The sequence below is a fragment of the Adiantum capillus-veneris genome, chromosome 28 (assembly GCF_014529385.1).
Source record: "Adiantum capillus-veneris isolate H3 chromosome 28, ASM1452938v2, whole genome shotgun sequence".
In the NCBI taxonomy this organism is placed as follows: Eukaryota; Viridiplantae; Streptophyta; class Polypodiopsida; order Polypodiales; family Pteridaceae; genus Adiantum; species Adiantum capillus-veneris.
This window is the reverse complement of record NC_140958.1, coordinates 115,587,473-115,659,561: the sequence shown is the minus strand read 5'-3', so window position 1 is coordinate 115,659,561 and position 72,089 is coordinate 115,587,473. Positions and strand designations below refer to the sequence as shown.

The 72,089-nt window shown below is 42.7% G+C and overlaps 1 protein-coding gene and 1 pseudogene across 1 annotated transcript; one reads left to right on the top strand and one right to left on the bottom strand.

Moving 5' to 3' along the window:
- The first annotated feature begins 25,188 nt into the window (after positions 1-25,188).
- Positions 25,189-26,495, top strand: LOC147421144 (uncharacterized; annotated as a pseudogene).
- Positions 26,496-55,175: 28,680 nt separating this feature from the next.
- On the bottom strand, positions 55,176-56,189 carry LOC147421143 (uncharacterized). Its single transcript, XM_086504612.1, has one exon. It carries the CDS (start codon positions 56,187-56,189, stop codon positions 55,176-55,178), a length of 1,014 nt encoding a protein of 337 aa, XP_086360738.1.
- Positions 56,190-72,089: the final 15,900 nt, after the last annotated feature.

Genomic DNA, 72,089 nt, shown 5'->3' with positions numbered 1-72,089 from the left:
AAATCATTTAGGAGAAATAGATATTAGCTATTATGACACTCTCTCTCACACACAGATCCTGACTTGTTGATTCAGTGAGCGGCGATGGAGCTGAAGTTCAATGAGGGTTACGTGTTCTGCGATGAGGAGTAGTGTTTTGCTTTACCATATCTGCATCCTTGCGGCCCTTGTTGCATCTCAAGACAAAGGCTAGTGTGTGCTTTTTGGACTCTGCGTGACCTTGGCTAGGCTGCAGCAGCATTCCCATTGGCAGTTTGGCCAACGACTCCCTTGTTCAGCGAGAGTCGCCAGCTCCACCCTCTCCGCGGACAGACCTTGATCGCAATTATTTTCACGATTGATCTCATAGTTGTCGTCCACTTCTACGAAAGGAAAAATGATTAGGGTAGAGGGGACAACTTAGAGATGCTCAAATTGTATGCACCAATTTACGGAAATTCAAATCTTTCTAATTCGATCTCCCATGATATTTCATGATTTTGAATCAAAATGATGTCAAAAGATAGCTGATGCACAATTGTGAGTGATTATATTGACCAATCCAAAGAATTACAAGGTCTTGTCATGCTCATGTTGAGCCATGACATCATCAAGGGATCAAAATTACATCGGCTATCAGGGTAGCCACTCCTACCAACCCGCCCCCTTATCCTTGATACACAAGGTCCATTATCATGTTATTTTGATATCTTTTAATTACCGATGGCCAAGATTTTCCCCGTCCTAGGCATGCCATCTGCTGACAACAAGGCACAATTAGTCCTAGACCAATCCCCCGAGTGTTTCTTGCGCCCGAGCATCCATATTAGCACTTTGCTTTCTTGTATAATTTCTGCGAAGCTTGCCACCTCAAAACCTCTTCAAAACACACAACGGTTCCTTGTCTGCCATACATTATGTAAGAAGAAGTACCTGATGATTTGAGTGTTGATGAGGAGGACAGGACTATCTGAATTCTTCCCTCCGAGGAATTGATCAGTCTTGAAAAAACCAATTCTCCATGTCCTTTGGGACCACTTGAATATTTTCCCTATGAGGCCTTTGATAGTTGGGCAATCCATGAAGAGGTGGGCCAGATCTTCACTAGCCAACCTGCACCCCAAGCATCGATTTGACCCAATCCCTCTCTCCTGAATCTTCACCCCCGTCAGTAGAGCACCCCAAATTATCTTCCATAAAAATACCTTCATGTGTTGCGGAACCTTTGGCTTCCTGATGTTCTCCATTACTTGCTCACACCTTTCCTCCGCCCATTGTTTTTTCCATACCTTGTTAAGGGGCCTAGACCAATTCTTCTTATGCATCATTGTATGATAAATGTCTTTAGGATGGGTTTTCCAAAAGAGACTGCTTCCAAGCCATTTCCAGGCATTCCAGTCAAACTTTGAATCATAGATTGTCATCACTACATTCTCAAGCTCTTTCATCACTTTGTGGACAAGCAAGACCTCCAAGCTATTAAGTTGGTACTGGGTAACCAGAAGGTCAATGGTTTTCCAACTCTTGTTGTCACTGTCCCAGAAGTGCCCAAGTCGATTCAGACCTTTATTATTCATCTCCCTGGCTGTCTCTATCCAATAGGGAATTTGTGGCGGATCTACAACATTAGAAAGCCAGGGGGACCAATGCAAAATGGAGTTTTTGAAGTATCTGGTTTCTTCTCCCCACTTTAAGACTCCTACTGCTCTATTGGATTTTCTTACCGATTCTCTTGAGCTGCCCCCCAGTCTTAAGGTAGACCACATCGGGGCTAACAGTTTGTCATGAATCTCCACCCCTGTCCACAATCCACCTTTCAAGCCAAGTTTAGCTGCTTCTATCATATCTTTGATCATGACAGCCCAAACTTGATCCTGTTTAGCCAAGGAAACAACAAATTTGGCGCAACAAGCTTCTGCATGGGCCACAGGGTTGAGAATTCCAAGGCCTCCTTGATTCACTGGTTGAGCAACTGATTCCCAACGGTCCCATTGCCATGGCTGGAGGATTTCGTGTTGTTTTTCCATAAAAACCTTTTTACTGGTTTTAAGAACTCTTTCGAGTGACACTTAGCCATCTTGAGAAGCGGGCTAGTGAAGGCAATATAAGGAATCATAAAGGCCTTTATCACTTTTATCCGACTTGGGAATGGGAGAAGAGCATACTCCCACCTACTCATTTTTGTTTTGATTTTTTCAAGCACCCACTCAAATCTTTGCTTATGAGTTACGTCCACCCCCAAGGGGGCTCCCAGATGTCTAAAGATATTCCCTTTTGTGACCATCTCCCTCGACCAGTCACAAGGGTCAAATGAGTCATTTTTTGATAGGGAGATTATGTAATGGAATTAGCCTATTCAACTTGAGAATAGCGGAAATTAATGAGAATACTTTCAAGAAATAACTTTGTGAGCATAGCGGGTAGACATAATTGAAGATAGCAACATAATCATAGCAATTAGTTAACTTGGCATGAACAATACTTTTGCAAGAGAGAGAATTTAGAGAACATGACAACAATTGAGGACCGGATTTATGTGGAGCCGGTCCCCCCTCCAATAGGCATTTGTATTATGATTTCTCCCATAAAGAGAGACTTGTTACAATACAGTCTTTGTGTTCCTTGTGACCTAGGTGATGCCATGAAGATGGAAGGCTTCATGCACCACAAACATAACATAAACTTGAAGAAAGCTTTAACTATCCCAAGCCTCAGTCCCAAGACCTCAAACACCTTCGAAGGTGGAGAGAGCTAGCAGGGAAGGAGGGTAGGGAAGAGGAAGAAGAAACATTTCATAGGAGAAAGAACTAGTTCCTCACTTATCATACTCTTGTTACTAGCATACATAATACCATAGTAATGAAGAAGAAGGAGATGACAAGCTCAAGCATTGAAGCATGGCTCTTGGTTGGATTTGCACTCCATAGCCAAGAGTGTTGGTGTAGGCTCTCAACCTCTACTTGCTTGGAGAGGGAGCTCTTGCACTTTGCATAGCACACAATGAGAGTGATTGTGAGTGTGTGTGGGTGAGTATACCCCTCAAGCAAGCCCCTAGCTAGCTTGGGTCGACCCCCCCTTGTAGCTCATGCTTGAAGCTCATGCTTGAAGCTCATTGGACCCTCCCAGGCCTAGCCAACCATGAGCAGGAGGCATTACAAGCAGTAGGGGTAGCCTTGAGACAAGTGTCCCCCTTTCCTTTTTGAGAGAGAGGGCTAGATAAATGCTAAAACAATTAGATAATTCATGTAATTTATCATTGGACCCCTTTGAAGCTTAGCCAATAGGCTTCAAGCAACAAATGAAGGTAACATGGGTAGGGGCCTGACATGTGTCCTTGCTGCCTCTTCAAGTTGGGGCTTCCCTTGTGTGTGTGAGTGGGTGTTCTCTCTCTAGCCCGTAGGAAAAGGGCTCGCCCCCCCTCTTGTAGGAATGCTTTTGACTTTAGGTGATCAAGCACCTTACTCACCAAGCATGACAAAGCACTTGAACTAGGGGGTGTTCCCACAAGCATCTCAGGCAAGCTTCTCAAGGCACCTCAAGTACCTTAATCATGCAGCAAGTCAAGCACCTCCAGCATGGAACCAGTCAAGCACCTCAAGCATCTTAATCAAGCACCTCAAGCATGACAAACACCTCAAGCACGACAAGCACCTCAAGCAGGACAAGCACCTCGAGGTTGGGCCGGGTTCCCACCTCAAGCTCAGCCCTAGCTTACCTAAGGTCAAAGGACTTTTACACACATTTATTGGAGGTCTTCAATGAAGCTAACCATAAGGTCTTATGCTCCATTGGTTAGCCTTGCTCTTTGATAGACCATCTCCCTTTTGGGCCCCTTTACCATTGGCCCCGTGTTGAGATAGATCTATAAGCTCATATCTATATCTTAACACTTGCTCCCGTTTATTCTCCCACATTAAGTGATCAATTTAATATGAGAAAATCATTTGGGTTGGTTAGATATTAGATTTTATGACATTATCCTTGCATTAGGGAGAGAACGGGGTCTAGGAGGGCGTCTTTATTTGGCAGTTTAAGGGAGGTCAAATCTCTAGTATTAAGAAAGCAATCAAAGAACAACATTTGAATTTAAACAGGCAAAACAACTAGTTTATTTGAATTCAAATTTCCCCCCCAAAATGAAATTTACATTCTAGCGAGTAAAACCATTTCATGTAGCATATTTACGAATAGAGCTAGATGTGAAGATTACAGATCTATGACCTCCGATTGACTCGGTGATCATATGTAAGAGTTATGGAAGGCCGAAAATCATAAATTTGTCCACCCCCTTTTTTGTGTGGGAAAAGTGTATCTTGTGACCACTCTTACACCTCTCTCACACACCCACCATTCTTGCACACATGGCATGCATCTATTTGTCAAAATGTTAATCACCTTCATAATCTCATGGAAAATAAAGAGGCCCTTCTAGACCCCATCCTCTTCCTAATGACTTCTCTATATTACTCTAGGACCTCGAAGCTACTAAAAATATTTGTACAATCTCCAGAGCTTTCCTGATGACCTGGGGGCACGCCTTCAAGAAGAGGAGAGAATAGGCTGCAAAAAGTTTTGCTAGGAGTTGGATATTTCCTGGTAGATCCAGGCCTTGCAACTCCCCTCATTCCGCACTAGCTTCAAGAATCATGATTAAAGGATGTGATCCTATGGCAAAAAGCAGGAGGGCCAGAGAGCATCCCTGCTTAATAGACCTTTTGACATGAAAAGAGGCCACAATTCTATTATTGAATAGGAGCTCTGACTGGCTTCCAGCCCCCAATACACATACCAGACAACATATGCGAGGCCCAAAGCCCAGATCTTCCATGATGGATTCTATATATGTCCATGTTATTCTGTCATAAGACTTATCTAGGTTCAACTGCAACAGAATGCACTCTTGCTTTGTGACTGTTGCGTATTCAATGCCCACCATTGTTGCCAAGATGTTATTGTAAATGGACCTTGCTTTAATGAGCCCATGTTGATGGGGAGAGATGATCTTGGTTAGTAAGGGGAAAAATCTGAGGGCTACTGCTTTAGCAATAATTTTGTAGGCCACCAACATCATCGTTATAGGGTGCCAATGTTTCAGTTGAGAACAACAGATCTGTTTTGGGATGGGTTTGATAAGACCTCTCTTTACACTTATCTCCAACGACCCTTTGACAATGGCTTTATTGGCCAACCTTGTGATTGGGATCTTGAGATCGTCCCAAAATTCTCTATAGAATTCCACCGTCATTCCATCTCAACCAAGGGACTTTTCCTTACCAAGGGCTTACAATGCTAATAAACATTCATCTTCGGAAAATTCCCTTTCCAATCTATTAGCATTTGAGTTCTGCTTGACACTCTGAAGTAGGGTCCCTCTGGCTTCTTCCACTTCATGGGGCTGGATCTTTGGCCGTCCAATGATTTGACTAAGATAGCTCAACATCAGATCAGCCATCTCATCCTGGTTATAAACTATTGTCCCTTTCTCATCATAGAGCGAGAGGACGTGGCCCTGGCTCTTCTTGATTTTTAAAGCCCTAAAAACTTGAGCTTGATTAGAGGCTTCAGGTTAAAGGAAATTCTCCCTGGAGAAAACCCTTGCCTTTTTGATATCTTCTAACTGCTCATTAGCAAGGTTAGATTTGGCTTTGAGCCATCATTTGTGCTCATCCTCAGTAGCAAGCCCATTGGCTTTTTTTGGAGGTAAGCAATTGTACCTTCGTGCTGTAAGATGAAGAAGGTGTACCTCCCTACCTTTCTTGATTCGAGGGACCGAGGTTTTGATTGCTTTCTGGATGCTCCAAGCAAAGAGGTCCCACGCATTGTGTTTGTTGAGGTCGACATCTTTTTGAGCTTACCCAATGCTTTCTTGGTTAGATTCCTGAAAAGAGGGTCATTGAATAAGTGTGCCCCTATTACCAGTAGTTTTTTCCCACCTCTCGGGGTCTGCTCCTCCCCTGTATTCTTCTTAAAATGTATGTGCAGAGGTATGTGATCCAAAAGGCATTTTGTTGGGACTACCTTCATCTCCATCAACGAAGGTGTCCAATCAACTTGGTGTGAACAATAGCATTTGTCCAGCTTGGAGGCAGTGCGGGCATACTGGAGGCTTGTGTAGGTGAAACCAGGCGTGTTGTTCCATGGTCCAACTTCCCATTAGTCGATCATCGCCCACTTTTCGCACAAACTTTTCCATTTAGACCTTTCCGAGCCAGCCAGCATACTGGAGGATCATGTTCTATCCCTGCTCTTTTCTACCATATTGAAGGCACCAACCAACAACCACTCACCTTCAATAGGAGCATCTCTAAGATACATCCATAGTTTAGCTCTATCTTTTGCATTGCAAGGGCCGTACACTTTCACAATGGTGAAGGGATGCCCTTCCCATCTGATTCTAATCCCCAAGAGTCTGTCAGACGGGTAGTTTAAAACCAACTTCGGCTCCAATTCTCTGTCTGCAATGCTAAGGACGCCACTGAAACCATTACTTCCTTCTCCATAGAATACTAGTTTCTTTTCTAGCACCTGCTTTCTCTTGCTATGGGCATCTAAGTGGTGTTCCTGGATGGCCCAACAGTTGATTGCCTTATGCTTTTTTATTTCCTCCCAGAATAGGGTACACTTCTTACGGGTTTTCAACCCCTTTATGTTCCAAGATTTGATAGTGAGAGACTCCATCATTAATGAGGGGTTCATTGGGGTAGAGGAACGAATTCTTCAGCATCCGAATCATTCCCCTCCCCCCTCTCCTTGGTCTCAGGAGAATCGAGGGGTTCCAAGTCAGGGGATTTCTTTTCTTGCAATGGTGCAAATGGATTGTGCAGTGAGACAGTGAACCCCCCTCCTTTCAAAGGGGTGGAGGATGGATAAGATCCTTTCACCTCAAGTGTTCTCACGACTTGAAGCACTTTGTAGTCTCTTGCCACAACTGCCTTCACCCTTTTGGCTCTTTTCAAACCAGGGACTTAAACAACCTTCATCGTTGTCACTGTCATAAATTTCAAGGTAGCAACAGGAGTAATGATCATATTATTATTGCATGCACCTTCGGAAATTCGTTGTATGGGAATCAATTCCTCCACAATCTTTTTGTGCATTTTTAAATCCATCATACCTTCTTTATCCTTCCCTACATTTTGCCCCTTCGTTACTGCCTCCTTGCTTCTCTAGCCCTTCCATCGGGGTTTCCATTTCACTGGGGGCCTGTGTTGCAATACCATTAGTCTTCAAGGGACAATCCTTGGCGAAGTGTCCAAAGTTGTTGCATTCAAAACATGCTCCAAAGTATGTTCCAAAGTTGAGCGAATTAGTAACAAGCCCAACTCCGACATTGATTACCATGCTCTTAGGTGGTATTTTAGACACATCCCAGCCTACACAAACCCTATTTGAGGTTCTGTCAAACCCTCTCTTGCTAGGTATAAATAAGGGAGTGCCAAGTCGACTAGCAAGCATCCTGAGACTTTTCCACAGCCAGCTAGGCAGTCCCACAAACTCAACCCAGACCGGATGAAACCCTTGTAGAGATACAACTGAGATAAACACTGGCTCCCAAGGCACCACACAAACCGTAGTCCTATTAAATACTAGGGGCCCTTTGTCAAGGATCTTTTCCACATCGGAGGCCTCTTTGAATCTCACTGAACAAAATCCTTTAGCTAGGTAAAAAGTACTTTCAAATGCTCCTCCATGACCAAGAATTTGAGGGCCATATTGAAGCCATTGAATCATCTCAATTCTGTTCGGGATTCTTCCACTGAACCCAAATACAAGCATTAGCTTAGCTTGCCTGGCTAACTGTTTTTTGATAAGTGCTGGTGGAATCGCTACAGTAATAGCCTTGGCAACCTCCACCTACTGTGGCAAAGACTTTTTTAAAGCAAAAAAGGCTCGATCTGCCAACCCGTCTTCAACCAGCCCACTGTAATCTGTTTGAGAGCAAGTTCTTTTGTTGTTGTTGGGGCCGGATGCAATCTTTTTGTTGACTTCCTTGAGCTCTTGCTGAAGTCTAGCTCTTGTATTCTGCAGTTTTTTTATATCTCCTTCACTCGACAACCCTTCTGATGAACCTTTTCCACAATCCTTAGAGTTAGGCCCCTTGAGTATGCTAGCAAAGAGATGCCTGGCCTGCGAGTTGCAGATGCACTTGACGCCTTATTTATACTCATACAGATGGGACCCTGAAGAACCCCGTCTTTGAGGGTTTTTACCTTGAATTTGAACCCTTGAGCTAAGCCCATTTTCTCTCTTGTTTCCTCAGAGGGAACTTTTTCAATCGAGACAGTTTTGTCGTCTTTCATGGTTGAAGCCTTTGGTGAATTGGGGCTCGACATTTTCGCATCATACAACGGTCTCAAGACCGAGCCGTCATCTTCATCCATCGGCACGTCTAATTTCATTTCCGGTATTTTACCCGCCACTAACATCTGTGAAAATTCGACAATATCTTCGCTTACGATCAGAGCGTCGGGTTCCATTACCAAGTGACGCAGACTTACAATACTTGATTAACCTCAAGACCTTAAGGGCAAAAAAGCTTTAAAGAGATAATAATTATTCGCTTAGACAATAATATTCGCTTTCTTGAAAATAACTCGAGGATACTAGAAGCAAAACAATAATCATAGGCATGCGCTGATGATAATAATCGCAATTTTAAACAACGATAATAATCGCAAGCTGCCAATAGCTAGAAAGGTCGAGGCAAGACAATAATCGCGAAAATATCCGAAGCAAGAGAGAGTTGCAACCACTGCCAGGGCACTCGAGGAGAGTAAGATCTAGACGCTGCTAAGGTAGCGTAGGTAAGCAGAAGCACAGAAGAACCTCCACTCGCCCACGCACTTGCTCCTACCCACAACAACATCTCAACCCAAACCGTCACGCAGAGTTCCCTCGCCCTAACATGATTAACCTGCTACTATCCTAAGCGCTGCAGGATGCAAAGCGGAAGCTTTGCATCCTGGGCGGGGCTATTAAGAGCTCGCTGCCATGAAAATATGTATCTTGACCACCTTATGTGAAACTCTTTATGTATAAAATTTCTCCCTCATCAAACATTCAAATACAGTGTCTTAGTTTCGGCCCGTACTTTTTACTGGCTCCATTGCCCTATAGCTTTTACTCTCACAATAGCCCACCTCCCTTTACACGGATCTCATCATTTTTGTTGGCATTTGCATCCCCTTTTAAGCTTCTGGCTGAACCTCCACCCCCTCCCTTTTTTCCTTGTAGATAATAATCACTATTTTCTACAACGACCAATATGGCTGCTCATCTCCGACGGCCTCTCTCTCTCTCTCTCTCTCTCTCTCTCCCCCTTTATCGTGCGCACCGGAAACCTCCCTCCCTCTCTCCCTCTCTCTTTGTGTGTGTGTGTGTGTGTCTCGCACGGTCGTCGAAGCTACCATGGACGACGTGCTCACTAGTAATCTCTCCCTAAAGCCAGTTAATCTCTTAAGCATTGAGAGAGACATATGATTTTTTAGTTATAGAAAGAGAGGGGTATGTAGCTCTTGTCGACATATGTGAGATGTCTTCCAAGTGTCATGCAATTGCCATCATCGGTCAATGTCCTTCTCGTTGCACCCGTGTCATAACCCCAAAAATCGACAATCCCGCTTCACTGATGTGCGACATTATGAAGAATATAGAGTATCCATCTCGTTGCCAAAGACGTGCATGGTGAGAATAGTCGGAACACTCGTTTGCAGTGCCCTCGCTTCACCCCTAAGCCTCTCGCCATGTCCAGTGGTGCCCCGGCTCTCCTGTAGTTACGTTTCTAGCTGGCAGTCGGGTGAAGGCATGGTGGAGGTCGGGTGGGGGTCACCTTGACTTGAGGGGATGTTGGACCTCGATTTGCAGGGATGCTAGGTCTCAGCTTTTGGTAGGCTAGTATTATGTGTGCTGCAAATGGCTGCCACTCTTGTAATTTGTCCGCATTTTCTATATGTTATGTTGTATTCACACACACACACACACACACAGAGAGAGAGAGAGAGAGAGAGAGAGAGAGAGAGAGACACGCTTGAGTGAGTTTTGTCAATTTGTCATAAGAAAGTTCTCAAATAAAGCCTTTACTCTTAGTTGTTTCCCAAGCACCCTCAAAATCCAAGTACCTAGCATTGTTTTTGTGAGGGTTTCAACAATTCATGTTAGAATTGTATTATGCAGTCAAAAGAGCTAGTGAGTACTTCACCTCCCTGGGTTCAAGTGTGGCCAAGCGACTTTGTGCGCTCATAAGGACATGATTTGTCACCTCGCATCGAATGAGTGCGATTTGCCAAAAAAAGGAATTGTATTATGCAACATAGTCATTCTCATGTACTAAGCATAGACCACCATGAAATGCAAAAAAGCCTTGAGAAAATGGTTCAAATAACGGTAAAGCTGGGATGTTTCTGCCCTCATAAATGAAACTTGGGAAGAGAAAAGTGAGCAGCAAGTGTGTTGGTTCGAAAAATTTGCAAGAATAGACAACATTTTACAATGTTGAAAGCAAACAGTGTTCAAAGCAAACATTAGAATACATATTTTCTAGATTGAAAAAGAACCTAGCATGTCCCCATAATCTTTTTTTCGTTTGTTTTAAAGGGTATCTCGGGTGATGCCTTTGGGGATTGAACAAGTGAAAAGTTAAATGAAATGCAAAAAGAAAGGGAAAGGGGGACAAGGCGCGTTAGACAATGATCTCACCTTTCGCTACTAAAATACCCTCTAATTTGTGAAAATTCCTAAAATACCCTTAAAATTTCCGCTTTTGAATGCTTAATTATCTCGCAAATTGACGAAGCCTGCATAACCAACTCAAGTTCCAAGTTTAGCATCTTGTATTTGATAGACAATCAGTCTTCTTATGAAAAGTTACTGATTACTAGTGCAACCGGCGGCTCCGCCACCTCTCTCTCTCTCTCTCTCTCTCTCTCTCTCTCTCTCTCTCTCTCTCTCTCTCTCTCTGAGTCATTGTGTTCCCGGATTGCAGGCGACACCCACCAGATGCAGGAGAGGTTGACGTGTGGCAAGAGGGGGGGGAATTCGCTCCCCCTTTATGTATTAGTATAGATTCTATCTTTGGAGAAATTTAATCTTAAAATGAGGGGTGTGTTCTGGGAATTTTGGAAAAGTTGAAGGGCATTTTTGGAATTTATGACAAAAATGTCAGGGATAATTTGGCAGAGCTGCCGCGTGGAGGGAGAGAGATTTGTCGGTGGAAGCGTGAAGCTCGATGTGATTTGTTTGCAGGCCGCACAATGCAACATATTAGAGGTAGGCATCGCAAGACGAAAAAGGCCTCCGGATGAGCTCGTGCAACATTGTATGGTGCTGTAGACCAGGGATTACGCTCGCGCAGGGGAGACAATGCCTCTCTTCGGCATTGTCTCCAGATGAGGTCGTCCATGGTGTGCAAACCTGGTTGGTGCTGTAGACCAAAGCTGAACGTCACTCAGGGGACATGGCAAGTCAGGGAGGATGGTGCGGTGCGCGGTTGTCTACAAGACTGTGCAGACCAATTTTGCTTCTGAGTGTCGCACTTTCCCTTTCTAGCATGTAGGAGGTCGAAGGTGCATGTAAAAGAGAGAGAGGGTTGCCTGAGGCAGAGCTGCCAAGAGTGGCGAGGAGACGGAGGGGGGGAACTTGGAAGGGCAAGTGAGCATGGCCAAAAGAGGGTGCAGGATCCAAGACACGCGGGAACTAGGCCAGAGCAAGAGTACTTAGTTTCACAAAACTTTGATAACGAATCTGCTTGTCTAATTAATTAATGTATGTACAATTGATTGACCCAGTTGCAACTCCCTCAAATCGTTTGTTTTATAGGGAATCTAGCATGATCCTCAAAGCTTTCTTTGAGTTGAAGGGTTTTGATTATGAGGAGATTGATATTTTTTAAGGGCAATGCATCGTGCAGGCGACAGATGGATCAGAGACAGGAGCACACATTAAATAATGAAAAGGAGACTTTTCATTTGTTGAACGAGGTGATAATCACTTATTGTAGAGAGAGGCCTGTAAAGGCTATGATGGAAATTCGATCATGAATATACGAAGGAAGCGACATATCAACGAGCCTTATCCTCATGGCCTTGTCTTGAATATACGAAGGAAACGACATATCAGTGAGCCTTATCCTCGTTTGCAGCATGCCCCTTAAGAAGGCGATTGAGCATTGCTACAGTTGAAACGCTGCGGATTTACATCCGAGTCGGCAATGTTCCCACACACACAGCAGAGGTTGCTACCAGAGGTAGTGTCAGATGTGAATCTCATCACAAGGCTTCTGCGTTATTGTTTCTGTGAGAGAGGGAATTGTGTCTAATAGGAGTGATCAGATGGGAAGAATCAGGCTCTAAGGTAGTGCATGACGCAGAGAGAGAGAGAGAGAGAGAGAGAGAGAGCCCAGCCAGTAGTCTGGTGGCCGATGAATGCGGGGTTAAAAAAGGACAAGGAACGGAGATTTTACAAGTCGCGATTCATGCCATTGAAGCGATTTGCAAACCTACTACAAACATTGGGTCGCTCCCACCTCCTGCCTCGCAGTCCTTCTTCATGCGCACAAGCGCGTAGCACCGCAGGAGTAGAGCCCACTGGTTCTTGCGATGGATCCATCCACCGGACGAGCTGAGAAGCGCCTCTGATCGACTGATTTGATAGAAAATGATACTTAATACTTAATAAGCAAGCAATGTATTGTATGTTGGTCATTCACTGGATGGATCCATCCACTGGACGAGCTGAGAAGCGCCTCTGATCGACTGATCTGATAGCAAATGATACTTAATACTTAATAAGCAAGGAATGTATTGTATGTTGGTCATTCACTGGATGGATCCATCCACTGGACGAGCTGAGAAGTGCCTCTGATCCACTGATCTGATAGAAAATGATACTTAATCAGGAAGCAATGGACTGTACGTTGGTCAATCCAATCACATCCTGCTCGGTCACACAGTGATCTTTTTCTACATAGCCTCTCTACCTATCACCTTGAATAATATAATCCTTTCTAGTGAGGCTGAAGCCAGTACACCGCGTGCTCTTATGCAGGAAAAAAGGACTCGAAAATCAAGCTCCACATAAGACACTTAGGGTCCACCGCCCCTAAAAAGTATTTTCCTCATTTTTTTAATCAACTTAATGTGCTTATTGAACCCCACATGCATATATGAAAGCAATGCACATGAAAGCGGGAGATCCACACCAAAGCTGCAAATAAAATCTTTGAAAGTGTACCATGAGGTGTGTTATCTAGAGCATCATCGAGTTTGATAACTAGAAGCCGTTGGAGGCAAGTCAAGTGAAGCCATGTGATTCGTAGGCCATTTGTCAGAATGTAATTGCTATGTAGAGATTAAGCAAATATGTCCCCATAAATCTTTTTTTCGTTTGTTTTAAAGGGTATCTCGCGTGATGCCTTTGGGGATTGAACAAGTGCAAAGTTTAGAGAAATGCAAAAAGAAAAGGAAAGGGGGACAAGGCGTGTTAGACAATGGTCTCACCTTTCCCTACTAAAATACCCCTCATTCCTAAAATACCTTTCAAATTTCAGCTTTTGAGTGCTTAATTACCTCGCAAAATTGACAAAGCCTACATAACCAACTCAAGTTCCAAGTTTAGCATCTTGTATTTGATAGACAATCAGTCTTCTTATGAAAAGTTACTGATTCTTCCAAGTTTAGCATCTTGTATAACAAAAATTTAGATTTGGTATTGTTTGTCTGCTTTGTCTTTGGAGAAATTTAATCTCAAAATGAGGGGTGTGTTCTTGGTATTTTGGAAAATTTGAAGGGCATTTTGGGAATTTATGACAAAAATATTAGGGATAATTTGGCAGAGCTATCGCGTGGAGGGAGAGAGATTTGTCGATGGAAGCGTGAAGCTCGATGTGATTTGTTTGCAGGCCGCACAGTGGAACATATTAGAGGTAGGCATCGCAAGATGAGAAAGGCCTCCCGATGAGCTTGTGCGACATTGTATGGTGCTGCAGACCAAGGATTAAGCTCGCGCAAGGGAGACAATGCCTCTCTTGGGCATTGTCTCTAGACGAGGTCGTGCATGGTGTGCAGACCTGGTTGGTGCGGTAGACCAGAGCTGAACGTCACTCAGGGGACATGGCAAATCAGGGAGGATAGTGCGGTGCATGGTTGTCTACAGGCCTGCGCATACCAATTTTTCTCGTGAGTGTCTCACTTCCCCTTTCTAGCCTGCAGGTTGTCGAAGGTTCATGTAAAAGAGAGAGAGGATCGCCTGAGGCAGAGCCGCCAAGAGTGGCGAGGAGACGAAGGGGAGGAACTTGGAAGGGCAAGTGAGCATGGACAAAAGAGGGTGCAGGATCCGAGGTGTCTGGGGCACAGGAGGGAGCCAGGACACGCGGGAACTAGGCTAGAGCAATAGTACTTAGTTTTCACAAAATCCTGAGAAGAATCTGCTTGTCTAATTAATTAATGTGTGTACAATTGACCCAGATTGAAAAAGAACCTATTTTCTTGAATGAAGGACACATGAGGCAAATCCGTTTATTTTTTGAACTTCTATATTGGCTAGTTTACAGTGTGTTTTGTATGAGGTTGTATCTGTGGCAGTCTGTCGTGGAAGGTGTAGTATTTATGGTTTGGTTCATGTCGGTGATTGATTGAGGCCTTGGCTTGAGGCCGAGAAGGGCTGATACTTGTAATATTTTTGGCCTGCCCCAAAGGGTAAAGGCCTTAGTGATGCCTTCCCTTTTTGCTAATGAAAACAAGTGATAAAATCACGAGGCCTGCCCTTGAGAGCAGGAGTGGAACGTGAACAAGTACAATCATATTACAACTCAAGTTCATGAAAAAGTACATCCTAGATATGGGCAATGCACAAAGTCGATATGACTATCTATTCTAGTGCAAGTGACTGGTAACTACATGAAGATTGGCTATGGACTTTGCAACATAGTGTCTAGGATGCAACCTTCTTGTGATTTACATGCTTTACATATCTTGCAACAATCATAGAAGAGTCATGAATTTCTTCCTTTTGCAACTTTAGGAGGATTCATAATCTCTTGAAGGAACTGTCCCACCATGAAATTTAATGCAAGTATGGACAAGTTGATGAAGGTAAGTTTTCTGCCCTTCTCTACACCATAGCCAAGGAAGGAGAACTTTAATACTTGCACTACAAGACGTGCTTAATAGTAGAGACGCTCGTAGTGAAACGCTCAAAAATGAAAAAGCACGGCGTCGCTATATGTGTCGCTATGTTACTTGTAACATAGCGACGCATATAGCGACGCCGCCAGGGCTAAAAGAATTAACTGAGAGCGTCAAGGTAAGCAAGGTAACGCTCTCCCCCTCTCTCTCTCCCTCTCTCTTTCTTCTCCACACACACACACACACACACACACACACACACACACACACGAGGAGAGGAAGGAGAGCCAGGTATGCTCCTTCCCTCTCCTCACTCTCATGTTCCCTTCCCCTCTTTCTCTCTCCCTCTCTCTCACACACATACACACACACACACGCACACACACACACGAGGAGAGGAAGGAGAGCCAGGTATGCTCCTTCCCTCTCCTCACTCTCATGGTCCGTTCCCCTCTTTGTCTCTCCCTCTCTCTCTCTCTCTCTCTCTCTCTCTCTCTCTCTCTCACACACACACACACACACATTGTGTTTTTTAGAGAGAGAGAGAGAGAGAGAGAGAGAGAGAGAGAGATAGAATGAGAGAGAGAGAGAGAGAGCACAAGCATAAACAAAAAACAGACACACACATGCATAAACAAAGAAAGCACACACACATTGAGAGAGGAAAAGAGAGAGAGAGCATGCATAAACCAAAAACGCACACACACACATAATCAAATAATGCACACACACCCGAGAAGAAGAGAGTTTAATTTAACGTCGTAGGAAACTAATTAAAGAGACCTAAAAATCTAGCCGACGAGGAGTTGAACTCAAGACTTGTTATTCAAGAGGAAAATGGCATAACCAATCTACCACACTTGGGTGATAGAAAGGTTATACCATTTTTCTCTTCTTATTGGCACACACACACCCACACACACACACACACACACACACACACAAGAAGAAGAGAGTTTTAAGATCGTAGGAAACTATCCCAAAAGACGTTAAAGATTAAGTTAGATGTAGACTTACGTTAAATTAGATTTTGGTTTATTTAAGTTAAACTAAATTAGATTTAGGTTTATTTTAGTTAGATTTACGTTTGATTAGATTTAGGTTTATTTACGTTAGATTTAGATTTACGTTATATTAGATTAGATTTAGGTTTATTTATGTTATATTAGATTATATTTAGGTTATTTACCTGTTATTGAAGAGGGAAAATGGCATAACCAATCTACCACACTTGGGTGATAGAAAGGTTATACCATTTTTCTCTTTTTATTGGCACACACACACACCCACACACACACACAAGAAGAAGAGAGTTTTAACGTCGTAGAAAACTATCCCAAAAGACGTTAAAGATTAGGTTAGATGTAGACTTACGTTAAATTAGATTCAGGTTTATTTAAGTTAAATTAGATTAGATTTAGGTTTATTTTTAGTTAAATTTACGTTTGATTAGATTTAGATTTATTTACGTTAGATTTAGATTTACGTTATATTAAATTAGATTTAGGTTACTTACCTGTTATTCAAGAGGGAATTGGCATAACCAATCTACCACACTTGGGTGATAGAAAGGTTATACCATTTTCTTCTTTTTATCGTTTAAGATAAGGTTAGAAGAAATGGCGAGAAAAATTTTCTACGCTCACAGCCTCGACAGTCCATGCGGACCAGCAATTCCACCTGCATGTCGGACTACTGCTACCATACAATAAGCCGTCATGTTCAGCTAATGGAAGAGCAAATTGAGCCTACACCGAAATTAGTGATGCAAGATGACGATTCCAAGGGTCACACACACACACACACACACACACACACACACACACACACACACACATCCCGTCAAATCTAGATTAAGAATTAAGTGCCTTGAGAAGACATCAGCTACATTGCAAGAAGGGCGTACCTGCATGCTACAAACAAAGATCTACTGTGAAAAGATGTTAAGATGCTGTGAAATGCTGCAGCTAGAGAAGAGGCAAAGGGGTTTTGTCCACTACATGCAGTATCATGTAGACGTGGGTGTGTAGATTTCTTGTACCCACAAATATAGGCATTGACCAATAAAGACAAGATTATAACCTGGTGGTTCTGATCTCCGTGCACCTCTAGACCGAGGTGTGCGGGGATTGGACATGACTAGAGAATGTGAGGTAGTTTACAGTGTAAACAAAGAGAGAGAGAGAGAGATAAAAGACGAAGAATTCCAATAGAAGATTAAATTTTTTGTCCAGGTTATAAAATTTTTACCCTCATTATGAGTAGTGACGAGAATGTGGGGCCGTCCAACCGAAATACCTATCTCTCAAACGAGGATCTTATGTCCTTGTAACCATTGCAAGCATGCTGTGCGACAGACAAGACGCGTTTCTTTGTAGCACGTTCGCGAATTTGGCGAGTTCGATCCATCTATTATAGATCGAGTTGTTGCCAATTATAACTCGTCGGACTCTGACGCTGGCCAACAGGCAACAATCTTGCTAGTGGTTGATGGCTTCTTCACGATCCAATTGCAGCCTCTCTAGATCCATGATCCTTTGATGTACTTTCTCCTTTTGAGAGCCTACCTGGCTACCCAATATTGAAAGACTTGTTAACTTCACTTCAATGGGCAAAAGCGCCTCCTTTCCATAAACCAAATGAAAGGGTGTGTACCCTAATGTGGTTTTGAAGGAGGTTCTATAGGCCCATAGAGCTCCATTCAGGTGTTTGTCCCAATCTTGGCGCCTAGCATGTACCTGTTTGGTGAGAATTTTGCAAATGATTCCATTTACCTTTTCCACCAAACCATTGCACTGAGGGTAGTAAGGAGTAGAGTGTTGATGCTGAATATTTAGCTTCTTCATGAGTTCTCCTACCAAGTCTGCTCTAAACCCTGGTCCTCTATCAGATAGTATTTCAAGAGGGGTGCCAAACCGACAACAGATGTGGTCAAAGATGAACTGACTCACATCCTTAGCAGTAATTCTATTGGTCGGCATAGCCTCAGCCCATCTAGTCATGTAGTCTACTCCCATGATGATGTACTCTTTACCTGACTGAGTGCGTGGTAGAGGCCCTATGGCATCAATTCCCCACTTCTCAAAGGGCCTATATACCTTTATTGGGTTCTGAGGTTCAGCTATGAGCCGTTGTGGTCCTGCTTTCTGACATTCATCACATGTTTGACACCAGTATTTGACATCACGATGAAGACTTGGCCAAGTAAACCCAGCTTGTAGAACCTTTCTACTAGTGGCGTCGTGTGCAAAGTGTCCTCCGCACATATCATCGTGACAAGCTTTTAAAATCTCTTCAATTTCACTCTTCAAAGGCACTCTCCTAAGCACACCATCCTTACCAAGACAATACAAGTCATCATTTACTATGCGATACCTGGTAGCCTTCCTAGCTAACCATCGCCTTTCCCCTGCATTCAAGTGTTTAGGAGCCTCTCCTTGCTCCAGAATGTGCATAATATCTTCCAAGTCCTCCTTGCCTTGCTGAAGTGGAAGTTTGATGGCCACTGCTCCCACTATTGACTCATTTAACTTTGATGATGCTAGGTGGCCTGCATCCTTGTTCTGGTCTCTTGGCACATGATGTACTTGTGCCTCCCTAAATCTCCTCATAAGAGCTTTTGCTTTTCTCATTTTAGTAGAGAGACGGGCATTTTTGCAAGCCCATGTACCTTGCATTTGCCTTACCAAAAGCATGGAGTCACCAAAAGCGTTTAATCTCTTAATTGAATTATCGAGGCACCAACAAAGGCCATGAATTAGAGCATGATATTCTGCTTCATTGTTGGAGTGGACATCTTCTAGAGTGATCCCTTCACCATGGATCCTCTCTCCCAATGGAGATAAGACCACGATGCCTGCAGCTGCCTTATCCTTGGTTCTCTTGTATGCTCCATCAAAGTAGAGGCTATAAGCATTGACCAAAGCCTCTAGAGCTGGAGGTGGTGGAAGTTCCTTTCTCTTCAAATGGAAAACTTTTTCATAGCACTTGTTTGTTAAAATGTCGGCTAAGCATGCTCGAGTTGTTCTTTCAACCTGTATTGTATAATCAAACTCTTGAAGTCGCACCACCCACTTTGCTATTTTGTCAGAGATTTCCATATGTTGTAGTGCATAGGGAAACATATCCTCCACAGTGATAATTACAAACCTCTTCGGTAGCAAGTATGGCCGAAATTTGGTTACCGCAAACATGAGAGCTAACACTAACTGTTCCATCAGGGTGTAGGCCTTCTCTGTGTTTTCCATGAGGCGGCTAGCAAAATACACAGGCCTCATAAAGGATGTTTTTGGATCTTTTTGTAGGAGGGCAGCACCAATGGCCTCTTCTCCCACACTAGGGTTTACAAAGAATGTTTCTTTCCAAAAAGGTTGGAGGATTACAGGGAGTGACCCTAACATTTTTTTAATCTCTCTAAAATGCCCATCACTTTCTTCACTCCAAACAAGCGTCTCTTGACAAGTCACCTGTTGTAGAGGAAATATCACTTGGGAGAGTAAGTGTATGAATCTACTCAAATATCTTAGTTTTTGCAAGAAAGAGATTAATTGTTTGATGGAAGTTGGGGAAGGTAGATTTAGCAATGTTTCTATGTTTTCAGGATCTACCTCGATTCCATCAATGGACACTACATGCCCTAATAGTGTAACCTTGCTTTCCCCAATGTGACATTTGTCCTTGTTCAGTTGTCCACCTAGCTTAGCTAAACGAGTAAATCCTTCATTAATCTTGCCGAGATGCATACTTTTGGAGCTGTAAATACAAAAGTCATCTATGAAAACCCTTATGGACTTACCAAAGTAAGGTTGGAAGACCATGTTCATGAATCGTTGAAAGGTGGCTGGAGCGTTGGTGAGACCAAAAGGCATGACTCGAAATGCAAAACATCCCCATGGTGTGATGAAAGTAGTCTTTTTCTGGTCCTCCTCTGCAATGCGTATTTGAAAGTAGCCAGAGTAGCCATCACACACTGTGTATCTCTCATGGCCTGCTACTTCATTTAGAATCTCATCTTGAAATGGGAGAGGGAAGTGGCCCCTCTTTGTTGCAGCATTTAGTGGCTTGTAATCCACGCACACTCGCCATTTACCATTCTTCTTTGGCCTCACCACTACTGGGGAGACCCATTCTGAATCTTCTACTGGGTATATGAATCCTGCTTCTAAGAGTCTCTTCACCTCAGACAATAGTGCATTTTGTTGCACAACTCCTAATCTTCTTAGTTTTTGTACTACTGGCTTGCTCCCTTCTTTTAGATGGATATGATGCTTCACTGCAGTGACACCTGTAATGTGAGTGTAATCAGAAATAAACAATGATGCATGCTTCTTGAGAACATTTACATAACCCTCCTTTTATTCTTCCTTTATATCCTTGGATAACATCTCCTCTAGGCTGGCATCCCACACATTCTCCATTTGGATCCTTGGGTTGTCTTCTGATGAGGTAGTTTCCTTTATGGTGACACCCATGACTTCGAGAGTGCTATCACTCTCTTCACTTGAACTCTCTTCCTCGTCCATGGATGAGGAGCATCCACTTGAGCTCCACTCATCAGCTGACGTCTCTAGTTCAAGGTTCTCTTGTCGCCCATTCTTTAGGTTATAAACCACCTTCCGACTATGGCCACCCATGCGAGGCCTCAACTCCAAGTCTCATGTTTCCCAATCTTGCCTAGCTCCTATACCCATGAGCCAAGGTCGTCCTAAAATAAGGGGGTATCCTTCTCCCTTTACTGGCATCACATAAGCATCAACCTCTGTAGTGATTCCAAAAACAGAAACTCTCAAAGCTTTCACTACACCCACACAAGTCACAGAGACATTATTGGCCATTTTTGCCCTAAAGTTTGATGATTCCATTACCTCTAAACCCAATTGATGCATTAGCTTTTCTGTCATGACACAAACCTCTGCTCCACTGTCAATGTAAGTTTTTGGAATCCGTTGTCCCTTGATTTGAGCCTCCACCAAAGGCACTATATCCTTGAGACCATATGCTTTGATTACACCTACTAGCTTACTTCGCTTTTCCCTCGTGCTCACCATTTTTGACCATTGTCGTCGAAGCTTTGGGGAGATATGAAGTAGTTGTGGCCAAGTAATCTTTGGTCCTTGAGAACTCACATCAGCTGTCAAGTCATAAGGTTGTGTCTGAGATCCCATAGGGAAATCAGAGATGTCAATTTGAGACCTAGTACGGGTCTTTCTCTTCTTGGCTTCATCTTTAGTTGCCCGAGATGTACTTGCTTCATTGCTTGCATCCTTGCTTGTTTCTTTACCTACTTCATCTTGGACACGCACACGTTTGATAGGCATTGTAGCCACTTCATCTATCTTCATCTTCCCTTTAGCTATTTCTTCCTGGTTGCTTCTACCCTTGAGGACCTCCTCCATCCTTATGATGCTCACATTTGGTTGAGTAGCAGGGGCTTGAGCTTGAGCACGAGGTGGCTGCAAAATTTGAGGTTGCGGTTGCTCTTGTGCTTGAGCTCTAGCACGGGGAGGACTTACTTGTTGTCGAGGACCTCTGACGGGGTAGTCATATCTTCTGGGATGAGGGCAATTATACATGCCGTGGCCATTTTCCCCACAATTGTAACACAACATTTCCCTTGCTTGACGTCGCATTGGTGGCCGATTCCCACCATTTCCCTCAATAGGCCTTCTTGCACCCTGCACAAGATTTACTCTCAACCCCTCTAGCTGGTTTGTGAGATTGTTTATTTGTTGGAGCATATCTTCTTTCTTGTTGACCTCTATTGAGGTCTGGTGCATTAGGCACATTTGGAGGTATGTGAGAAGCTTCCATAGTTGTGATATTGCCTCCCAAAGCTAGCTGGCCAGCTTGGGCTTGATAGAGAATCTTTCTATTCTTTTCCCTAGCAATTCTTAAGGCATCTTCAAAAGCATTTGGAAATTTTCTCTTTACCTTCTCCCTTAGCAAGAGGTACAAACCTGAGATAAATCGATCTTTTTGGAGGCAATTGGGAGCTCGCTCACCAGGGTTTAGTGAGTCTGACCATTGCCTCCAAAGTTTCAGAAAACCTTCCTCATAGGTTGCATAACCATGAGGGTCAACTTGATGAAGGGCCAGAAGCCGTTGCCATAGTTCTTCTGCCGAATTGGCTCGTTGAAATCTTCGTAGGAAAGCCGCCTTCAATCCTTCCCAATCAATTCTTTGGGTTGGATCTAGAGCCTGGAACCATACCCTAGCTTCTTCTTTGAGCACCAAAGGAAAAGCTCTCAATTTCAATGCTTCGTCATCCCTCCCAGAGACAAGGAAAGCCATCTCCAAGTTATCCAAAAAATCCCCAACATTTTCCCCACTACGCCCAAAAAAATTTGGGAAAGCCATCATAAAAGTGGGTTGCCTTCCTCTCAATACAGCACAAAGATGAAAACGTCTAGGCCCAAATCATATCTTATTAAGGGTAGAATAAATGGATTGATAGATGCATTAATCTCAGCTAGACGACGAGGGCCTAGTAAGTTCCTTATAATGTTTTGGAACCTAAGCTTTGTGCTAGCTATTATATGCAAAGTTTGTCTAGCAAGAGGTTGGAAAGGTCCATATAAATCCCTATGATTCATGGAGTATGCTTAAAGCAAGATGAAGATGTGAACATCAAAAGATACATTATACTCCAAAATAGGAAATATTATAGGGTCAGGGGACAACAATATCTCTCTCAACCTCTCAGCTCCAAAATAGAAGACCAATCTTTGTTGGAAAAAAATCTTTCTATCAATGCGCACATTCACCCTAATATTCTGAACTGATTGAAAGTTGTAGAAAATGGGATTATTCATTGGTGCATTAAATACAAACTTCCATGAAGCACTTCATTGAAGTTGAGCTCTCTTGGATCCCACCATTTGAGAGATGCGAAGAATTTGCTCACCAGTGATTAGCCTAGCTTTGGTGTGACCATCTTCAGCTTTGTAGAGTTCATAGGGTTCGATGGCTACCCTCTCAACCACCTTGAGCCTTCTTGCTAGTAGTAGTTGGAGTGCATCACCATATGTAGCCTCTTGCCAATACCGCACCCCATTGATGTGTAGCTCCCCCTCCAAAAACTTGTTAATACCCGAGTTTGAGAGTGCTTTCACAACCTGAAGTCGAGGCTTCAAAGGAAGTGTCTTCACACTAGCCACAAAGCACTCAACACAATTTTTTGACCTAGGGACTTGATGACTACAAGATTTTCCTTGAAGCAAAGAAGGGTGTGTGTACTTAACTCTCTTTACCCGCATACGTGCCGTTTGTCGATAAAGACGCTTCTTTTCTCGAGCTTCTTGGGGAGACCATAGTGGAAGTCTCGGAGAATTTGATGGATCTTCCTTCATAGGATTGACAGAGCACTGCTTGAGAACTCCTCAGTGGGGGCACCAATTTATGACGAAGGAAATTTGGAATGGCAGCCTCTACACCAAAACAAACTCCATTGCGCCACAAGGGAAATGAGATAAGGGCACCACCTAGTCTTGGAAGCGTGGGCTAGGACCGCTACACAAAGAGAGAGAGAGAGAGAGAGAGAGAGAGAGAGAGAGAGAGAGAGAGAGATCACTATGAATGAAGCATTAACCTTAGTGTGTGTACAAGGAATGGATGACTTCAAACACTCCCAACACAAATAGTCATGTAGATTACCAAACAACCACTCAAGGATTAGCCAAGATCACATCAAGCACTCTCACACACATATAAAAGATTTCTCTTAATTAACATAAGTAAGAGGAGGAGAGGTTACTAGCATGAAACAATTTTCACTCTATAATGTGCAAGAATAGAGTGAATGAATGAGCTTATGGGCTCATGGTGAGTGATACAAAGACTCAATGGGGCTGAGGGAGGCTTGAAATTACAAAGGGGAAGGCCTCTTTATATAGTAAAGAGAGTGATTAGGAGTGAGGTTAAGATCCAAGTGTAATTTGTACAAATGAAGCTTGATTAGGGACATTCAACCAATGAAGAAGCTCCTTCCAAGTGATTTGTTGACCAATTAGCTCCATCATCACTTGTGTTGTCTTCACTCCTTCCTCCATAGCTTGAGTCCAAGAGCTTCCTTATTTTAAAATGTAAAGAATCTACATAAAATCAATACATATCTAGTAATAATAGAAAGGGGTTGAATGAGAACTTAGGAATTACAACAAGATTAAGCATGACTTGAGAGGTGATAAGAAGAGGAATTTTGATGGGTTTTTGAGCTTGAGAGAGAGGAGGAAGGAGAGGAGGGTGAGAAGACTAATGGCTGATTTTTAGAGAAGGTCTCAATGTGGAAAAGGAAGGGTGTGTGTGTGTGTAAAGGTAGAGGGGGTGGTCTCCACCACAGTTGAAAAAGCTAGTGTCCGCCATTTTGGCCATATCTCCTAGACCGTAGATGCAAAAATTATAAAAAAAATATGGCCAGAATCTCCAGCTCATCAGCTACAACTTTGATGAAGACAACTTTTCTTGGATCAGAGTGGAAGTATTTTTTAAAAATTCAGCAAAATCACGTGTCTGGTTCCTTCCTTTACCAAGTCTTCCACTTGGGTCCCATTTGTTTGAATCATCATATGGCTCCAAAGCCATGATGATATGAGCCACTCATGACCCTTGAATCATGAGTGCATGGCTCCACAACCACATCATATCTTTTCTTTTCACATTTACATATTTTCCCTTCCCTTTACCACTAGGTTCTCCCTCTACCTTTCACCTCCGGTGAACTAGTCAAGAAAAAATTCCTATCAAATCTTTTTTTTTAAATTTTTCCAAGAGGTTGTTCTCACTCTTTCTTTTATTGTAAACCTCTAGAAGCAAGGAAAACCAACAAAATATGATAAACAAAAATTTGTGATAGGCTCAGATCAGCGTCATTGTATTTATATGCGTCATTGTATTTAATGGTCTTTGTGTCCACTCCAGGTACGTATGCTCTAGGTATGTTCTTATAAGCAGAGACGACAAGCACCTCCTCCTCCTCCTCTCTCTCTCTCTCTCTCTCTCTCTCTCTCTCTATCTATCTATCTATCTACTCGTACATGTTTTCTACTCCATTCATTCAATATTAAGTTTAAATGTTCGTGTGTTTAATGCAGGTATGGATGATGAGGAGTTTCTTTCTTCTTTGTCACCCCAACAGAGACAGTGGTACGTGGAGCATCATTGCTCTGGCGCACCATCACGCGTTCCTACTCCATCCGCATCTCCCTCTGTTTCGGAGTCCTCAGCACGCTCCGAAGCTTCGGTGTCGACGAGATGATCTTCACACTCATCTAGGCACCGGCGATCTAGTGGTGGCGGTGGCAGTTGTTGTGGGGGTGGCGCCACGGATGCTTCGACACCGCCTCGTGTTTGACGAGGCTCTTTACCCTCCCCTTCTATACCCGTCCCGACACCAGCCACGGCATCGCCATCGACACCAGGTTTTGTGCGACTGACTGCCGTTCCCCGCAGCTACACACCACTAGCTACTCCTCCAGGAGTCACTCCAGTGGACACTCCTCGCTTCGCGGTTCAGACTCCAGTGAAGGCACCTGGCGTCCGTACCCCGGTTGACACGCCGCTAGAGACCCCTGCTGAAACACCCAAGTTCACGCGTCAGCGGTGAGAGGGCTTGCCTTACTACGTCGACTTCAGCGGCGGAATCATCTTGGATGATGGAGGCAAGAAGGTGATTTCGCGCATGCGCGGTCTTTTCTCTCAGGTGTTTAGACACTACATACTAAACACCTAGAGTGAAGAACCGAATGAATTAAAAAACAGAGTCATCAGCATGCTTCATGACGAGTTTCCCATTCCAACACGGGATGACCGCTTCAATCAAGATGTGATGAAGGTTCGAATGCGCGAATACTGCAAGCATAAGCGTTCCAAAGTGCAAAAAGCAATCAAGCATGGGTGGAGCAGACCAAATTGGCTGGCCAAAGAAGATTGGAAGCATGCGAAGAAAGAAGCGCGCGAGAATCCCGAGAAGTGGAAGCAACAAAAGAAGGCAACCAGAGCGCGAGTAGAGGCAGGGAGCTCGCACCACTTGGGGAGTGGCGGGTGGACATCATTTGAGGCCGATTTTGTAAGTGTTTTCACATCTATGCTTGATATTTTAGGGTTTATGGGATTTGAAATTCTAACATAATGGATTCTTTGTATGTTTTGATAGTAGTCATTTACAGGACGCGATCCCACACCGTACGAGCGTGAGTACGCAGGTAGGAGGCGTTTAAACGCCCTTATAGACATCCTGACTTCTCACGGCGGCATGGTTAGTATTAGGGTTTATTCTTTTCTATTTATTGTATTGTTTTATAAACGTCACTATATGTTTATACTTACAAAAAGCTATCTTATTGTTTTTTTTTGCAGAATTCAACAGATACGGTGCTTCGACGCGATGAGACATCTGATTAGACGACGTCAGTTTAGCCATAGCTAGATAGCATTAGTTTCTTTTTGTCATAGATTATGTATCATGAGACGACTTTTATACGTCTTTTTGAAAACCATGTATATTTCTTAAATAATGATGATGCTTTGTAACTATTACATTTGCAATGATTAACAATCAAGTGATTTTGCTGCTGTGTACAATTGTCATTGATTTACTTTCATTAATTCACGCTTGTCATTTTTGTATCTTTATTTTGCAAACAATACGTACTATGGATGATGGAGTTAATGATTATATTGTCTTGTGGGTGACTATTTTGGGTCTATATTTACCTTTGCAATTTTTTTCAAAGATAAATAGACAAATGAAACATTCAATATGGTTGATGGGTGAATGCCTTGCCACCAAAAAATATTCATCTTGGGTGTCGCTATGACCGTCGCTATATTAGGCTCTGTAGCGTCGTTATTGATGGCTCTGCAGCGTCGCTATAGGCGTCGCTATAGCGACGCTTATAGAGACTGCCATAGCGACGCATATAGCGATGTCCCCGTATTGACGCTAATAGCGACGCTCTTAGTGACGCCGGGGGTTATAAAAACCCAATGTATTTCCGTCGCTAAAAGCGTCACAAGAGCACACAACCTCTTGTAGTGTTGGGTTCCCTTGTTCTCGTCAGAGGATGACGACAAATCATCTCGTGGGGACGATATTTTGATCTCACCATTGTGTGAACTTGTGAGTGAGCCTTTTGAAGAGAGGGGATTGTCAATTTCAATAGTTTCAAAGGATGATAATGTTTCACACCTTTCTATGGGAAAGTTGAAGATGCATACGTGTCATCATCATTAGAAGAATTGGAATGGCATTGATTGCAAGCTCCTTGGATAAATAAGGTCACTCTCTACCACAGGTGCTCAAGTAGATAAAACAGTTTCATCATCTCAAAATATGTTGTGTAAGAAGTGCCCAAAGTTCGTGTCTTAGCTTAATGTCGTGCCATTTTCAATTTTAAAAATGTTGGTTGAGGGCAAGGGGGAAAGGAGAAATTCTGTCCCAAAATAGACAAAATAGTGTAAAAACCCAAAAAATAACCTATTTTTTTGAAATTTCCTTTTGACAAAATCAAGAAAAGAAATTTTGTATGTTTGAAAATTGATTTTTTCCGAACACTGGAAGTGCGTAAATGTAGAGATTTAATGGACGAGAAATGAACCCTTTTCAGGACCAGGAGAACTAAGCTCCAAGTTGTATGTTGAAAGGTGATACCTTCATGGATGAGAAGTACCAACAAGGTATTAACTTCAAAAATGAAAGTTGTGCTCCTATCTAAGAACGAAAGAGTGGAAGTGGCATAATGGCATTATCAGTGCCTCGAGTAGCGCCAACTGACTGCGTCAGCCACATTGGGCAGCCGCTCGGGTGTTTGCCCACTGGAAGCAAGCAACTGTCCACATCCATTTTCTAAGTCATGTCGGCCCTAGTCTGCCAGCTTGTCCACCCTACACAGCGAGCCTGCAGCCTTGTGTGTTTTTTTATGATGCCAAATCGCATGATAATGCACGCAAGAAAAGCAAGAAGGCGAGCCTTTTCTCAATCTCATGCAAGGATGGAGAGGATTAATGTGCATAGCTTGACGTCTGGTTGCTCTCTAAGTTGAGCACAGCAAGGCAAGGCTCCAAGATGTCATGAGCTGGAGGGAAGATTTGTAGTAGGGCAAGAGTGGGAAGATAGGCGTTTGTCAAGAGAGAGGGATATGAGGCGTGAAGTGAGGTAGCTTCAGATAAAACCTCCGTTTTGTGAGAGAAACCATACAAAAGAGACGTCCGGAATCTCTACCCAATCTTGCAGGACAACATATAAGTATATGAGACAATGGTGCATGATTGTGAGCGTGGTCAAGTGCAACATGTAGAAGTTTACATTGAAGATTAAGGTTGACATGGGGAAGCAAAGCTTGAACATTACTGAACCTCTAGAAGAAATCTTCTCCATCTACATAGAAGCATTGTGGGATGGCTAGGATGAGACAAATACACTCAAGTCTCACCGTTAAGCTTACCTTACCCAATAAAAGATACGTAGAGTAAATTCGCACTACCTAAGGGTGTCCGACCATACCATCCTGTAAGGCTAGCTATGAGATCAGTGGCAGCCTAAAAGAAAATTCTGCCTTGCTCGTGTTATAATCATCTTGTCGCAAAGCAACACTAAAGTTCTCACTAGTAGCCAACGAGGTTGTCAACAATCGAGTTGTAAAGTAATACACCATCCACCAAACTTTGCCACACAGGCTTCACCTCATGATTAATATCACTATTGTTGGTCCTGTTTGCGCTAGCATTATGGTTGCCTTCACCAAAATCTTCGGGTCCTTTCTCGGCAACTCTCCAAAATAGATGACCGCAACCCACCTCACATGCCCCACATTTGTCATGCCACTATGGCCAAAAGTTCTCAGGGCAACTTCACCTCTTTCAACTCCAACCTCGAGAGAGGATCCGCCCAAAGCTAAATATGTTCATGGTTGCCTCCAGCCTTTGCAATTTAGTGTCTTTCACTCGGTGCTTGCTTTCTACACATGGCCCATCCCTCTACTATGCTCGTACAAGTATTTCATCATTCCCTTGCGCTCTCCCACTCTCCCCTTGATCAAATATGACGGATCAACTTCCCACAATCTTAAACACCAGTTCTCCAAACTCATTTTCATCGTTCCCCCCTCTTACTGATAGGCAAAGCTTAGCTTTGCCATGAAGACTAATTCCTCTTAGTACTACATGGGCTTTCTCAACTCAAAGAAGGTGACCAGGAAATAGCGATTACATTGATGATGAGAACCATTATGTGAAAGACGAGGATGGATCAGCTCTTCAGGAGCTAGACAGGTCTAGCTCTTCTCTTTTGTTTTTGTCAAGCCTACCTCAACAAAGTCGGCCATCTCTCTCCCACTCTCTCTATCTCGTATTGCGTTGTAAGATATGTCCCCTCACCCGTTCCGCCCCCTTGCATGCACACATAACTTCCAAGTTCCTAGGGTTCACGCACGCGCACACACACACACACACACACACACACACACACACACACACACACAGAGAGAGAGAGAGAGAGAGAGAGAGAGAGAGAGAGAGAGAGAGAGAGAGAGAGAGAGAGAGAGAGAGAGAGAGAGAGAGAGATTGATTCATGAACACGAACAAATGATGATCGTGAGATATAATAATTAATAGGCCAAAAATACTAAATTGCCAATACCAGCTGCTCTAATAAAGCCCCTGCAAATTTCTGTGCTCCCGATCAGATCCACCTCACACTGTAGAAGGTTTGAAAGCCTGCTATCGCGGCTTGCAGTCTGTTTACACGTCAGCAAGAAAGATTGAGATCTGTCTATGCCAAAGAGAGAGAGAGAGAGAGAGAGAGAGAGAGAGAGAGAGAGAGAGAGAGAGAGAGAGAGACAGAGAGAGTCATAATTGGGCCCCGGCCCCCCATACCTGGTCAATTAATCATACATATTTTATGAGTCACCTTTTCATGATTTAACGTGGATGCAAATATATTTACTTGTGCTTGTAATGAGTATCTTCCATCTGTTCCATCAATGAAAAATTGTTTTTTTTTTCAACCTCTTTTTGGCCTGCATATTTTTTAAAAATTATCTTCTCTTTTTCATTAGCAAAAAAGGAAACCATCACTAGGGCCTCCCCCCTTTGGGGCAGGCCAAAAAAGGGGGTGATTTCTAAAACATACCCAATTTTTTGATTGGTTGCAGTAGACAGAAGACACTCATTGCAAAGGCAAACATGAATATTAAATAATCAAAAGGAGACTTTTCGTTTGTTGAACGAGGTGATAATCACTTATTATAGAGAGAGGCCTGTAAAGGCTATGATGGAAATTCAATCCTGAATATACGAAGGAAGCGACATATCAACGAGCCTTATCCTCATGGCCTTGTCCTGAATATACGAAGGAAGCGACATATCAGTGAGCCTTATCCTCGTTTGCAGCATGGCCTTGAAGAAGGCGATTGAGCATTGCTGCAGAGAAAACGCTGCAGAGTTACATCCGAGTCGGCAATGTTCCCACACACACAGCACACACACACAAATCCCGCAACCCAAGCCAGCTGGTGGCCGATGAAAGCGGGGTTGAAAAAGGACAAGGAATGGAGATTTTACAAGTCGCGATTCATGCCATTGAAGCGATTTGCAAACCTACTACTAGCTACCATTGGGTCGCTCCCACCTACTGTCTCAGTCCTTCTTCATGCACACAAGCGCGTAGCACCGCAGGATTAGCGCCCCCCCACTGGTTCTTGCGATGGATCCATCCACCCGACGAGCTGAGAAGCACCTCTGATCGACTGATTTGATAGCAAATGATACTTAATACTTAATAAGCAATCAATGTATTGTACATTGGTCATTCACCGGATGGATCCATCCACTGGGACGAGCTGAGAAGTGCCTCTGATCGACTGATCTGATAGCAAATGATACTTTATAAGGAAGCAATGAACTGTACGTTGGTCATTCCAATCACGTCCTGCTCAGTCACACAGTGACCTTTTTCTACACAGCCTCCCTACCTATCACCTTGAATAATATAATCCTTTCTAGTGTGGCTGAAGCCAGTACACCGCGTGCTCTTATATACGAAAAAAGGACTAGAAAATCAAGGTCCACATAAGACACTTAGGTCCACCGCCCCCAAAACGTATTTGCCTCATTTCTTTAATCAACTTAATGTGCTTATTGAACCCCACATGCATATATGAAAGCAATGCACATGAAAGCGGGAGATCCACACCAAAGCTGCAAATTAAATCTTTGAAAGTGTACCATGAGGTGTGTTATCTAGAGCATCATCGAGTTTGATAACTAGAAGCCGTTGGAGGCAAGTCAAGTGAAGCCATGTGATTCGTAGGGCCATCGTCAGAATGTAATTGCTATGTAGAGATTAAGCATTATAATCTATACTATAATAAAAGGGGGAGGGATTTTGGTCCGCCGCCCGGCCTCAGGACTAAGTGGCACAGGCGCCTCAAGGTGGGATCGAGGGCGGTGTTTATTGGGGGTGGCATGGAGGGCGCCGGGCCGTCGATTTCGCTGGCGCTAAAAAGTAAACTAGGGAAAGCAAGTAAACTAGGGAACCCTAGTTTACTGGGCGTTTGAGTATTTTCAAAGGCTTAAAAATTCGAAAATCGGGTCTCTGTAAACAAGCCTGTCACTTTCTGTCGGTCCCTGCAGGGAAAGGTTTTTGCGTGCAGTAGGGATTTCCACGAGCGCTGCGAAGGGCCTCAAAGGCCATCGAATGGGGGATTCCCATGTGAGTGGGGATAGGGAGGTTCCGAAGCATCCTAAGGATGTCGAGCAAGTGGAGCCGGCTAAGGCCGCCGAGCAAGTACAGCTCGATGAGGCGGGTTTTTTAGTCGAGAAAGAGGAGTAGCAACAGGGTGCCAAGCAAGTAAAGCTCGATGAGGCGGGTTTTTTAGTCGAGAAAGAGGAGCAACCAATAGGGTGTCGAGCCCGGGAAGGGGTTTGAGACAGGGAAGCCGTATGAAGCTGTTTATCTCATGAGTATGTTTTGGACTACAAGTGCTAATTGGAGCTTTTGTAGATCCCATTGGACTCTCTTTGTGTTTTACAATGCACATATCCGACGTCTGAGTGGGTTAAGTCCAAACCAATCATCGATTCTCTTTTTTGATTCCATGAGTATGGGCCTAATGACAAAGTTCTTCCAGGAGTTTTTGAGGTAGTGTGCTTTTGTAGTGAGACGTTTTATAACCTTTTTGATATACTTTAGTGAAGCTTGTTTATGTATTGATTGTTAGGGTTTTGCAACATTTCTCTCGATTTTGTTCCCATCCTGATCTCAAGGTGGAGCTAGAAGATCCGGAGCATCTTTGCTACTACGATTCCATCGAGGTATGCACCATGTTAGTTTGAGTTAAATTATCAAAGATTTCGACGATGATTTGGGTTTGGCTTAAATATTGAAGTGTACTTTTGGTCTTAGATGCCAAAACAACCTAATGGTGCAGATTGTGGGTATTACACAATGATTGTGATGTCAAAGTTTATCGAAGGCGCACTTATGCAAAAGAAACCACTAAAATGGGTATGTGTTTTTAAACCATTTACATATATTGCAAATTACAATGTTAGTGTGTTTCGAGTCATAACTTGTTTTTCTCTTTTGGCATGTTGCAATTGAATAGCTATCCAAATATTGGTTCTCTCATGGTGATGTGGAAAGTCTAAAGGAACGTCTTGGTGAATGGATAAAGTGTCTGGTGCATGGAGTAGCAAAGGGAGATTGACTTAGCCAAGATCCGGGATATCTTTTTTTTGTGCAAGTTTGTCATGTGTACACCAAGAAAATTTCTTTGCCACTTATGACGGTGGTAGTTTTGCTCAGTTTTGATTCGGTATATGTAAGGACATATGGGTTTAATTTGAATCAATTCTTGGTATTTGCCCAAGCTTTGTTGTTAAGGTATGCCAATACGTGTCGATTGCTTAAGCATTGTTTGGAAAATTTTTCTTGCTTTGGTGTTAATGTTGCATTAGTGTCAAATGCAATTACTTTGGGGTTGATGCTTGATATGTCTCTTGGTGTTAATGTTTCTTTGTGAGAGCGAAAAAAGTTAATAGATACGAAGGCTACTCTTGTTGTCATGTGTACGTAGCAAAGTATGCTTGAGTGGTTCACACTCCAAGTGGCTCTAAATGTAGCAAAGCTCCCATCACAACTTACCTCACATAATTTACCTCGCGCTCTCACAAAGTATTGGAGCTTCTATACACCAAAATTGGAGTGAAGAAACACTAACTAAAATCGCACGTGGAAAATACTAATCCATGACCACAATCTTTGACATCCAAATCTATTTGACACCGTAATCTACTTGACATATAATTTGTTATCTTGTTAGCGAATTAATTTAGGCTACCTATTGGTACTAAAGGCACAAAATATGGGTTGCTTTCTTGGTTTTTGAAGTGACCAAGGGTACCCTAAATTAGTTGTAGGTACCAAAACCAAAGAAAAGGGTATGCTTTCTGGTTTTTGAAGTAATCTAGGGTACCCTAGATTATTTATGAGAAGTAATCTAGGGTACCCTAGATTACCTGTCGAGACCAAAAACACAAAAAAGAGGTTGATTGTTGTTTTGATAAGTAATCTAAGGTACCCTAGATTACTTACTATGGAAGTAAACTAGGGTACCCTAGGTTACTTATTTAAAGTAATCTAGGGTATTGGTGGGAGGTAATCTAAGGTGCCAAGGATTTCTTTTGATAGGCAATCTAACATTATCTAAGGCGCCCAAAAGGGTTAGTGAAGTAATCTTGGGTATCCCCGATTACTAGTGGGAAGTAATCTAGGGTACTCCCCACACCAAAAGGACTTGCTCTCTGGTTAGTCAAGTAATATAGTGTACCCTATATTACTTATGGGAAGTAATCTAGGGAACCCTAGTATACATGTGGACACTTTCCACACATGAAAAGGTTACTCTCTGGTTAGTGAAGTAATCTAGGGTACCCTAGTTTACCTGTGGGAACTTTCCACACATGAAAAGGTTACTCTTTGGTTAGTGAAGTAATCTAGGATACCCTAGTTTACCTGTGGGCACTATCCACAGGTAAACTAGGATACCCTAGTTTCCTTATTGGAAATAAACTAGGGTACCCTAGATTACTTATTGGAAGTAAACTAGGATACCCTAGTTTACCTGTGGGCACTTTCCACACATGAAAATGTTACTCTCTGGTTAGTGAAGTAATCTAGGGTACAGTAGATTACCTGTGTGCACTTTCCACACACAAAAAGGTTGCTCTCTGGTTAGTGAAGTAATCTAGGGTACCCTAGATTACCTGTGGAAAGTAATACAGGGCCCAAGTATTTCTTTTGACATGCAACCTAACACTATCTATGGCACCCAAAAGGGGTAGTGATGTAATCAAGGGTATCCTAGATTACTATTGGGAAGTAATCTAGGGTACTCCCCACACCAAAAGGACTTGCTCTCTGGTTAGTCAAGTAATATAGTGTACCCTAGATTACTTATGGGAAGTAATCTAGGGTACCCTAGTTTACCTGTGGGCACTTTCCACACATGAAAAGGTTGCTATCTGGTTACTGAAGTAATCTAGGGTACCCTAGATTACCTGTGTGCACTTTCCACACATCAAAAGATTGCTCTCTGGTTAGTGAAGTAATCTAGGGTACCCTAGATTACCTGTGTGAACTTTCCATACTAAATAACTTAAAGAGTACTAAATGACACATCAAAATTCAAGTTAAGTTTCAATGTAGCATCTGTATGGCTAAATGAACGACCTTTGTGAAGGTATATGATTCCTGAATACAAGCAAGATCCTTGTGCTAGAGGCACATACTCTGATTGTCTCCTCTGTTTCTCTCTTGCATAGAGCTAAGGTACGCTCATCATCTTCTTCATCTGGATAAATACATGAAACAATAGTACAAAAAAAACTAGAGGGTCCATCACAAACATGGGCCTCTTTTCCCAAAATACATGATTCAGCGAGGTTGTGACAATGCCTTTTTGTCAATGGCAATAATGCATGGCATGTGTGACTAGTAACCACCGAGGGGATAACCAACAGAGTTTTTGAACAACAATGGGGACACCAAATTCTTGGGCTCCCATTGAAGCGCACGCGATGATAACCAAGTTGATGTTTTCTTCATAAAATGCCTGTCTGGTGCCGAGGATTTGGGGGTGTCATGACATGATTGTGGTCATGAACAACTTTTGTGCCATGGCCAAGTCGAGTATGCATCACATGTGCTTGAATTTGATGAACATGGCCTCGTTCTGGCATTTTGATTTTCTTTGGGCATGCCAATGATCCCAGAGTGTCCGTAATGGATTGAAGTTCGTGCAAAATAATATCCATCTCTTTGTTACTTTTCTTTGGGAGGTCTTCTTGGATGGACACCATAGAAGTTCTTATTTCTTCCATCATGGTTAACACCTCTTCCAACGGTTGTGGAGTGTTGCATGCTGCATCTTCATTGAAATCCCTCGTCAAGTCATGGGAATTGTCTACTATTGGGATCATGTCAGTCAAATGGGGAAAGTGATTCATAACTATCAAGCGGGTTCGATATAGATGCTTACATTCTGAGCTCCAGTTTGGACAATCACAATAATTTCCTTGCAAATCAACATAATACCACTGGTTGGCACTATTTGAGCTCTTTCTTGTAAATTGCAACATCAATTCATCAATTACTTGTAGGCTTGTTGGGTCATCTTGAAACCTCTTCATAAGCAATTCTCCTTCTTTTAACTTTGTTGTGTGCTTCTTTGAGGATCCAGTAACTCCATATCGCCCTGCATCAGCTGCATATAAAGTGTATAAAATCAATACACTAGCAAATGAGACATTGAGAGAAGCATGTAAAAGTAGAAATTTTAAAAACAACACATGAAATAGTACCGATTTCTTGTTTTTGCTTTAAAAACCTTAGCAAAGTACCACCCATCCTATTTCCTGTCTTGGAATCTCCAACTAGAGCATGTACCAACTCCAAGACCGATCGGTTAATGCGTGCCTCCAAAAGTGTATATTTTATGTATTGCCATAATCGCTCCACCAAATTTGTGGTGTCTACATTACCATGCATAAACAATCTCCCAAACTTTGGCCATCGCTTCCTCCAAATGCAATCCGGAGCGCACCAACCATTTTGTAGATATCGAATTATGTTTGGTTGGTTGTCGTACTTTTGACATAACATCTCATACCACCCATCAAATTCACCTTCAGTTACGCTTTGCATAAGATTGCACAACCCTATGTATATATCCCCACGTTGGTCCTTGGGAACCTGACAATAAGGACAATTTATAAGCACATTAACCACAAAAAGGACAATTTATAAGCACATTAACCACAAAAAGACCCACACACAAAATCAAAGAAGTGTGTTATACCTGAGGAAGAAGATTTTCAACCCATGCATTCTTTATATGAAACCAACACAATAGGACATGACAAGAAACTTGAGTGTAATTCCCATGCTCATCTATCCTCCAACAATGTGGATCTTTGTCGATGGCATCAAGCAAGGCTTCTAATTCTTGTTGAGATTAATTATCAATCACCAATGCAGATGGTCGGATGTTTCCCATTCTTAAGAAAATCAAACGCATCGTGAGATTCAATGCTATAACTTCGTGTTGAGCACCCAAGTCCGAGGTGCATAGCATGAACCAAATGGGAATGCCAACTCCCAATTGATTTGGTAACACTGCTGCAAATAAAGGCAAACCATATGCATTTGTCTTGAAGGTACTATCAATGGCCCAAGCATTGTTTTGTGAGAAACGGACACAAATGTCTAGCATCCAATCATCTTGTATAATCAAAATAAATGGTCTATTGTTGGCTTCCTTTGCTTGGGGATTATATGGTTGGACATGGACAACCTACATACACATTTTTTTATGATTCAATGAAGCCATAAAATAGTGAAGATGCTAATATGAAGGTGGATAACATATGCACATGTAACAAAAGGCACCTTATGTTGTTTTTGTAGGGATAGTGCTTCCATATACATTGCCGTCCAATCATCATCACTAACTCGGTCTACACCCAAAAAATACACCGGTTGTGACATAAAATGCATTTGTTTACTAGAATCGCAATAATGGAGCAAAGCATACCTTTAATCCACATTCGATATGATAGCATTCTGATCTCTTTGGGTATCATAAAGAACCTATAGATAGTGAGGTCCAACAATGAGGCCTTTTCCATTTGTAATTTCTCCTTTGACATTGACATTTGAGAAACATGACGCGAGCTTCCAACATCAAACAAGTCTTCAATGCAGCACTCTATAACCGATGGATGCACTGGTAAATGATACAAGTCACTTCTTGATCCGTGTACATGATTTTCATGTTGACGATAGACGGTTATTGTAACATCATCTAATCCTTCATGTATTTCCACTTGCAGTTTGAATGGACACCCACACCTTCTTGTTGTGCGCAACCTCTTCATCTTGCCTCTTCTCTTACTAAAGCCTCCACGATGACATATGTAGTCCACCTTGACTTTGGAAGATGTGCGCTTTTTTGAAGAGCGTGCCATTCTTAACCTAACCTTGTACTTTACCATGAGATCTTCTAGAACCTTGTCCACATCATTTTTGTTTGTGAAAATTTCAAGCAATGGTACTCTATTGAGATCCAAACCTTGGTGGGAAGAAGATTCAACCCTACTCTTGACACATTGACATTCACACGATGCAATGAGTGCCTTGATATAAGAACGTGGTATTCCAAAATGTTGCAAATCAATACACCATTGTAATTTCAAGGTGTCCATGGTAGCATTAAGACCTTTATGATCCCCCCTTCCTTCATTGCAATGAGCGGCTAATACTAGGCCCTCCCAATCCTCAATACAAGCAATCTTTAACTTGGGTTCCTGTTTCAAGCAAAGTGCTAGTTTCTCACCCTCTACCACCAAGAAAATCCGGTCTCTGAATTGTCTCCACTTCTTGAGATCATGTACATTGTTTCTCTTGCAACCTTTCAAATCCTCAAGGGTTGTCGGCATAGCATCTTGTAGAGACAAAACCATTACATTGTAAGTTTCCCTATCAAAGGAGAAGTACATGGAGGATGTAAAATCAAGAGGATTTGGTCGCCGAATATGTAATCCTTGAGCATCTACTTCATCGTTGTCGAAGCTCGGTTCTGAATTGCTTGTAACATTGGCACTATCTTCACTTGTCATCACCCAATCCATTGTAGACTAATCAATGATCCTCAAGGAATGGAGAAAAGATAATTCATAGCTCCAATTTGTGGAGACATTAATCAGAGAAATGAGCAAACCGTTGAAAACCCCACTAGCTCCCTTTTTACACAACTGTAAACTAGGAAACCCTAGTTTACTTTTTACACAAAAGTAAACTAGGGTTCCCTAGTTTACAATTGGGTAGCCGCCATGCTTAATGACATTCGTCCATAGGCTTTTAATAAGAGCATAAAAATCTGTCAGCAATATGCTCCACTGAGTACTTTATGGGGCCCAAAAGCCCCCATAATTATTGCTTAATCGAAACTCTTTGGGCGTGCACTTTTTGCCAAAAAGTAAACCAGGGTTCCCTAGTTTACTTTTATGGCGCCCGGAGAAATCAATGGATATCCGCCCACCATCCCACTCCTAATCAAGAACCACCCTTGATCCCACCCTGAGGTGCCCGTGCCACTTAGTCCTGAGGGCCCCCCGACACATGGCAATGTCTCCTGCATCCGACTAGAATTTTGGAGAGGAAGAATGTCCGGCTAAGGGAGTTTGAGAGAGAGAGAGAGAGAGAGAGAGAGAGGGAGAAGAGTTGAAGTGACTTCTGGCTTTCAACCTTAGAAAGCCGCTATTGATTTCACGCTGATGGGGGCTTTTCACAAGACAAGCTCCCATACCCCTCTTCTCTCGTCCCCACCCCATGAAAACCCCCTCTTAGGGAGGGAGTGATAAAAGGCATTGGAAAAAGTAAGAAAAAAATAAAGTATGATTATGTAAATATATAAGAAAGGTAGAATAGGCCACCTCATGCCTGCGGGGTAGCCCATCCCCACCTTGCCTCCTTTTTTCTTCACTATTGCCCCGCCATGTGTCCCTTTTCCTCTCCTCCACTCAAAAGGTCAACCCCCTCTCTCTTCCCCTTGTCCTTTCTCCTTTCTCTCTCCCCTCAAGCTACCCCACCTCTCACCAATAAAGCATTATAACTCACCAATAATGCATCCTAACTCACATGCAACTTACCCTATCTTCCAAAATAGTATACCCCACCCCCTCTTTCTCTCTCCTATCATATCCCATGACCCAAATACCCCCCTCTCTCTCTAAAGGGCGCCATATCTCTTGTCTTGTAGCTAAATAACCTTCCCCACACTCCCACACACTCAGTTTCACTGAAAAAGGTGCCCACAGACCCATCCCCACCCAGTGGTTACTTGATTTTTCTTGTGCTCACACACATCTGCACACAGATTCACCTCTGAACACACTCCCCTCGCTCCCCTCTTGTAATTACTTTATTCTCCATGTCACCTCTCACGTTTTTTCATCAACCCATCTCTCTCTCTTAGTCTCTCTCTCATGAGACTGTTGTTCTGGCACATATACACACAGCCAGACAAGTGGAGCCCACAGTCACATGGCCTATGTAGATAATGATTTCTTCATTTCTAAATTCTAGAATTCCTCCCCCCTCCTCCCCTATATAAAGAGGGGTCACCATCACACTAAATACACACACAACATCACCAAAGAACACACTATGCACTGTGTGTGCCTAGTGCACACACACACATCCACACCATCACCATCACTGCAATCACCATGCTTGTCTTGAGCATGACCTCTACACCCTTGGCTATGGAAGATGAAGGGCAACTAAATGAAGGATGATGGCCATAACCCTCGTGTGAGTCTTCGCCATCAACTCCCACCTATCCGCCATGTGCTCTACCACTCTCTCCCTTCTCATTCCCCTACACTAAGCTCCCCATTTCATCACCTTATTCTCTAAATAAAGCTTGAGGTTTTGTGAGTATGTTTTCTTGCAATGTTTTGCACATGTGAGGTGTGCGGAATCGCCACCTAATCTTGTGTTTGGAGTGAGCTTGTGTATGTGTGAAGGGTGTGCGGATTCGCCATCCTTTTGTGGTGCCTAAGTACTAAGCCGCTTTACCCCCTCCCTCACTCCCTCTCTCTCTCTCTGTGTCTTGATCTCATTCCCTTTCCTCTTCATCATTACTCCCAAGCATCCATCTCTCTTGGATGAAAAATTTGTTATGGTGGTGTGTTGTTTGCGTCCTAGCCGCTGAAGCTAGGTGGTGCCCCTGTTTGCTTTACCATGACAGGCTCGAGGCGCTCCATTCGGTCCCCGGTGTTTTAGAGGCCGTCGGGGGTTCAGGGTTCGCTTTGCTCCCGTCAACGCCACGAATCATGTGAGTTGCTTGAAGGCTCACTATTGATTTCGCACTAGTTGCTTGAAACTGCTACACGATAGGTCTCTCTCTCTGTCTCTCTCTCTCTCTCTCTCTCACACACACACACACACACACACACACACACACACACACACATGATTCAACAATTCTGCTAACAAGGGAGCGAGAGAAAGGGCTCTGCCAGATTTGCACGCTACCTCCATCAACCTTGCAGAGTGTGTGTGCGTGTGTGAGTCGAGAGAGAGAATTGAACTGCCCGTCCTCATTTGGTTGCACGTCCTCTATCATGTGTTGGACACCCTCATGTTACTCCGTGTTCTCCATCATGTCGAACTGCACATCTGCAGAGCTTGCACACATAGAGAGAGCCGCCAACGGCCACGGGGCAAATGGGCGGTGTTGAGTCACTGTTGACAATGGGACAGAGGGTGGTGCAGGAGGCACACTCGGGTCGCACGTGGGCCCAGGAAGCTAACTTGGAGATGGAGGCGTGATATGGAGCGTGGCGCTCAACTTTTCATCTCTCTCTCTCTCTCTCATGCGAGTGTTGCACGACAAGATCAAGGGCAACATTAAGGTGGCGATGAGGTCGACAAGCAAAGAATTTTGTAAGTGGGGATGTCGCACATGGGCCACATGTACGTGACATGCATGTCGAGGCTGATATTGTGCAGGAGATGAGCGAGGCCTGTATGCTACAGAAAGAGTCACATGAGCACACCAGCCAATTAAGCTTGCAGAAAGCAATACACACATGGTCAGCCTTTTACAATATGTTTTCATGCTTATTAATCCAAAACCGAAGCAATATTTCTCTCTCTGATGTCTCAAATACACATGCGCACACTGCAAGGTTCTTGGCAAGTTGAGCGATGGTGGCTATCAGATGAAGAAGCATGCGACGGGGAGAAATGAGGAACTTGGCGGCATGTATGGTGTGGGCCCACCCCTCTGTACCCCATGCCTACTGTAATCTCTCTTGCATCCTCAATGTCCTCTCTCTCTCTCTCTCTCTCTCTCTCTCTCTCTCTCTCTCTCTCTCACACACACACACACACACACACACACACACACACACACACACACACACGTGGACACTCTTTGTAAGAGTTCCATCCTCAACTTCCATTCAAATTCCCCTCCCTCTCTGACTCTGGAATTCCACCCTCAACCTTCAAAAGTCCCTAGAGTTCCCTAGAACTCCCGTTGGTTACAACAAATGCATCCTATAGATTGTCGTTGCAATTACTGTGGCTTGCTACGCTGGATGAGGGAAGCTTTTTGGTCAAAAGTTGAAGTTAGTGTTGCAGAGAGTTGTTGTTTGGCCCTTTGTATTTTTGGAATGTAAAAAAGATTCTTATCAGAATAGCCAAGACCCCCTATTTTAGTGCGATATTGTGTTTGAACTCGCCTTAGGCCGAAAGGGTATTGTCCCCTTGAAATTTTGGCAGGTGTGATAAATGATGCACGGAAGAATATAATATGGAGCATAGAATGTACTAATGGTTTTGAAAATGGGCAAATCCATGAGGGCTAGGAGAATTTTGGATATCATTGAGTGCGAGCATGAGATGCTTGCTGCAATTTAGAGGTTTTTGCCACCAGATCTTTGCTATTTTTAAGCAGAATTTGGTCGAGTGATATAACTTTGTGTTTATCATTAGCTTCCTTTACTCAAATTTTTGCATGCTTGTAAATGTTTTGGTACGAAGTGTATAGATCGCATCAATTTTTATTTCTCTTTGTGTGTTACTCTCTTTTCATAGGCATGCAACAATATTCAAAGCTTGAGCGAGACTACAAAGAAAACTTTCAACTCCTTATATGGATTTACCATTTGCATGATATAAAGGTGCGAATATATCAATCGATGAGTATGTTTGTGTGGTGCCATACACTTTTTGCGCTCAGCACCTCCCCCTCAATAGGCATACACAATGCAACTCTTCTGACCTCAATGTGTGTGTGTGCGTGGACTACAAGAGTGTTGGAAGCATTGGTAGGTCTTTTGAAGTCTGCAATAGGGGTTTTTTTCCCTTTGCATGTGAACCCATAAGTGTTAAATGATGGTGGCATTGTCAATTCAAGGCTCGCAGGTCATAGCGAGCATGCATAGCTGAACTGTGAGTGAATTGTGTCAAAGGTGGATGGGCGATTTCGTGAGGCAATGAATAAAAATAGGCTCTCTTTTTTGTGGGCCCACCATCAATTATCTACATGTTTTCTATCGCAAATCCATTAATTTCACGCAGTATTGCAAATCCCGCCCTTCAAGGCCTTCAACTCCAAACACAACAAGTTTTAGATCTTTTCGCACCTGTGAAAAAGAGTGAGAAAATTGAGATTCACACCGACTATGTGGGAAAACGACATTTTCATATGCGCAAGCGAGAAAAAATTGAGCGTGAAAATCTGATTTTCTATTGAAATTTTTTTTTTATCACTCTTGGAACAGTCACGGCACCGTGACTGTTCCAAAAGTGAGTGGAAAAGTCAACTTTCACTATACAAAAGTTCATTTTTTTAATGGGAATTCTATTTTTTTAATCGTGAAACTTTTATACGTCATCCAAAATTCTTCGATGAAGTGTAAAAAGGAGTGGAAAAAGGGGCCTTTTTCCCAACTAGTGAAAATTTCTAAAACTTGTAGTAGCAAGCTCGATCTCGAATAGCAAAATGGCACAAGCTCGGCACGCGTACACACACACACACATACCTATTCACCATTTTATTATGTGTCTTTTTAAGAGAATCCACACCGTCAAAGACAATGGCATCTTGCAACAAGGAGTTTGACCATAGGGAGGGCCTATGCCAGAGATCAGATGGTTGTTCCCAGAGGCATCGGAGGCAAGAGCTTACCTTGCAAAAGGGCGCAACACATTAAAAGAGCAAATACGTCTGTACGCATGTGTGATTGACGGGAATCAACCAAGATGCTACCAAAAAAGAAAAAGAAAAAGAAAAAGAAGGGTGCAGACGTGGCAAGTCAAGGAGGAGAGAGAGAGAGAGATATGAAAACGACGTCCGTAATTATGCCATGCTCGTGTGCAGGAGATCGTCCCTCCCTCTCGTAGACGGTTCGCGTACTATCTAAGAAGGAGAGAGGGCTGGCAGGAGCTCGCACCGAAGCAGGGGAGGGGAGGAAAGACAGGTGTCGAAGGTGAGGTGAGGGGAGGAAAGGCAGGTCTTGGAGCAGAAGCACGAGATCTTCAACATCTCTCTCTCTCTCTCTCTCCTCGAAGGTGGCATTTCTCTTTCTTTCTCTGCCATGTTGCGTTGCAGCCATCCGTCTACGAGCTAAGGCGGTTTGCGACAATGCGTCATGTTGCCACAGGGGGAGACGTAGCAGAGAAGGGATGGGGGAGAGCATAGTAAGGCGCCATACTTTTCGTCCAGAGAGTGAGAAGGGAAGGGGGAGAGTATGTGTTTGTGAGAACCTGGAGGAGGTTATTTCGTTAGGGGCTACCCCAATCACAATGTAAATGGCGAGAAGACGAGGTGCACAAGCCTCTTTCTCTCTCGCTCTCATGTGCAGTTAGGCTGGCGAGCTTCTCTCTCTCTCACTCTTGCTAGCGAATCGATAAAACCCACGCACTTGGGACACACTTATTGTATCTTTTTTATGTGCTCGGTAGGAATTGTGATCTTAAGTCTACAACTAGAAGTAGGTTTTTTGACTCCGATTATCTTTCATAAACCTCATTCTATTGCTTTTGTAATTAAAACTACCATATGCTATTTAGCTTTGCAAGAGAGATAGAGAGAGAGAAAGAGAGAGAGAGAAGAAGAAGAAGAGAATTTTAACGTCGTAGGAAACTATCCCAAGAGACCTTAAAGATCTATCCAATGAGGAGAGTTGAACTCAAGACCTGTTATATGTGTGTGTGTGTGTGTGTGTGTGTGTGAGAGAGAGAGAGAGAGAGAGAGAGAGAGAGAGAGTCCTCTAGGCCAAGAAGTTTGCAAGCAGAGCGATGATAGATGAGGACTAAAGTATGTCCTTAAAAAATGCAGAGTAGGAGGCGCGAACTAAATAGAGCATGGTAGAAGGGTTCGATATTCTTGGGGAGATAGATGAGAAAGAGAACAAGCGAGTCCAAAGAAGTCACGATGATTTCTATCTTTATTTTCTCTATAATCTACTAGATTCGACATAAATGCGTGATAACAAAAAAGGAAGATGGTGCATATACATTAACCTCTCTCTCTCTCTCTCTCTCTCTCCCTCTCTCTCTCTCTCTCTCTCGTGTGTATACCCACGCACCGAAGACGGAGTGGGATAGACCTACATGTGCGCATGGGTAAACAAGTGTTCATTGTGTGTGTGTGTGTGTGTGTGTGTGTGTGTGTGTGTCATGGGGAGATGTGTAAAGACACACACACACACACATATCCATGGTAAGCACGAGTGAGACCCGTTGGTAGGGATAGAGAGAAATGGGGAGATAGAGGGGTAGAGAGAGAAATAAGGATATGGATAGAGAGAGAAATGAAGAGAAGGAGAGATAGATATGGTGAGATACGAAGAGAGAGAGAGAGAGAGAGAGAGAGAGGGAGAAAGAGGTAGATAGGAGAAAAGGAGATATAGAGAAGGAGAAATAGATAGGGGGAGGGATTCTGGTCCCCCCCTAACACGTGGCACTCTTAGGAGCATTTGGTGAGTGGGAGTGAATTTTAACGATCGCATCGGGTGAGAGAAAGAGTCGCAACTGACAAGTGATCAGAGAGGGAATTTATGGATAGAACTAATGATGGGTGACGTTCAAATTTACTTCGTGGAAGTGCTTCAAGTCGCGAGAGAGAAAGAGAGTACTTTTCTTGATTTGCTTTTATGAAATTTTTCAAGAGCAAGGGGTTTGAGGGCAAGAGGGACCATGCGACCGCCTTTGGCGACGCCGTTTTACTAGTTGCTATGTAGAGATTAAGCAGTATGTCCCATAATCTTTTTTTCATTTGTTTTAAAGGGTATCTCAGGTGATGCCTTTGGGGATTGAACAAGTGCAAAGTTTAATGAAATGCAAAAAGAAAGGGAAAGGGGGACAAGGCGCGTTACACAATGGTCTCACCTTTCCCTACTAAAATACCCCTCTAATTTGTGAAAATTCCTAAAATACCCTTAAAATTTCCGCTTTTGAGTGCTTCATTACCTAGCAAAATTGACTAAGCCTACATAACCAACTCAAGTTCCAAGTTTAGCATCTTGTATTTGATAGACAATCAGTCTTCTTATGAAAAGTTACTAATTATTCTGTCTTTGGAGAAATTTAATCTCAAAATGAGGGGTGTGTTATGGGAATTTTGGAGAATTTGAAGGGCATTTTGGGAATTTATGACAAAAATAACAGGGATAATTTGGTAGGGCTATCGCGTGGAGGGAGAGAGATTTGTCGGTGGAAGCGTGAAGCTCGATGTGATTTGTTTGCAGGCCACATAGTGAAACATATTAGAGGTAGGCATCGTAAGACAAAAAAGGCCTCCCGATGAGCTCATGTGACATTGTATGGTGCTACAGACTAGGGATTAAGCCCGCGCAGGGGAGACAATGCCTCTCTTGGGCATTGTCTACAGATGAGGTCGTGCATGGTGTGCAAACCTTATTGGTGCTGTAGACCAGAGTTGAACGTCACTTAGGGGACATGGCAACCCAGGGAGGATGGTGCGGTGTGCGGTTGTCTACTACAGGCGTGCACATACCAATTTTGCTTCTGAGTGTCTCACTTCCCCTTTCTAGCATGCAGGAGGTCGAAGGTGCATGTAAAAGAGAAAGAGGATTGCGAGGAGACGGAGGGGGGGAGCTTGGAAGGGCAAGTGAGCATGGCCAAACGAGGGTGCAGGATCCGAGGTGTCTAGGGCACAGGATAGAGCCAAGACATGCGGCGGGAACTAGGCCAGAGCAAGAGTACTTAGTTTCACAAAACTCTGAGAAAGAATCTGCTTCTCTAATTAATTAATGTGTGTACAATTGACCCAGCATGTCCCAATAAGCATTATGGATGGTGGGATATTGTGCTGATTCCTTTTGAAAATAGCTTTGAATCCCTTACCATACAATGCAGATGTAGGCCATTGGCCATTTCATTTAGAGGCAGGCCTCGTAATTTCAGCACTTGTTTGGTTTCTAGTCTATCTACACTGAGTTTTGCAACCAAAAAAAAAAAGATTCAACTCTCATCATGCGACAATATGGAGTCGATGGTTAAGGAAAGGTTTTTTTTTCCTCAAGCTCACAATTGTGAGTAGCTGAATTGTATTAAGCATAAAAATTTTACAAAGTACCCTCAAGCTCGTCTAGAGCCTTGAGTAGAGGAGCTTGAGGGAACGTGCGATACAACTGAAAGCTACAAAGCGCCATAACCCATGCTGCTTTACTCATTCCAATCAACACGTCATGACATCCATGATTGCTTGACTCCACTCGTCTGAGTTCTTCTTTTTTCCCATGGCAATAATCAGTTCTCTATTTTCATGGATAATCTCCTTTCTTTATCCTTGAAGATAACAGGAGATCGTTAGTCGCGGGGAGCCAACAAAGTCGTGGTGAGTCTGTCAAGGCGGAGCCGTTGCTAGAGTCGCCAGTAGGGAGAGTGGCCGTGCAATAGGCCGCCAGGAGAGGGTGGGCGCATGTGGAGAGTTGGGAGGATAGGAAGAGCGCAAAAGGAGATATGGGAGGAGAGGGACGTGGGCTTTACGTATCCTCCTCCTCCCGCAGTTCTACAGGTAGACTCATCAAGGGGAGGGAAAGGTCTTGATCATCCAGTTTTTTTTTATTATAGAAAAAGTGGAATTGATTAAGATAAGGCAATACAATGAGAAAAAAGGGGACAAGATCCAACAGTTGGGGTTGAACAACCCAGAGGAGAAGGGGTTATATACATGGGAGAGAAAAAGACAGGAGTATCAAAGAAGAAGCTACATATAAATCATCTGCAGTCTAGTAACTGAGTAGTTCTCACAAGCAAAATTTGACTTGACCAGGTACCTCTCTTCTTGAGCTATGTACCTGGTCAAGTCAAACTCTCCTTAGATCATTAGTGGTTAGCCATCTCCCTTCTTTGTATACATCCTTCCAGGAAAGCACTCCTTTTTTAAAGGCTCCATGAGCTTTTCTAGTAAGCTTCAGTTTGCCTTTATAGGAAAATTGCCCTATCCATATAGAATCCTAGAGCAGAAAATGAAAATTAGAAGAAATGATAAGTGGAAGTGATTTGCTTTGTTTAATTCCTACCAAGAGGCCCACATCCTTCTGATTAGCTCTGATCCCTTGAATTTGCACTTATATTGAGTACATATAATATCCCTGAGTGACAATCCTTTCCAGCTGGGATAGTCTTTCAAGACAAAGAACTTAATGTCTTTTATTATCAGACAAGCCCAATAATCTGTTGAGTCAACTGCTCTTGCTATCCACTTGGCTGCCAATTTATCTGCTTGCCTGGTTATGTCCATAATACCCAATCCTCCTTGTTCTTTTGGAAAGCAACAAGTGTTCCATCTTACCTTACTCATTTTGTTGAAGTCAGCTGTCCCCCCCCATAAAAATCTTCTGGCCAACTGTATGATTTTGCTGATTTGTGTCTTGGAAAGCTTCTAACAACATAAAAAATATATTAAAGTTGACAGCAGATAATTGTTTAAAACAAAAACTCTAGAAGCCAGTGAGTTTTTCATAGCTTGCCAAGCAAAAATTTTCCTTCTAAACTTGTCTAAACTTGTCAAAAATTTTCCTTCTAAACTTGCATAGCTTGCCAAGCAAAAATTTTCCTTCTAAACTTGTCTAATACCCACTCAATTCTCTGGTTGAGGGTGATATTGAACCCCATTGGGATTCCAAAAAGTCTAAAAATTTGTCCACAATAATTTCTTTGCATCCTGCATCAATAACAATCCAAGGAGTGTTCCCAGTACTGCATTTAAATCCAGTTTTATGATGGTTGATCATTGATCCACTAGCCAAGCAGAATGTATTTAAGCACTCCCAGAAAGCCTGTATGGACTGATTGTCATTAGTCATCAATGAGTTAGTATCATCTGCAAACTGTTGTAAACAAAAAGGGTTAGTTGAACCAGGTATGTTGATGCCTTTGATTTGACCTTTCTTCATGCAATCCCTGACCAACCAACCCAAAGCATATGAGGAGATTGCATACAAAAGCGGGGCTAGAGGGCAGCCCTGTCTAATAGAGCAGGTGAGAAAAATATTTTCTGTGAGCTGACCATTAATTGCTATCCTGGTAATGGCATTTTCAAGCAAGATATGAACAAATTTGATAAATTTTCTGCCACATCTAATGTCTTGTAAAGATTGAAGAATGAAGGTCCATTCCATTCTGTCATAAGCCTTGTCAAAATCAATTTTGAACAAAATGAAATCCTGTCCAGTGTTTTGAGCATGTTCCATGTCTTCCCAAAGTGTGATGATTGCATCTAGAATGTATATGCCCTTAATAAACCCTTTTTGCTCCTTTAGGATAATATGATCCATAATGGGGCTGAGTCTTTTGGCTAGGGAGTGGGAGAAAACTTTGTATAGAGAAGTCAGACATGTAATAGGTCTCCAGTTAGACAGGTCCTCCCTCTCTCCTCTCTTGTGGATGAGTTTTACAACACCAGTATTGGACTTGGTAGGAAGAGATCCAACTCTAACAGCTTCTTTCCAGACTAACATAATATGAGGTATCAAAAATTCTTGAAAGTCTATGTAGAATTCATTGGGCAGACCATCAATTCCAGGAGTCTTATCTCTGCTCATTTTTCTGATGGTTTCTCTAATCTCCTCCTCTGAAAGGGGCAAATCCAGTTGTTTTTCCATGGAGGGAGTAACAGTTTTCTCCCTCAATCGAGCTATCTTAGCTCTTGCTTGAGTGATATGATCCCCTTTTGAAGGAGACTTAGAGAAAAGTTCAGAAAAAAATTTATGAGCAATAATGAGATTCTCCTTTTGGTTATTAGCAGTATGAACTTATGTATTCTTAAGAGAAGGTATGAAATCCTTAGCCTTTTCTTTTTGAGGAGATTAAACATCTCCTTATTGGGTCTATCAACCTTTCCAGCCCAAAAGGTCCTGGTCCAAGAAAGTGCACTGCTAGCAAGGAGGAGCTCTTCCTATCTCAATTCTTCCTTGAGTGCTAATAGTTTAAGAGAGGGAGGACTGTTAGTTGGAAGAGTTTTCTCCAGCTGAGAAATCTTTTCCATAGTCATCATTCTTCTTTGTTTCCTAGCCTCCCTAGCCTTAGACTTAAAATCACTCAGAGTTTTGAGTGTAAGGGTGACAGCCTGGTCCCAAGCTTTAAAAGGGGAAGCATAATTCTCAAAACTTGAATAAATTTTTATCCACATGTGGCCAACCAGACTTGTAATTAAATTCACATCTATCCTAATCAATTGTAATAGACTTGTGATCTGACAAAAGAATGGAAGAATGTACCTGACATTTAATTTTCCAATGCTCATGTATCATATTTGTAGACATGTATGCTATATCTAGTCTGGCTTCTCTGTAGCAATCTCCACTTTGTTTATTTGACCAAGTGTTACCTGAATCAGAGCTGATGTCAACCATGTTGTGTTTGCCTATGAATTCATCCCACCTCTGTTTTTCTGTACCATTCACAGTTTGACCTTTGAAGTGCCATCTATCCTGCAGAGATTCGACCATATTGTAGTCTCCTATCACCATTAATAGACTAGGTAAGTCCTTCATTTCTGCCCAAGCTCTGCATCTATCAGATATAGCATTAGAAGTATATACACTTATTAGAGTGAAATTGAAAGGGGCAGTCAGGGTGATGGACAGCCATTGATGAGTATCTGACTTCTTGTAAACTTTGGCATGATCAGAATATTTGCTAGTTATTCCTATTGCAATACCTCCTCTTCTGTTGTCATGATCAGTAGTAAACCATTTATAATGGGAACTGATTCTTTTCAAGTTGTAGATCAGGGTTTGACCTTGAGATTTGATTTCCTATAAACAAACAATGTCAGCAGTAATACTTTGATCTTTGAGCCAGCCCTTGATGGCCATAGCTCTAACTGGATCTATAAGTCCTTTACAATTGTAGCTCAGAATTTTCAGTTTGAGAGAAGTCATTTCTTAGATGCTTTGGTGGGTTTCAGCTGTGACACAGAGGTTCTGTTAGGATCATTGGTTTTCTCTTTCTTTCTTTTGGCCTTAGAGGGATTTTGCTGGGGAAGGGACTCCTCCTCAGCTTGTGTCATCTGGGTATCTGTATTAATCTGAGGAGAAGTAGCTAGAAATTTCTTCAACTCATCATCTTTGTGTTGCAGCTGTTGGAGAAAGATATTCTCTTCTTCCAGTTGTTTATCTCCTTGAGTGTTTGGTATCATAGGTTCATCTTCATATGATGAGGAATCTGATGTCCCTCTTGGCTGAGTATCAGGACTGTCAGGTGCTTGACAGTTGGTTTTTTGTTGTTGCTGCATGACAGTGTCATTTGCTGAGACATCACCTTTGGGAGAGGGCGAATTAATATGAGCTTAATTTTGCTCATCTCCATATTTACTGTAATCATAATCTGGATCATAAGGGTCAAAAACAGACTCCAGTAAGGGGGAAAATCTATTTTGAATCTTAGATTACCCTCTTCTTGGATTATTGTTTTTGTTGCTCTGTTTTCTAGGGACTGGTTGGAAACCCTTCCCCTGACCAAGGTTTTCATTTGTGTTCTGAGGGTGAAGGACAAGAAAGGTTTTGATCAGATGACCTTGTTGCATGCAGTGGTAGCATGCATTAGGAAGGTTCCTATAGACAACCTTTTGAATGTGTAGCAATTCTCCCTTAGAGTTCTTCATGGGTATCTCTTGCTTAAGCTCCTGTGCTATGTCCACTTCTATGAGAAGTTGTGGGTCCCATTTGGGATTATATCCACCCCTTGATTTTTGACTCTACCTAGATTGCCCCCTAGCTCTTCCAGCCAAGGATAGAAGTCCACAGGATAGTCAGTAAAATCAACCCATATGGGGATTCTAGAGGGCTTTTCTCCCTTGGGATTGAAGCCTGCAAACCATTAGAACAGAGACAAAGGTGTGTTTTTTATAATCCAATGACTGTTGCTAATTACCTGTAAAGACATTTCAGGTTTTTTAAAGAAAAACAAATAATTATTGTTGGGTAAATACTGAACATGTTCTACCCTCCAATTATTATTCAACCAATTTTGATTAATCCAATTCTTAAGAGTTTCTAATGATGGTCTTGGACCATGACAAAGCCCAATTAGAACTTTATCCTGCAGTTGCTTCTGCCAGGCCTGTAGTGTGTCTGACAAGATAATAAAGGCATCTTTAGTTATACCTTCATTCAAGTCCTCTTCTTTTTTTCCATTATCCTCTCGGCTAGGGCTTCCAGGTTTGCTTGAGTAATCTGAATTAGGTTTGACGTTAAGCCTTTGTTCAGCTGAGTTGTTAATATATTGAGGGTTTCCCTCAAAGAACTGCTCCCCATTGTGCCCCAAGATCCTCCCTTGTTGGGCATTGAAGTTCTCTACATTCTACTTGGCATTAGACATAGTAAAGTTATGAGGATTACCTGGTTGACTAAATCTTCTGATTTCATTGACATCGTTGAAAGCTGTAGAAGGCGAGATTCTCCCCATAACTTCTTCCCCAAAACCCTTTGTGGCAGCAGGTACCATATGTTGGTTGACAATCTGTGCAAAGGTGGGTTGTATAATCCCCTTTTGATGTGACTGAGAGGAGCACTGCTGATAGCTCCAATGTGGAGATGTTGCGGTAGACTGAGCGTAGAGTGAGCAGCATGAGTAGGGCTAGTCGAATGAGCTGTTAAGTGAGGGTATGTTGTTAGAGGAGCATGTGTTAGGATGGGTAGTTGAAGACTGGTCGCCATTTGCAAGGGGGGCATCTTCATCGTCAGCTCTGAGGCTGCACTAGTAGAAACTGCAGAAGAACTAACACCTAGCTTGAAGTCTAAATCATTAATAGAGGAAGGCACTCGCGTGAATATTAGTAGTACGAGCCAGTAGTGCTGGCGCTCCTCTTGGCCATCACTATTCTCTTGGCCGCCTTTCATGGATGTTGTGGATGGAGGCTGTGATCCCACCATATTCTCCATAAAAAACCCTCCAAAACGGCTCCTGTTCCCGTCCAGCTTCATTAATAGCACCTTCTTCAGCTTGCAAACCTACACCGCTTTCTATTTCTCCTCGCAGTGTAGACCTCCAAAACTCGGATTTCTTACTGCACCTTGTCAAATGCTAAGCCTATCCCATGTATTGTGATCTCATGAACCTACCAAACTTGGCCTCAGCTGTATTCATATCCTTGGGGTCACCTGCGTCTATGTATGTGCTCAATTCAAGCGTTGTGCTGAATTTAAGGAAGTGTCAGTATTCGGAGAATGTAAGGAAAGGAATACATAGAGAGCGAGGACTATTTCTCATGCCAAATTGGTCGAAGGAGAAAATGACGGAAGGCTACGAGTTTATATGAGGAGGCCATAGGGTTGCAACCAAAATTGGAGCTGCCCAAAGACAAAATTGGACCTATCTGAGAGTCTTTGCTCTAGTTGTGAGTGGTTTTCTCTCTCTATCCTCTCTCTCTCTCTCTCTCTCTCTCTCTCTCTCTCTCTCTCTCTCACACACACACACACACACACACACACACACACACACACACACACACACACACACCTCGAATCACCATCACTCTGTGTGAGCCTCACATGCACTTTGTAGCTCCTAAAAATACGAATTCAAAATACCAAGGATTGGAAAAGAAACGTAGTTAGGGATAGATTGCTTTAAAATTCTACATATTCTCTTCGCATCAACTATGGCTGGGTTCACATCGATGCGGCGGAAGAGAGGCTCCAAAAGTAGCTTTTCCGGGTGGTAGAGTTACATAATGCACACTTCCTCCACCCATTTGTTCACATAGAGGGTGGAAGAAAAAGTCACTCGATTTTCTTCCGTCGGCTTGTGTGAACATTGGGTGGCGGAATAACAAAGAGTGAAAGGTAGAAGCATTTAGCATTTGCATCAATAAAGCATAGTACAAACCATAGCATAAAAATTATTAAATGGAATGCATTTGTTACAAAAGCTTTAACTTGAAGATGATGATGAATCTACTTCCTCTAAAGACTCATTTCCAAAAATTTCTTGGACATTCATCCGTGCATGTTCTTTGTACATTGCCTTTGCAATATTGTCTCACCTCTCGGCGCCTACTCCAAGGTCATTGGAACCTCCTTCATTGTTGCCTTGTGCACGCTCCATAGCCTCCTCTATTCCGACATCCCGTGTTGTCATAAGCTCCATCATGGATGTAGCACCTGCTCTTCAATCCTCTGCCGCACACCCACCGTGACCTACCAATTCTGCTTCTGCCTTCCGCACCCACTCCATATCAAAAGATTCTCCATGGAAAATACAAAGGTTGTGAAGCACAAGAGAAGCTGCTACAAGATCTGGCACATAGCGTAGAGTCATGTCACATCTTTTTAACAAAATTCTAAACCTTGCCTTCAACATTCCAAAAGCTCTCTCAACTAGCATCCTTGTACTTGATTGAATGAAATTCTAGTAGTACTTGAGACGTGACAGCCCTTCCTTGCACCCTTTGAAAGTCACTAGCATATATGGCCGTGCCGGATAAGCGCAATCACCAACTAGACAGTAGTTGCCTAGTTTCCCTTTTGCACATCTTTGTCCTAGATCACTTCTAGTGAAATTCAAGGAGTCATGCACTGATCCAGCCCATCCAACATCAAAATTCCATATTGAACAATTAGCAGATAGGGTTAGTTGTAGCAAAATAGAGTGGAAATCTTTTCGATTGAAGTAGTCAAATGGTTGTCCCTTGGTGCAACGATGGGAATGTGGGAACCATCTATCACACCAGCAACAAAGGGGATTCCTCTTGCTGCCTCAAACTCACGCTCCAATGTCGCAAGTCGAGAGCTTGAAGGCCATCTGATGTACATATCCCTAAGGCCAGATTTCACAATTGCCTTGCAAAAATCAAGTACAGTTCCACAAGATGTACTCTTGGCACATCTATAAGTGTCATCAATGCCCAAGAGTCCATCGCCAATAGCAAGTCTGGTAAGAGCGATGGCTACTCTATCTTCTATTCGAATAGTCTTGCAAAAGTTTGTGGATTTCTTATGCATGAAGGGTGGAAACTTCCCACAAAGGTAGTTGAAGGTTTCTTTGTTAACCCTTAGACGACGCTTGAACATGCTAGCATTGTAAGCACTTAGGAGATAACATCAAACAAAGCCTTGTGGACGTGGGTATGCCCACACTCGCCGTCGTTCATGGCCCCTTCTTCGGTTGGTGATCTTCTTAAGGCTTACAGATTGTGCCATGCTCTTGCAAACATGCGTTCGCACTATGGACTCATCATTGCAAAAGCTGGGCTCCTTTAGCAATTCATATATGGCTAAAGAACACAACCATGCACAATAGAGAGCCATTTTCTTGGATATGGCCATTGAATCCTACAATTGTTGAAAGGGTACAAGATATTTAGTTCATGGTCTACTATAATTTATTGCATTTTTTCATACTTTGAAACCTTGAGACATTTTCATACACTTCGGAAGCACAACAATAAAATCTGCAAGCTTTGGACGCTTTGACAAATTATAAAAAAACTTTGAAAAACATAGAAGCTGTGAAACATGGAAAGCCTAAAACTACTTGTCACCCCCCCTAGACTCCTTCAAAAAGTCACTCATAGTCATGCGCATTGCAGCTAGTATATTGAGCCTCTCCTTCTCCAAGGCAATATTCTGGCTAGCGGTCTCCTTGAGATGCTCCAAGAGAAGTTTCCATGTACCGGCCATCTCGGCCAAGGACTCCTCATACTTTGGAGCGACTTCTCGGCTTGAGGACATGGTGGGTTGGGTCTTCTCTTGATGTGGGGAGGGGTTTTCTTCTAAGGTGTCACCAGTTGTTGGGGTAATATCCTCCATTGTTGACGAAGAAGCGTGGCTAACAGGAGTAACAATGGATCTGGCGTGATAGTATTTATCCACTATGTTGAACCATTTACATATATGCCTCCTATCATTACCAAAAATTGAGTTATGGGATTTGTCCTGACGGTATTGTCGCAATACTGCTTGCCACTTTTTGCGGCAACTTTTACTATCTTTATCAAAGTCAGGGTAGGTGGCGGCTAGTTTAGTAGCCACCTTTGCCCATAAATTAATCCCTTGCTTCTCGGGATTATTGAACTTCTTATTCATGCCCCCCCAGGTGTGAATGAGTTGGTCCACCCACCAATCTTTCCACTTGCTTTTCTTGTTGTCGTCGTCATCATCATCTTCCAAGTCGATGGTGCTCTTCTTCTTTGAGGCTTTGGGCTTCTTTGTTGTGGTTTGGTTTTGTAGCACAAACTCCTCGTTAGTGACTTCTTTCCTCTTCGACCATTTTGCACGGCTTGCCTTGGGTTGAGAAGCTCGCATGGGATTAGGGGTCGGGTTGGGTGATGGAGTGGATGCCACATGATTGGGGGTGCACTCCATATTGGAGTTAGGACTAGTGACACTCAAAGGGGGCGAGAGATGAGAAGGGTGTGTAGCCATAGGAGAATGTGAGGTATGAACATTTAGAGAAGGAGAGGGATGAGGTGGTGGAATTTGAGATCCATAATCCGTGGATCTAAACATAAAGGGAGAATTAGAAGAGATGGAGGGAGAGTTCATCGTGGCTTGGTAGCCATGAGCTGGCATGTGGAAAGAAGGGTGGGGACATGGATAGAAAGTGGATTGAGAAAATGGAGGTTGGGAGAGAATAGGGTTGTCATATTCCCGTTGGGAGTCGGATTGATGTGGGTTAGAGTCCATGGTACCTACACCGCAAAAAAAAAAACAATGTTAAAGATGTGCACACAAAGTTGAGATCAATGCATAAAAGTGAAAATTGCTAAAGTCAATGCAACCTTAATGAATTGATTTGCACCACCGTCGGCCGCTTAACGCTTCAACCCTACAAGAGCGCCATATTAAAAAATGTTGGTACATCATATAGAATACCAAACAAGCTTAATATAAAAATACAACATGTCAAATAAACTTGAATTTTAAGATAACTCATTATGCTTGAAAAGCCCTCAAATGTAAAAGAGCATGGCCTTGAGCTTGCTTGAAGAGGCCCTCAAATGTAAAAGAGCATGGCTTACTCTGTGCATGCACCTCAAATGTAAAAGAGCATGACCTCCTTGATCTCTGTGTTGATGTGACAGAGCTCACAAGGTAATGATCCATTTTATAAGGATTGGAGGGGGGAGGGGAGGCTTTTGTGAATGTTGCACTTGTGGAGAGCCGTTAATTTTTTTTTAGGGAGGGGTGAGGGGGATGGGAAAGGTATGTAGGCTATTTTTGGAAACACTTTTTAGAAAGGTACGTTGAGGGCAGGAGGGGCCAATATCTTATGTGGAGGGTGGAAGAGCAATGGGCGAGGGGGGGGGGGGGGGGGGGGGGGTCTAAAGACAATGCTTGCGTTTCTGTCATGCGTTGGCAAGGAAAAGCCATTCATTCCACCGCCCACTGTGAATGCGCAGGCTTATTTGCCGCGACGTGATTGGCTGCAAGTGAAGGCGCGAAAACTATCGCCGCCCACTGCGAAATCAGCCTATGGCACATCTTCTATAACCTTCGCCAGCTTCCACAGAGAACTTTCGGGGAGAGAGAGAGAGAGAGAGAGAGAGAGAGAGAGAGAGAGAGAGAGAGAGAGAGAGAGAGAGAGAGAGAGAGAGATCAACTAGCAAACAAGATAGGAATGGCCTAGGGTTCCTTGAGTCTGTAGGCAGCAAAGCAGTTTTTCATAAAAGCTAGAGAGAGAAAGAGGTGGGCATATGGGATTGGCAAGCCCTCTTTGAGACTTTAGCCTTCAAATCTTCAAGATTTTTGTTGGACTTTAGCCTTTAGGTCGCAGTATGTGACACCTAGCAAGGCACTCCCATTGCCATTATAGAAGGGTGAAAGCATGTATTGGTGTTACCACTATTCCACTTTTAGGGGGTACCTCTAGAGACTACTTTGGAAGGAAAAATGTGATTTATTGAAAAGAAAAGGGTAATCTTAAAAGGTTAATGGTCCATAGTTTGAATACTAAATTGCAAACCACTCATTGTGATGGGAGGGATGGGTCACTTATTGCACGTCGTACTACCCTTCTCGTTTTTTTGCATGCTCTGCTTCAGACTTCCTTCTCAATGAGCTCTGCTCAACTTGTAAGGTAAACCCTAATCTCTATTCGAGTTGCTCTCCATGTGTGTCATTCTTGTATGTCATGTAAACCACATCTCTTCCTTCTTTGCACAAGCCGCACAATGAAGTCACCTACCCGAGGTTTACCAAGCCACAAGACCTTTAAGAACACGATGCAAGAACCTGCATTTGAAGATCAGACCCCTCCACCTAATGAACTAGCAAAGCAAAGCAAACCCCTACGCAGTCCAGCAAAACTGGAGGTCAAGCGGGAGCCTGGCAGCTATGACACGTACATAGTGGGAACGCATGCTACAAGATCTATCTTGTAATTTTTTAGATACATAATTATATTTCCTATAATGTACATATCCATATTTAAGTATAATAAAGCCTTCTATCTCATCCTATTATTTTTCTCAACGGTAACCTATTCTTACTTTACCATCCGAAAATACTATGGGAAAAGCGTCAATAGCTCCGCCTCTTTAACTTGGGGCAAAAAGCATTGATTCTTTATTTTTACTATCTCATTATCATCTCACACCATAGCTAGATCCTATATCTAGGGTAAACTCCAATATATATATTGAGGCGGTCCGGGGCGGGCAACAAGAAGAGTGGCCTCTAGACACCCTTCAAGGCTCCCGTGCTGCTCAATGGGGCTGGGGCACAACACAACACAAACCAAAACAACAAACCCACCGCCAAATCCCAACTACACAAGGGGCACCACCTAGTTTAAGAGCGAACTAGGACGCAAAAGAGGAGAATCGTTGGAGCAACCCACAAACAAGCAAGGAATTTACACTAACCCTAACACCAATGGAATACTCTCACACACTAAAACACGAGAGAGAGAGATAGAGAGAGAGAGAGAGATAGTGCTCGGGCTGCTTTGAAACGTATCGGCAATGATCAAGCAAACACAACTATATATTTAAGAAAGAGAGAGAAAGGGGGAGGGGGTGCTTGTTGCATTAATACCTTCTTACAAATCTGTCATGAAAAATCAAAGTGAGATTAGTACTTGTTCAACATAGCTTGCGTAAATTTCACCACAACACATCACAAGAAAAGCCACCCAAATCACTGTCTTAAGGCCAGGGGAGTCCTCTCCACCCTGTCGCCCTCTTACAGTATGTGGGATTTATGGCTAGATTGATGACAAACCAGAGACAAGCTATCAAGAACTTAACAAAAAGAAAACACCAAGACACTTACGCATCATTGTTGTCCATTACTTCACGTTGGAAGGGAGACAAAGTATCCAAGCTTAGTCCAAATCCACCCTCCTTGATTCAGCGAATGTTGGGCTTACACTAGTAGGAAAAATGATAGATTTCCTACTCTCAATTGAATGATCACTCTCTCTCTTACAATGGCATAGATTTCCCTTGCTAATCCCCTATTACAACACATGCACATGCATAAGACAATGAGCTTCCACTCAAGAGCTCCTTCTAGAGAGGTTGAGCTTGGCTTCTCAAGCTATAGCATAGTGCTCTTGCTTATGGCTCCCCCCCCCCCTTATGCTAGCTACACCCTCCTTTTATAGCAATTTTGAAGGCTAGGGTTACTCCTCTAACCATGGTTGGGTTAGATTTTCAGCAATTTATCTAATTTCTTTTGCTTGGAATTATCAAGAAGTTGGTGGGGAAAGAGAGAGGAGAGAAATGGAGGTGATAGGACTTTTCATAGTGGGTTAGTGTTAGTAGAGTTAGTATTAATTTACAAATGGAATTGAATATCTACAATGGGAGTATCCATGTAGGATACAAATAAGGAAGAAAACTCTTAAGAGGTAAGAAAAGGTGGATTTCTTACAAGGTTCATGCTCCAAGTGTCTTGAGTAGGGCCAATTTTGACGCTTGTTGACGGTCCACTAGCTTTGACGGTACATTTTTTCTCCACTCTTGACCTTCCTTGAGAGACAAGGTAATTGAAGCTGAGTAATCAACCACCATGATGCTGTCTTTTAAGAGAAGAGGCTGAATTTTGTGGTTTTTTGATAGATATGGGTAATTTGGAGGAGGAAAAATGAGACTAGGTGGTCAATTTTGGAATGGAATTGTGTGTGGGAGGTATGAGTTCACCATGGTTTCTCTTATTCTTCAAGGTTGAGGAGAAGGTGAGTAGTGTGCAGAGAGGAGTGGTGAGAGAGATGGGGATGATGAGTGGAGAAGTGTGTGTGAAAGAGGAAAATGATAAAGTGGAAGAGAGAGTGTGGCTGCATAGCATGGGAAAACTGGGGTCCACTAAAAAAAATCATAGCTCACAGTTGGTAGCTCCAAAAATCATGAAAACATTTGGGGTGATTATTCGGAGCGTGGGCTACATTTTCTCTTTTGACCACCGCTCCAAATTTGGAGTGGAGATAGGTGCCAAAATTCTCACCAAAAAGCCTGTTTTTTATGCCTGCAAAAGTCTTTTAGTGGTCCCCTCCTTTGTTGAATTTGTACAATGCATCCAAGAGTGAGCCCCTCCTTTGTCATATTATAATACAAAGCATTCAAGTTGCCCTTGACCCATGCATGGAGGAGGATTATTGGTGAAATAAGAAATATATACATGGTGGGACTAGTGTATGGACTATTCATGGACTTTAGCTCAATGAGCACATGGTGTTAGAATAATGAGTAAAAATAATAATAAAAATATGGAGGAGTTATGGATATGGAAAGATGTTGGAATCATATGATATGGTCCCTCCTTGAATTATTTTGGGTGAAAGAGGAAAAGGTATGCAAGTAAATAATATAATAAAAGTAACCAATGAGTAGAAATCAATTTTTTGTTTTCACGAGGGTGAGGGTGAAAATGTGGGAGTGATTTGTATAAAGGAAAAATATGAGGTTAGAGTATGTACATATTGGCAAAAAAAATATAATTATGGTGTAAGAGGATGAAAGAAGGTGTACATAGGTTTAATAAAACACACACCTAAGTAGAAATATTTAAATAAAATACCAAAATAATTATAAAAAATCCCTATATTTAGGCCATATATACAAGGAAATATTTACACACAAAGAGGCCATAATATACTTTTATTTTTTTATTTTTTTTATTTTTTTTTGGCTCACCTAGCCCAGTGACTAGCTAGCTGAGGGTTTTTAAGAAGATATGGGAAAAGTCCCGTGACTCACGCACGCCTATGTACAGTGAAATGGTAGGGATAGCCACAGTGTTTGGGTGATTTTGGTAGGGTGAGGTAACTCACTGTGGCAATTACAAAGAGCCGAAAAAACGGCTATCATTAGCCCTCCCCCTGGATGATGGTATATTCATGTACCATCATAGAGCATCTTTTCCAAAGAGAGTGCTTCAGAGTCCTTGACGAGATCTTCATTGTTTGGCCCCTCAGAATTTTGGCTGGAGTTACACTCATGCTTCATGTAACAATACTTACATAAGACAGCGGCCTTTGGACAGATCTTTGGTAGATCCTTTGGTAGAAGGCGACTCAAATAGGGCTTCAAGCGATACCCGTTTACTTTCCTGGAGTGCTCTTTACCATTCAAGTCCATAAGCTGATAGTAACTTGAATTGAAAGCCTTCTTGACTATGTATGGCCCTTGCCATCTTGTTTCAAACTTGGCATCAAAACGATTGTCAAGTCGATTGTCATACCTTAGCACAAGCTCTCCTTCCTTGATGCCTTTGTCCTTCAGTTTCTTGTCGTGCGTTTCTTTCGCTTGTGTGGCTTTCCTCTTGTAGCACTCATATGCTGCTTCTCTTTTCCACTCAAGCTCCACTAACGTAAGAAGTCGATCCATCCATACCTCTTGATCATCTTGTGCTCCTTTGCCATGAAGTCGCATTGTTGGAATGTTGAGCTCGATAGGCTGCAAAGCCTCTTGACCATAGACCAAGTGAAATGGTGTGAACTCCGTGGCTTCCCTATATGTGGTTCGATATGCCCACAAGGCACCATCCAAGAAGTCATCCCATAATTTTGTCTTGTTTTGCACCATCTTTCTAATGATTCCTGCAATGACACCATTAGCCTTCTCCACCAAACCATTTGACTGTGGGTAGTATGGTGTGCTATGACGATGTAGAATGTGAAGCTCTTCACAAACTTCTGTGAGCAATCCTTTTCTAAACCCTGGACCATTATCAGAAACAATCTCCAAAGGTGTGCCAAATCTACAACAAATGTGAGTGTAGACGAATTTGCTCACTGTCTTCTCATTTACCTTTGCCACACTTTGTGCTTCCACCCACCTAGTCATATAGTCTACAGCCACTAGAATGTAGAGTTTACCATTTTTTGTCCTAGGCAGAGGACCCATAGCATCAATGCCCCACTTTTCAAAGGGTCCATTTGCAAGCACTATTTGCCTCGGGCCATGCACCAACCTTCTATTTCCATTTATCTCACAAGTGTGACAACTTTTACACCAATGTTGAACATCCACATGCAAACTTGGCCAAACATACCCCGAAAGCAAAATCTTCTTCACAGTTAATTCTTGGGCAAAATGACCACCACATGCCTCTTCATGCAAACCTTTTAGAATGGCTGGAATTTCCTTGATAGTTGGTACTCTTCTGCACACTTGATCCTTCCCTCTTTGATAGAGGGAGCCTTCTAGGAAGAGATATACGCTTGCCTTCTTCATGAGTCTCCTCTTCTGAGCTTTTGTGAATTCTGGTGGAAACTCACCCTCCAAAATGTAGCCAATGATGGGAGCCAATGACTCCAGTCCCTGGTACCTCGGTTGCTTCACAGCAGCCGCCACCATGATGACCTGCACTTCTTTCTTTACACATGCAACGGCTTGTTGTGCAAGTAAATCAGCATCTTCATTCTGTTTCCTAGGAATATGATATAGTTGCACTTCTTCAAATTGATTAAACAATCTACGAATGGCATGAACTTTTGTCCGTAAGCTCTCATTCTTGCATGCCCAAATGCCTAAAATCTGTTTAACAATGAGAAGTGCATCTCCCTTTACCATGAGGCGTTGTATCCCTTGGCCAATGCACATCTTCAAACCATGAAGTAGAGTGTCATATTCTGCTTCATTGTTGCTAGCTGAACTTGGTAGATTGAACTTCTCTTTCATGACCACCTCTCCACTTGGGTTGAGCAACACTAGCCCTCCCCCTGCTTTCCTGTGGCTCGACGAAAAGCTCCATCAAAGAACAAAGTAAAAGCATTAGGAATACTTTTTGGTGGTGGCAATGGTAGGGTCTTTACTTCAGGCACCTTAATCTCCTTTTCGTGCACCCTATAAGTGAGAATCCCTGCCAATTGTGCACGCACACTATCTTCTACCTTGAAAGAGTATTGAAACTCTTGCAACTCCATAATCCACTTTGAGATCCTAGTACTAAGATTCATTTGAGATGACACCCAAGGGAACAAATTTTCTGCAGTGAGAATTACAAAAGGTTTTGGTAGCAGGTAGGATCTAAACTTTCTCACCGCAAACATGAGAGAAAGCATCATGAGTTCTGCTTCTGTGTAGTCTCTCTCCAAAGCATTCATGACCCTACTAGCAAAGTAGATGGGTCGCATCCTTGTACTGTGGGGATCTTGTTGTAGCAACACAGCACCAATTGTTTCTTTCCCAGCACTAGAGCTAACAAAGAATGTGTACTCCCAACAAGGAGGCATGAGTGTTGGTAGCTCTGACAAAATGACTTTAATGTTACAAAAGTACTCTTCAAGCTCATCAGACCATGCAAATTCTACTTGTTGTGTCAACTTTTGCAAAGGGTGAAGTAACTCCGAGGCTAAGTGAATGAAGCGTGACATATACTTCACCTTTTGAATGAATGAGATGACCTCCTTAAGACTCTTGGGTGATGGTAGCTCAATAAGAGCCTTTGCCTTCGAAGGATCCACTTCAATGCCTTTGTAAGAAACTTTATGACCAAGCAAGATTACTTCATCCTCACCTATATGGCACTTGTCGGGGTTGAGTTGACCTCCCATGTCGTAGAGCTTCTTTAAACCTTCTTCTACCCTTTGTAGATGCAATGATTTTGAGCTATAAATACAGAAATCATCAATGAACACCCTAATTGACTTTCCAAAGAATGCTTGAAACACCATATTCATGAAACGTTGGAATGTTGCAGGAGCATTTGTCAGACCAAATGGCATGACTCTAAAAGCATAACAACCCCAAGGAGTGATAAAGGTTGTTTTCAATTGATCCTCCAGTGCAATCCCTATTTGAAAGTAACCTGAGTAACCATCACACACAGTGTACTTCTCATGACCAGCTACCTCATTTAGTATCTCATCCTGGAATGGGAGGGGAAAGTGATCTCTCTTTGTTGCCTCATTGAGGGGACGGTAATCCACACACACCCTCCACTTGCCGTTCTTCTTAGGAGTGACAACAACAGGAGAGACCCACTCTGAATTCTCCACTGGATAAATGAACCCTGCTGCTAGAAGCTTTCTTACCTCCTTGAGTAAAGCCTGCTCCTTGATGACTCCTAGCCTTCGTAGCTTCTGAGCCTTAGGTGTGGCCTCTGGCTTCAACTCAATTTGGTGTTGAACAGCATCTACTCCACGCACATCGGTGTAGTCTTTAGCAAAAAGCCTAGGAAACTTCCTTAGCACACATTTGAACTCCTCTCTTTCATCCTTTGTAAGTGTTGTTGATAGCATACCTTCCAGCATCCCTTCATCTTGATCACCTTCGTTCTCTTGAGGACCTACCTCCTCCAAGCCTTGACAAGAGGTCTCTTGGTTGCTTGGCTTAAACCTTACCCCCATGACTTCGATGGAAGACTCCTCTTCAGTAATGCTGCCGCTACTTTCTTCTTCTGAAGTGCTATCGGTCCAACCTTCTTCCGTCTCACTTTGAGATGATTCTTCATGGAGCTCCTCTTGGCGTTGCTCCTTCATGTCAAAGAAACCTTCTTGTGATTGTCATTCCTGCAAATTAGCTTTCCACTCTCCCAATCCTGCAAAGCTCGCATTTTCATTAGCCATGGTCTTCCTAGGATAAATGGGTAACCATTTCCCTTGGTAGACATGACATAGAAATCCACTGCCTTCTTAATGCCAAAGGCCTCCACAAAAACATTTTTACAAATGCCTACACACCTAGCCTTGCTATTGTTTGCCATCTTGACCCTAATTTCAGGTGTCTCATGGATGTGCATGCCTAGTTTTTGCATGAGTCCCTCTGTCATGATGCAAATTTGTGCACCCCCATCCACTAGACCTTTCCTAACCAATCTCCCTTTGATGTAACAGTCTAGCACCGGTGTAATGTCCTCATTCATTTCAGCTTGTGCAATTTTTACAACAGGCACACTCTCTTTTACCTTTCTCCTAGTGCTAACTGCCCTTGTTAAATCCCTCCTAACTTGTGGACATAATGCAAGAAATTGAGGCCATGAAATATCAGGACCCTTACCTCTCATGTCTTCCAACAAGTTGTACGGAGCCATACCATGTCCAAGAGGGAAGTCTTGGAGGTTGATACGACGTCGAGTCCTCTTGGTTTCCTTGGTTTCCTTTGCCTTCTTGCCTTGTCCATGGTCACTCTGTGATGTGACTCCTTCTTTCTCTTTACCTTTTCCTCGGCCACGCTTAATTCCATTGGCTTCCATGTCAACCTCATTTGAATTTGTCACCTCTACCACATGCACATTTGGATCTGGCAAAGGTGGAACTCCTTCTACCCCTTGTGGAGGTGGTCTTGGTCCATTTGGCCTTTGTAGAAGCCTTGGTTGTTGACCAGTTCCTTCACCTGCATTCATCACTGGGTAATTCAAGTTAGGCCTCCCTGGCTCCCCACGGGGCCAAGGACAATTATACATCCCATGTCCAGACTCTCCGCAATTCCAACATTGCAAGACTCTCCTAGGTCGTGGATCTCGCTCTTCAGACTTCTTTGCTTGTCCCTTTGGACCTACAGCTTGTGCAAGGTGAATTGACAGGCTGCTTAAAGATTTGTTTAACTTCTCAATTACTTCCGCCGTTACCTCAGGAAGCTCCCTCGATGTTGATGCTTGTGACTTACCTTTGGGTCTAAGACCTTCTATTGGAACCTCTCCCCTTAAGCACTTGAGTTTCCTATACTTCTCAGCAGCCCTAGTTTCAGCTGCATCAAAAGTAGCAGGTGCACCCGCCTCAACTTTTACCTTAAGGTCAGGAAAGAGTCCGGCTATGAACCTCTCCTTCTTTAAAAATTCTGCACCATCACCAGGGTTAGCAACATTTCGTATCCATAGAGCCCAAAGACGTAGAAACTCTTGCTTGTACAAGTAGTAGTCATCTAAGTCTTTTTGCTTATGAGAAACAATGTCTCGCCATAGTTTTTGAGTGTTTTGGGGATCAAAGAAGTATCTCTTAAAACGATTCAAAACTTCTGTGTAATTCCCCTTAACTTCCTCAGGCAAAGAGTCAAACCAAGTACTAGCATCTTTCCTAAGGACCACCTCAAACATTTCTACACGTTCTTGATCGGTTACTATCCTCTTGATACGGCAAGACATCTTGAAATTTGCTAAAAATAATTCTGCATCCTCTCCAGGCTCTCGAAAGAAAAGAGGATATCCAGACATTTGGCGTTGGCTCTCCATTATTATGAAAGATTACAACACGAGTTACAATAAGGGATACAATAGAGATCTAGAACCACTCGCCTGCAAACGAAGAAGTGAGAAAATACCACTCTAGGTTTTCTTCTTCAGCTATCCAAGCTTCAATAATGTCTCGATTTGTTTGATCAAAACAAAAGGGTAGACTATTGATGAGCTCTAAGAAGGGTTGAAATTCTTCAAAGCTAAGGCGATAAACAGAAATCTCTAGAACTTCATTTTCTGGATCCAAAAGAGCAACCACGTCCCAAGTGATAAATTGCACTTGCTCTACAATTCCCAATGCACAAGCGGTTTGTATAAAAACTAGATCTTCATGCTCGTCGAAGGCCGTGAGAAAGTAGCAATTGACTAGGAGCTCCTTTCCTTCGAGTTCCACACAGTCGGAGTGAGGCAACCTTCTCACAATTTCATAAAGAACATCCTCATCAAGTCCGATCAAGTTTGCAAGATTTAAAGACTCCACTTGTGCTACAAAATTCCTGGACAAAAACTCCTTAGGATTATGGTTAAATCATTCAAAAGCATAAAGAGATTTACAATGTCTCTATGAACAAAGTGTCATAGAAAGTAGAGAAGGATGACAATTTATACAAATTTGCAATCTTCTCTATGCTCTCTTTATTAAGACAAGCTCTGAATAGCTCCCTATCTCCTTTGTTGAAAGCGAAAGGAAGACTATTAATAAGACGCAAATGAGGGAAAAATTCACCAAATGTGAGTCTATGAAGCATGAACTCTGGCCGCAAGTTTCCTGAAGAGTCTTCCTCAATGGTGAAATGCACTCGCCAAACGCCAAATTTCACTCTATTTACCAATCTTAGGGCACACACTAGTTGGATGAATGCGCGGTCTTCCTTAGTGCCCAACAACAAGAGGAAAATGGAATCCACGCGTTGGACCTTCCGTCTTAACTTCACCACCCTCTTGTTATGAGGGAGACGCCTTACTACTTGCTCCTGCAACTCAATTGGTAATAGAGCTAGATCTCTAAGGATTGAACTTTCACTGCACACACATTCCCAGTTAGAATAAATGATCGTTTTTTTGTTTCTTGTAACAACTTGGACAAAGAAAAAACAAACATACACACTACTTTGCCGGCTGCATTTCATTTTAAAATAAAATGAACACATGTACATCAAAGGAAGTGTGGTAGTTGATGAGAGGTAGAATGACAGGGTTTGGTGATGCAAGAATTTCTCCTGCTCTTTGGGCACCAAACATGAACACCATTAGTTGTTGAAAATGGATCTTTCTACTAATTGCAACGTTTATTCTAATGTGTGGAGTAAAATGAAAGGGAAAAACCTCTATTCCTGGGCCATTATCCATGGCCTATGCATGTCCTAATGCTTAAAACAAAACAAAAATATAGACGTCCAAACTAAGGTCGTACCTAATGAGAGGCAAAATAAAAGGATTTACTGAAGCGTTTATCTCGGCCAACCTAAGAGGACCTAAAATTCTACGAATGACACGTTGAAATTGCAACTTAGTACTAACAATTATGTGTACCTTTTGCCTTGCAATGGGAATGAAGGGATCATACAAAGCTTCGTGATTCATGCAAACTACTTGACTATGCTAAAGGTTGATTCTACACAAAAATACACAAGCCATCCTCAGTGGGGGCACCAATTTGAGGCGGTCCGGGGCGGGCAACAAGAAGAGTGGCCTCTAGACACCCTTCAAGGCTCCCGTGCTGCTCAATGGGGCTGGGGCACAACACAACACAAACCAAAACAACAAACCCACCGCCAAATCCCAACTACACAAGGGGCACCACCTAGTTTAAGAGCGAACTAGGACGCAAAAGAGGAGAATCGTTAGAGCAACCCACAAACAAGCAAGGAATTTACACTAACCCTAACACCAATGGAATACTCTCACACACTAAAACACGAGAGAGAGAGATAGAGAGAGAAAGAGAGAGATAGTGCTCGGGCTGCTTTGAAACGTATTGGCAATGATCAAGCAAACACAACTATATATTTAAGAAAGAGAGAGAAAGGGGGAGGGGGTGCTTGTTGCATTAATACCTTCTTACAAATCTGTCATGACAAATCAAAGTGAGATTAGTACTTGTTCAACATAGCTTGCGTAAATTTCACCACAACACATCACAAGAAAAGCCACCCAAATCACTGTCTTAAGGCCAGGGGAGTCCTCTCCACCCTGTCGCCCTCTTACAGTATGTGGGATTTATGGCTAGATTGATGACAACACCAGAGACAAGCTATCAAGAACTTAACAAAAAGAAAACACCAAGACACTTACGCATCATTGTTGTCCATTACTTCACGTTGGAAGGGAGACAAAGTATCCAAGCTTAGTCCAAATCCACCCTCCTTGATTCAGCGAATGTTGGGCTTACACTAGTAGGAAAAATGATAGATTTCCTACTCTCAATTGAATGATCACTCTCTCTCTTACAATGGCATAGATTTCCCTTGCTAATCCCCTATTACAACACATGCACATGCATAAGACAATGAGCTTCCACTCAAGAGCTCCTTCTAGAGAGGTTGAGCTTGGCTTCTCAAGCTATAGCATAGTGCTCTTGCTTATGGCTCCCCCCCCCCCTTATGCTAGCTACACCCTCCTTTTATAGCAATTTTGAAGGCTAGGGTTACTCCTCTAACCATGGTTGGGTTAGATTTTCAGCAATTTATCTAATTTCTTTTGCTTGGAATTATCAAGAAGTTGGTGGGGAAAGAGAGAGGAGAGAAATGGAGGTGATAGGACTTTTCATAGTGGGTTAGTGTTAGTAGAGTTAGTATTAATTTACAAATGGAATTGAATATCTACAATGGGAGTATCCATGTAGGATACAAATAAGGAAGAAAACTCTTAAGAGGTAAGAAAAGGTGGATTTCTTACAAGGTTCATGCTCCAAGTGTCTTGAGTAGGGCCAATTTTGACGCTTGTTGACGGTCCACTAGCTTTGACGGTACATTTTTTCTCCACTCTTGACCTTCCTTGAGAGACAAGGTAATTGAAGCTGAGTAATCAACCACCATGATGCTGTCTTTTAAGAGAAGAGGCTGAATTTTGTGGTTTTTTGATAGATATGGGTAATTTGGAGGAGGAAAAATGAGACTAGGTGGTCAATTTTGGAATGGAATTGTGTGTGGGAGGTATGAGTTCACCATGGTTTCTCTTATTCTTCAAGGTTGAGGAGAAGGTGAGTAGTGTGCAGAGAGGAGTGGTGAGAGAGATGGGGATGATGAGTGGAGAAGTGTGTGTGAAAGAGGAAAATGATAAAGTGGAAGAGAGAGTGTGGCTGCATAGCATGGGAAAACTGGGGTCCACTAAAAAAAATCATAGCTCACAGTTGGTAGCTCCAAAACTCATGAAAACATTTGGGGTGATTATTCGGAGCGTGGGCTACATTTTCTCTTTTGACCACCGCTCCAAATTTGGAGTGGAGATAGGTGCCAAAATTCTCACCAAAAAGCCTGTTTTTTATGCCTGCAAAAGTCTTTTAGTGGTCCCCTCCTTTGTTGAATTTGTACAATGCATCCAAGAGTGAGCCCCTCCTTTGTCATATTATAATACAAAGCATTCAAGTTGCCCTTGACCCATGCATGGAGGAGGATTATTGGTGAAATAAGAAATATATACATGGTGGGACTAGTGTATGGACTATTCAGGGACTTTAGCTCAAGGAGCACATGGTGTTAGAATAATGAGTAAAAATAATAATAAAAATATGGAGGAGTTATGGATATGGAAAGATATTGGAATCATATGATATGGTCCCTCCTTGAATTATTTTGGGTGAAAGAGGAAAAGGTATGCAAGTAAATAATATAATAAAAGTAACCAATGAGTAGAAATCAATTTTTTGTTTTCACGAGGGTGAGGGTGAAAATGTGGGAGTGATTTGTATAAAGGAAAAATATGAGGTTAGAGTATGTACATATTGGCAAAAAAAATATAATTATGGTGTAAGAGGATGAAAGAAGGTGTACATAGGTTTAATAAAACACACACCTAAGTAGAAATATTTAAATAAAATACCAAAATAATTATAAAAAATCCCTATATTTAGGCCATATATACAAGGAAATATTTACACACAAAGAGGCCATAATATACTTTTATTTTTTCTATTTTTTTTATTTTTTTTGGCTCACCTAGCCCAGTGACTAGCTAGCTGAGGGTTTTTAAGAAGATATGGGAAAAGTCCCGTGACTCACGCACGCCTATGTACAGTGAAATGGTAGGGATAGCCACAGTGTTTGGGTGATTTTGGTAGGGTGAGGTAACTCACTGTGGCAATTACAAAGAGCCAAAAAAACGGCTATCATTAGCCCTCCCCCTGGATGATGGTATATTCATATACCATCATAGAGCATCTTTTCCAAAGAGAGTGCTTCAGAGTCCTTGACGAGATCTTCATTGTTTGGCCCCTCAGAATTTTGGCTGGAGTTACACTCATGCTTCATGTAACAATACCTACATAAGACAGCGGCCTTTGGACAGATCTTTGGTAGATCCTTTGGTAGAAGGCGACTCAAATAGGGCTTCAAGCGATACCCGTTTACTTTCCTGGAGTGCTCTTTACCATTCAAGTCCATAAGCTGATAGTAACTTGAATTGAAATCCTTCTTGACTATGTATGGCCCTTGCCATCTTGTTTCAAACTTGGCATCAAAACGATTGTCAAGTCGATTGTCATACCTTAGCACAAGCTCTCCTTCCTTGATGCCTTTGTCCTTCAGTTTCTTGTCGTGCGTTTCTTTCGCTTGTGTGGCTTTCCTCTTGTAGCACTCATATGCTTCTTCTCTTTTCCACTCAAGCTCCACTAACGTAAGAAGTCGATCCATCCATACCTCTTGATCATCTTGTGCTCCTTTGCCATGAAGTCGCATTGTTGGAATGTTGAGCTCGATAGGCTGCAAAGCCTCTTGACCATAGACCAAGTGAAATGGTGTGAACTCCGTGGCTTCCCTATATGTGGTTCGATATGCCCACAAGGCACCATCCAAGAAGTCATCCCATAATTTTGTCTTGTTTTGCACCATCTTTCTAATGATTCCTGCAATGACACCATTAGCCTTCTCCACCAAACCATTTGACTGTGGGTAGTATGGTGTGCTATGACGATGTAGAATGTGAAGCTCTTCACAAATTTCTGTGAGCAATCCTTTTCTAAACCCTGGACCATTATCAGAAACAATCTCCAAAGGTGTGCCAAATCTACAACAAATGTGAGTGTAGACGAATTTGCTCACTGTCTTCTCATTTACCTTTGCCACACTTTGTGCTTCCACCCACCTAGTCATATAGTCTACAGCCACTAGAATGTAGAGTTTACCATTTTTTGTCCTAGGCAGAGGACCCATAGCATCAATGCCCCACTTTTCAAAGGGTCCATTTGCAAGCACTATTTGCCTCGGGCCATGCACCAACCTTCTATTTCCATTTATCTGACAAGTGTGACAACTTTTACACCAATGTTGAACATCCACATGCAAACTTGGCCAAACATACCCCGAAAGCAAAATCTTCTTCACAGTTAATTCTTGGGCAAAATGACCACCACATGCCTCTTCATGCAAACCTTTTAGAATGGCTGGAATTTCCTTGATAGTTGGTACTCGTCTGCACACTTGATCCTTCCCTCTTTGATAGAGGGAGACTTCTAGGAAGAGATATACGCTTGCCTTCTTCATGAGTCTCCTCTTCTGAGCTTTTGTGAAGTCTGGTGGAAACTCACCCTCCAAAATGTAGCCAATGATGGGAGCCAATGACTCCAATCCCTGGTACCTCGGTTGCTTCACAGCAGCCGCCACCATGATG

What these genes read in the sequence shown, in the direction of transcription:
- LOC147421143 (XM_086504612.1), bottom strand. Translation starts at nt 56,189, where the DNA reads ATGAACTCTCCCTCCATCTCTTCTAATTCTCCCTTTATGTTTAGATCC.